Below are 72,089 nucleotides of genomic sequence, written 5' to 3' on the forward strand. Positions count from 1 at the left end.
GTTCATGAAACGTTCGTGAACACATTTATTTCCTTAACGAACGAACACGAACAAGGCCTTGTTCGTGTTCGTTCAGTTCGTTTACAACAGTAGCTGTAACAGATCCATAAAGAAGTTTTCATGCTGTAACAAGTTTTCGTTCATTTATAACATGTTTAGCACATTTTGGAATGTATAACATGTGTTAAGCCTCTGATATAATCTTTTTGTAACCTGACATGTATTTATGTATAAGCTAGTGGTTTACAAAACACCATGATGTGTATATACTGATCTAACATGTGTTACAATTTGTATGTTCGGAACATGTAATTGATTAACATGTAACAAGGGTGAAAACAGTCGACCGGGGGGGGGGGGGATGAGTTTAATGGTGAGCTTAGTTAATATCGTAATCTTGTTGTAACCCCACTTGTATACATATGATAACATGTAAGCATCCATTATAACCCGACTTGTATTCATGTATATCAAAAGTGGTTTGCAAAAACACCATGATGTGCATATACTGATCGTAACACATGTACAAGTTAATATGGAACATACAAGTTAATATTGTAACACCGTATACCTGGGATAACATGTGTTAAGCCTCTGTTATAATCTTGGTTTAACCCAACATTGTGTCATGTATAAGCTAGTGGTTTCTAAAACACTATTAACTTGTATAATCTTGGAGCATACAAGTTAATATTGTAACACCGTAACCCGACTTGTATTCATGTATATGAAAGTCACATCCTTTGGGAAAGAAGTCTTCGTTCATTTATAACATGTGTTGGTGGTTCAAGCTGTAACAGAACACCATGATGTAACCTGATATGTGTTCATGTATAACATGTGTTAAGCCCCTGTTAGAATGATATATAACGTGGGAAAGAACTCTTCGTTCGTTTATAACATGTGTTTGTTTTGCACATTTTGGAATGTATAACATGTGTTAAGCCTCTGTTATAATCTTTTTGTAACCTGACATATATTCATGTATAAGCTAGGCGTTTACAAAACACCATGATGTGTATATACTGATCTAACATGTATTACAATTTGTCTGTTTGGAACATGTAATTGCTTAACATGTGACAAGGGTGAAAACAGTCGACGGGGGCGATGAGTTTAATGGTGAGCTTAGTTAATATCGTAATCTTGTTGTAACCCCGCTTGTATACATATGATAACATGTAAGCATCCATTATTGTAACACCTCGAAATTTTGTGTCCAATGATGTGTTAACACGTGTCGTTTGATTACACGTGGCATCTATAATAAATAAAGGACTAATTTTGACAAACCTTGAAAATATGTAAATTCGGTGGTTATAAATGTCAACAAGGGTAAATATACTGTATAGTATCCCTAAATAATGCTTGAACCTTCAAACGAATAAATTAAAGATCGTACGAAAACAAAACGCGGAAGAAAGTGAGAGATCACAAACTACAGGGGTTAACTGTGTCAACATGTTTAATAATACCTCTGAGTGACCCTTTAACGTTCCCAAGACTTTGTAACGGTATTATACACTCACTAAAATAATATATATAAATTTCGCGAAGTTCCGATTTAAAACGAGAAAGATATGATCGAATTCGTATACGAAGGGTTGAAGGCGCCAATAATGAAAGTTAAGACTTTCTGAATAATTAAATAAATAAACCGGGGACTTAATAGTGCGGGAAATAACACGAGACCCCTATCGGTAAATAACCGAGGGCCAAACCGCAAAGTTACCCCTTCAAAACCGAAAGGTCAGGCAAATCATTACGAAAGATTTCGTTATTAATGGCTGATTCTGTTAATCATTACAAAAGATTTAAGAATCCAGAAAATATAACCTCTCGCGGCCCGCGTGAGGTTTAGCCATAAGTTGAGGCGGGCCGCGAGCCACCTCAATTTCGCGTTTGAGTTCTTAAACTCAGGCGGCCCGCGTTCATATAGCATGGAATGTCCATGCGGGCCGCGTGAGACGCCCAGATACAGAAAGTTGATGATTTCTTGACTTTTGGAGCTTGTGAACGATCATGCACATAATTATGGAGCATGGGCGCCCCCTACTCGACCCATATCACTCAGGGGACATCTACCCATCATCATGATCAATGTAGGTTGTTGTGTAGTGAACTAGAGAACTATATTTCACTATAAATAGCACTCTTGTGCTCATAACCTTCATCACACTCAAAAAACTTCCATCTGATCATTTCAAGAGCTCCCAAGTGTTCTTCTCTGCTCCATAATCAAGTTCTAACTTCTGTAAGTTACCTTGATCATCCATAGTTCAGTTTATACTTAGTATTTAGCTAAAAACCAAACCGTCGTAACTACGGTTTGACTTTAAAGTAACTCAGTGATGGTTCAGTCTTATGATGAATCAAAAGTAGTTTTGAGTTGGTATTTATGTGGGTAATAAACCTCTAAAAGGGTTCCCCTTGATCACCACTCTAACTATGTCAAATGTCGAGTCAAACGTGCGGTTAAAAAGTCAACAGAAAGCTATTTTAGCGATTTATGCATAATCCGTAATATATATGTTATGGAACCTGTTTTGATAATCATAAAACATGATAATAAGCATATAAACTTGTTTGCGCTCGTTTGAATCGGTCATTTGCTATATTAACCCGGTTCGGAGCCGAAAGTCGCAAAAGTTTGACTTTTGCTTTGACTTCAGTTCTGACCCGTTTTAGTGAGGTATAGATATGCCTTAGGACTCTCTTAGGACCAGGTCACATGTTGGTATAAACCTCTGTAATCGGTTCATGAGTTATCCGAGTCTTTTACGCATTTCCGTTAAACGCCTAAAAGTTGACCGTAACGCCACCTTGAAAATAAAACGAGTATTTCGGACACGTGAACGGACCAGAACCTTGCTTATTAAATTATAAGTATGTCCTTAAAGTTTCACGTCAATCCGAGGTCTAGAATGAGAGTTATGCTAAAAGGCGCACTTTTAAGAAAGTTTAGTAATTAACGGCGCAATTAGCATAACGCCCATCTAACCCAAGTTTTCGTCACCAAAACTTTTACCCACTGTGGTAAAATAATATTTTGGGAATTTTAAATATTTTTAATAATTTTTACCTTGCTCATAACCTGCGGTTATGGCTACGGTTCGGTAAATACCGAATATGCCCTTTTCGGCCAAAACGGGAGTTCTACAAGGTCTTTTGACCCGATTCCAGTTGCTACTGATTTTAAATAATAGATAAAGTATTTTAAACTTTATAAACTGGTCGGGAAACTCAGATTTCCTGTAGAACCCGAAAAGCTCCTTAAAAGTCTTTAAAAATGACCGATAAACCCCTACGGGGCGATATTTTAACTAAAACTCGTTACGGGCATTACGGAAGGTATCCTATTGATACCACAACCTCTTTAAGGCATATTGACTTAGGAAATGAGCGTAGGACTCTTATGGTTAACCGTTTCGCCTATTGCGCGCACGGTTCGGCTCATGGAACTAGTTTTCGTGCAATAGCCGATATGGGTCAAATTTTATTATTTGAACCCCAAAATCTAGGATGTGAACCATAAACCCATATAAAGCAAGTCTCTGAACTTGTTGGGTCAGAATCACATTCCATTCTCGGTTATCGCCTTTTCGCGCAATTTAACCATATCTATATATATCGGAATCAACCGGTCTAAGCTACGGCTAATATAAGGACCGTTAGGATTCTAAGAGGTTAATTAAAACCTTCGTTCCAGATTAGGAAGCCCCAGTAAAAGCTATCAAGCGATTTAATCAAATTAAGGATATATACTTGCAAAGGTAAATACTTTTGACTTATTTCCCCTATATGGGCTTGGGTTACGGTATATTAATACCGCTTGATTGAGCATTATATAACTCCATCGCTTAGGTGGTTAAATTGATTAAATATGATCGGCTCATTTAAACAGTTTTGTTTCTTACAAGCCTTTGGGGGGTTATTGACCGTTGTCCCGGATATCCTTGGCATCATTTTACGAAATGGCCACGACCAGCGACATCCCGGTGTAGGCGTACACCCGGTATATATTGTCGACATATAAATTTTAAAAGACGTAGCCGTTGGTTTTTATACTACGGTTTTACGCAATGTGGTGTGTCAATTAATCTTTAACCCGGCACGACCCGGGCTACTGAACGCATAAAAGAACATGTAAAACGTTCACAAGATTATTATGAATTTTCCCAAGTTATAAAAGAGTTTGTGCCTTGTGCATTCAAATCAATTTTAATAAACATTTTAAAATGAGTCAGTTGAACGTATTTACCAGTGTAAACTGACGTATTTTCCCCAAAAAGATTAAATGCAGGTACTAAACGAAATGGGCCGGTATTAGCTTCCTGGCATCATAGATAGTCTCACGAACTTGATGCAATATCTGAATGGACAATATTTTACTATTTCCGATCCGCTGTGGATATTCGACTCTGTAATATATTCAATATTACAATAAGGAGTTGAAATATATATATTTATCTTTAAAGCTTCTGCTGTGCATTATATAATTGTGTGGTTTGACTATATTGTTGCCAACATCTTCACGGTAATCCCCCACCGGGCCCACCGGTGAACCACGTGGAAATCGGGGTGTGACAATTATAACCCGACTTGTATTCATGTATATGAAAGTGGTTTGCAAGTTAATATGTGTACAACTTAATATGGAACATACAAGTTAATATTGTATAATGTCACGACCCTCGGCCCGGTTTGACCCAGTTCCCAAGAGCCGCGGGACAGGAAACCTGCGGTATCTAATTTAGGCGACAACGGAAGTCTTTTAATACAGAATCTTTTTAATACTGAAAATGCCCGTTTAATATTTTACATAAGGTTTTTAGGGATACAATCCCATAATTTACAATAAAGTGATTTCACCGGGAAATCTTTATTTCTAAAAACATGTTTCTTTATTTATTCACTTTTGAGCCACTTCTCAGAGTTTGTAGTGCTTCACGGCACTTTTCTTGAATTACAACAGATCACCTGAAACATGTTTGAAAAAGGTTTTGTCAGCGGGGAGATACTGAGTGAATCATTCGTTTTACTGAAAACTTTATGTTTGTTATAATCTACAGTATTAAGAGAGATTACAATGTTTCTGATATCAAACCAACTACCCACGATACTTTACCACTCGTCCCATTGGCCCACCTGTCCAATGGTGTCTGTGATTATGGTCATATCACCCAATGGCACCTGTTATCTTTCGTGGACGTGGAAGGGGAAGACGAGGCCGAGGAGAGATCGTTACCCATAACGATCACGAAGCAGGACCGTCAGGTACATGACCTCCTTCAATGACAAGGAGCGAAGAACCTCAACGACGAAGAGACCTGTACGAGCCAGCAAGGCACTCAACTTCGCACAGTTCAACACCATCCTACCGGCACTCATTCGGACCGGACTCCGAGAACGATCCGAACAACCCCCAGCCATCTTACATACCGCTACAACGCTCGGTGTCTCACCGTGCCTTTGGGGATCCAACCCCGTACTTCCGAGGTCAGTTCAACCCGGCTGACTACATACAAGAACCTTGTGGATTTGTTCCGCTTGGTCCTCAAGACCACTTTTCTGAAGATCCCATGGAAGAAGATGAGGATCCTACTGAACCAGCGCGTGGTACGCCCACGCATCCGATTGAAATCTCCGATGGATCTTCATACCATGGTCCACAATACCAAGGCCCAGACAGCTTTATGGGATTGTTCGACCGTCATGAATGGTACTACACACCATCCCATGAAACATCGCAGCAGCAACATCCACGAGATCCTTCTGAGGATCCGCGCTTCGAGGCAGTGACGCCACCGCCTCCCCCAGCAACTCAACCAGTAATACCTGATCCGCCAAGGCGAAGAAGATCAGGCGCAAGAATGTCTACCCGTGGAGGGGAATTCCATTTCAGTACCCCTCGACACTCTAGTGGTAGCCACTATCCATCTGTACCGGAGGAAGGGCCTTCAAGCCCAGCTCAAGAGGCAAATTCAGCACCGGTTGCACATCATTTGCCACCTTTTGGGGACGACCGCCCAGAACCTCCGTACGCAACCAACTACAACCCGTTCGAGCCAACGTCGCAAGATCACTACAACTATAATTATGAGCGCGACCCATACGTAGTAGCGTCAAGGCATAACGCACGCTACCCAGACGGGAATAGAGGCATCCGGATTACTCAGCTCATGGGTATCCCGCGCCACCAAGACCTCCAGTTCCTCAACCACAACCACGATTCTCTCCTCCTGAGCAGGAAGAGATACTCCAACGACTAGATCGTGTGGAGAGAGAGTTTGAGGAAGAGAAGAAAAGCCACAGAGGTTTCCTCAAGGGCCTAGCGAACTTACTAAAGGGTAAAAAGAAGAAGTGTGACCATTAGCCCTTATGGTCCTATTAATGTAATTTCTACTTTTTGAAATAAGTCCCTGCGTGGACACTTATCGTATTTTAGTCCTTTCATGGACTTATCCGTAAATCCCTACAAAGACGCATGTCATGTACTAGTCTTTGTATGGGCCTATCTTTTATTTTACCTTTATAAAGGTATGTATTGTTTTAAGGACCCGTTTAGGGCAATATATGATTGTATTTGAATCTATGGAATGTATGTTCTGAGTTTTTGTTTTAATAAATACGAAATAAATCAAAACCATTCCTTTTAATTGATCTGCCTAAGTAAAGAATCTTAAAAAGTGAAACCTAGCCTGGTGTCTTTTAAGATCCGGCCAAGACGGTATGACTTAATTAAAAGATTCAGATTCAATGTTAACCTCTGCAAGCAAGTTAACAATCATGGCAGATGTGATTCGTTGAAATCATCACACGTCATTCTTACGCAATAATTCTTTTACGGATTCTAAAAGCCCAACTAAATGATTTATGAATCATGAGTTAAATCATCAATGAAGATGATTATTTATAAACATCCATTTGTGATGTAAACATCCATTAGTGATGTAGTGCCTACGGGCCAACCATAATAAAACATCCATTCGTGGTGTAGTGCCTACGGGCCAATATTATTGAAACATCCATTTGAGATGTAGTGCCTATGGGCCACAATAATTGTCTTATAAAGACAAAAGACAGTGGTGGTCTATGACTCCCTGTCAGAAAGAGGTAAAATAACTTCGGTTCAAACCTCCAAGCCTTTTGATTCTCTGGAATCTCGGCTAATATTATAAAACATCCTCGTGATTAGGCTTTATGCCGCTAATATTATTATTGTTATAGCTAAAATAGGATATATTCAAATCCTAACATTAAATGTATGATAAGTTAACCAAATATGGTCTCTGTTACCATGGTTAACGAATTGTCATTAAAGACAATTCCATAATAATCTTCTAAATAAATTTTGATTATCTTCTGTGACAGATTCCAGTCAAAATGGCGGATCCTATAGGGGAAAGCAGCCACACAAATGAAGATAATTACGATGACGCGCAGGTGCAGCTGACCGGCGCACAATTAAAAGCTTTGGTTAACGAGGCTGTTCAGGCAGCCCTGGATCGCCAATACACTGAGACCCTCAGCAGGTCTGTGACAAAACCACCCTCAAAAGCCAAGTCACATCCCAAACCACCTTCCCAACCCAAGAAAAATGACGACAAGCACTCGTCAGCTGAAAACAGTGTTCATCGCGAGCGCGAGTACACTGATGCATCTGGTGCAAAGGGGTGCACCTACAAATACTTTGTATCATGTAAGCCCCGTGAATTTACAGGGGAGAAAGGTGCAGTCGACTGTATCACCTGGCTAGACGAGATGGACACGATTGTGGACATTAGCGGGTGCGCAGAAAGGGACGTGGTAAAGTTTGTGTCCCAGTCTTTTAAGGGCGAGGTCCTTACGTGGTGGAGAGCTTTGGTGCAGGCTTCAGGTAAGTCTGCACTATACAAAATGTCATGGGGGGAGTTTATTGCCCTCATAAAAGAAAACTACTGCCCTCAACATGAAGTTGAGAAGATAGAGGCTGACTTCGTCTCACTGGTGATGACGAACCTGGATTGTCAGGCATACCTGACAAGTTTCAACACGATGTCCCGCCTGGTGCCATATCTTGTGACACCAGAGCCTCGAAGGATTGCCCGATTCATTGGGGGTTTGGAGCCTGCGATCAAGGCCAGTGTGAAGGCCTCTAGGCCGACGACCTTCAGGTCAGTTACTGACCTCTCCTTATCTCTTACATTAGATGCTGTCCGTCTGAGGGCACAAAGGAGCAAGGAGGCTGAAAAGCGGAAACGTGAGGATGACACCTCATGAAGGTCGGGGAAAAAGCACCGTGGAAACGGTGAAGGAAAGAAAGGGGCTGAGACGAAGAAAGAGGGGTAAGCTGGTGGAAGACCCCACTGCAAGATATGCAAGAAACCCCACTCCGGGAAGTGTAGGTTTGCATCTGATACACAGTCGCAATCAAAGACTCCATCCTGTGGACTATGCAAGTCCAAGGATCATAAAACTGTGGAGTGCAAAAAAATAAAGGATGCAACCTGCTACGGTTGTAACGAAAAGGGGCACATTAAGAGTAACTGCCCAAAGTATGCCAAGAAGGCGGAGGAGACTAAGAAGTCAAATGCGAGAGTTTTTCGCATGGATGCAAAGGAAGCGATCCAGAACGACAACGTGCTTACAGGTACTTTTCTCGTAAATAATATATTTGCAAAAGTACTTTTCGATTCTGGCGCTGATAAATCCTTTGTAGACCAAAAATTTTGCCAACTACTAAATATGCCAATCAAAACCCTTGATGTGAAATATGAAGTAGAGTTAGCAGACGACACGACAGAAACCGTCTCTACTATTCTAGAGGGATGTGAAATGTCCATTAGGAACCATTCTTTTCCTTTAGCTCTGCTTCCCTTCAAATTAGCAGGTTTTGATATTGTTCTGGGCATGGACTGGTTGTCTCGTAACCAGGCCCAAATCATTTGCGGCAAAAGACAGATAATTTTGAAAACTCCGAGTGGTGAATCTCTTACCATTCGAGGAGATACGCAGTACGGATTACCCGAAGACGTATCCATGCTCAAAGCTTCAAGGTGTTTGAATAGAGGCTGCGTAATCTACATGGCTCAGGTATTAATTGAAGAACCTAAGCCAAAGATCGAGGATCTTCCTGTCATTTCTGAATATCCCGAAGTTTTTCCTGAAGAACTACCTGGCTTGCCACCAGATAGACAAGTGGAGTTCAGAATAGACATCATTCCTGGAGCAGCTCCTATAGCAAGAGCACCTTACAGATTAGCTCCGACGGAAATGAAGGAACTAAGGACCCAGTTGGATGAACTACTGGCGAAAGGTTTTATCAGACCGAGTTCATCTCCCTGGGGAGCACCAGTCCTTTTTGTAAAGAAGAAGGATGGGTCGATGCGGTTATGCATCGATTATCGAGAACTAAACAAAGTCACTATAAAGAATAGATATCCTTTACCAAGGATCGACGATCTATTCGACCAGCTGCAAGGAGCTAGTTACTTCTCGAAGATCGACTTGAGGTCGGGTTATCATCAACTAAAAGTCAGAAATGAAGATGTACACAAGACAGCATTTAGGACTCGCTATGGTCACTACGAGTTCCTAGTGATGCCTTTCGGGCTCACAAATGCACCGGCTGCGTTCATGGATCTCATGAATCGCGTTTGCAAGCCGTATTTAGATAAATTTGTCATCGTCTTCATCGACGATATCCTAATATATTCCAAAAGCCAAACCGACCACGAGAAGCATCTTCGTTGCATTCTCGAATTACTACAACGTGAGCAGCTCTACGCCAAATTCTCGAAGTGTGAATTCTGGCTAAGAGAAGTTCAATTTTTGGGTCACGTTGTGAGTGAGCTTGGTATCCAAGTGGATCCCGCTAAGGTAGAGGTGGTCATGAACTGGCAGGAGCCAAAGACGCCTACCGAGATCCGTAGTTTCCTGGGGTTAGCAGGATACTACAGGAGGTTTATAGAGAACTTTTCGAGGATTGCTGCGCCCTTGACTTCCTTAACCAAGAAGAAAGAAAAGTTTATATGGGGCCCAAAGCAGCAAGAGTCCTTCGAAGTCCTGAAGCAGAAGCTAAGCAACGCTCCTGTGTTGACATTACCAGAAGGTACCGATGAGTTCGTAGTTTACTGCGACACATCACACACAGGCATGGGGTGTGTGCTTATGCAGAAGGGCAAGGTGATTGCCTATGCTTCAAGGCAACTAAAGGTGCATGAAAAGAATTACACCACCCATGATTTAGAGTTGGGTGCCGTTGTATTTGCACTAAAGTTATGGAGGCATTACCTTTATGGTATCAAGTTTGTGATTTATTCAGATCACAAAAGCCTTCAGCACTTATTCAACCAGAAGGAGTTGAACATGAGGCAACGCCGTTGGATGGAGACCCTGAATGATTATGACTGTGAGATCAGGTACCATCCCGGCAAGGCGAATGTAGTCGCCGATGCCTTAAGTAGAAAAGAAAGGGTGAAACCCATTCGAATCAATGCCAAGAGCATTGAGGTCAAGAATAATTTAATTGAAAGGATATTAGCTGCACAGCGAGAGGCTGTGTTAGAAGCTAACTATCCAAATGAAAAGCTAGGAGTAACTGAGGAGCAGTTGACTCTTAGCAAGGATGGGATCCTTAGATTAAACGGACGAATATGGGTTCCGATTTATGGAGGACTACGAGATGTTATCCTCCAGGAAGCTCATAGTTCCAAATACTCAGTCCATCCTAGTGCTGACAAAATGTATCATGATTTAAAGGCAAACTATTGGTGGATAGGCTTGAAAAAGTCTGTAGCCACCCACGTAGCAAAGTGCTTGACTTGTGCTCAAGTCAAAGCCGAGCACCAAAAGCCGTCTGGCTTGCTACAACAGCCTGAACTTCCCGAGTGGAAGTGGGAATGTGTAACTATGGATTTTATAACCAAGTTACCAAAAACCAGGAAAGGAAACGACACAATATGGGTCATAGTCGATAGGCTGACTAAATTAGCACATTTCTTACCCATCAAGGAGACATATAGCTCCGATATGCTAGCCCAGCTTTATGTTGATAAGATTGTAGCCTTACACGGCATACCTGTGTCAATTATCTCCGACAGGGATACTCGATACACGTCACATTTCTGGAAGAGCTTCCAACAATCTTTGGGCACACGTCTGAACTTCAGTACGGCTTACCATCCTCAGACAGACGGTCAAAGTGAGCGTACTATTCAGACACTGGAAGACATGCTTCGTGCATGTGCGATCGATCTAGGTGGTAACTGGGATAAGAACCTACCCCTGATCGAATTCTCCTACAATAATAGCTACCACACCAGCATAAAGGCTGCGCCTTTCGAGGCATTATACGGTAGGAAATGTAGATCGCCTATTTGTTGGGCGGAAGTAGGAGAGGTCCAATTATCAGGAGAAGAGATTGTTTTCCAGACAACGGACAAGATTGTCCAGATCCGGGAACGTCTCAAGGCTGCCCGAGATAGGCAGAAAAGTTACGCTGATCCTAAGCGTAAGGATTTCCACTTCGAAGTAGGTGAAAAAGTATTGTTAAAGGTGTCACCTTGGAAGGGGGTGATGCGTTTCGGCAAGAAGGGCAAGCTGAGTCCGAGGTACATAGGACCTTTTGAGGTCATTGAACGTGTCGGATCAGTTGCTTATAAACTGAACTTGCCTGAAGAGCTCAATGGAATTCACAATGTGTTCCACATCTGCAATCTCAAAAAGTGCTTCGCCGATGAATCATTGGTGATCCCTCACACAGATGTGCATATAGATGAGAGCCTAAAGTTCATAGAAAAACCTTTGTCGATTGAAGATCGACAGGTAAAGAAGCTTCGCAGAAAACACGTACCGATTGTAAAGGTTAAATGGGATGCTCGTAGAGGTCCTGAATATACGTGGGAAGTCGAAGCCACAATGAAAGAAAAATACCCTTATTTATTTGAGTAAATCTCGGGTCGAGATTTATTTTAAGGGGGTGAGGATGTAACACCTCGAAATTTTGTGTCCAATGATGTGTTAACACGTGTCGTTTGATTACACATGGCATCTATAATAAATAAAGTACTAATTTTGACAAACCTTGAAAATATGTAAATTCGGGGGTTATAAATGTCAACAAGGGTAAATATACTGTATAGTATCCCTAAATAATGCTTGAACCTTCAAACGAATAAATTAAAGATCGTACGAAAACAAAACGCGGAAGAAAGTGAGAGATCACAAACTACAGGGGTTAACTGTGTCAACATGTTTAATAATACCTCTGAGTGACCCTTTAACGTTCCCAAGACTTTGTAACGGTATTATACACTCACTAAAATAATATATATAAATTTCGCGAAGTTCCGATTTAAAACGAGAAAGATATCATCGAATTCGTATACGAAGGGTTGAAGGCGCCAATAATGAAAGTTAAGACTTTCTGAATAATTAAATAAATAAACCGGGGACTTAATAGTGCGGGAAATAACACGAGACCCCTATCGGTAAATAACCGAGGGCCAAACCGCAAAGTTACCCCTTCAAAACCGAAAGGTCAGGCAAATCATTACGAAAGATTTCGTTATTAATGGCTGATTCTGTTAATCATTACAAAAGATTTAAGAATCCAGAAAATATAACCTCTCGCGGCCCGCGTGAGGTTTAGCCATAAGTTGAGGCGGTCCGCGAGCCACCTCAATTTCGCGTCTGAGTTCTTAAACTCAGGCGGCCCGCGTTCATATAGCATGGAATGTCCATGCGGGCCGCGTGAGACGCCCAGATACAGAAAGTTGATGATTTCTTGACTTTTGGAGCTTGTGAACGATCATGCACATAATTATGGAGCATGGGCGCCCCCTACTCGACCCATATCACTCAGGGGACATCTACCCATCATCATGATCAATGTAGGTTGTTGTGTAGTGAACTAGAGAACTACATTTCACTATAAATAGCACTCTTGTGCTCATAACCTTCATCACACTCAAACAACTTCCATCTGATCATTTCAAGAGCTCCCAAGTGTTCTTCTCTGCTCCATAATCAAGTTCTAACTTCTGTAAGTTACCTTGATCATCCATAGTTCAGTTTATACTTAGTATTTAGCTAAAAACCAAACCGTCGTAACTACGGTTTGACTTTAAAATAACTCAGTGATGGTTCAGTCTTATGACGAATCAAAAGTAGTTTTTAGTTGGTATTTATGTGGGTAATAAACCTCTAAAAGGGTTCCCCTTGATCACCACTCTAACTATGTCAAATGTCGAGTCAAACGTGCGGTTAAAAAGTCAACAGAAAGCTATTTTAGCGATTTATGCATAATCCGTAATATATATGTTATGGAACCTGTTTTGATAATCATAAAACATGATAATAAGCATATAAACTTGTTTGCGCTCGTTTGAATCGGTCATTTGCTATATTAACCCGGTTCGGAGCCGAAAGTCGCAAAAGTTTGACTTTTGCTTTGACTTCAGTTCTGACCCGTTTTAGTGAGGTATAGATATGCCTTAGGACTCTCTTAGGACCAGGTCACATGTTGGTATAAACTTCTGTGATCGGTTCATGAGTTAACCGAGTCTTTTACGCATTTCCGTTAAACGCCTAAAAGTTGACCGTAACGCCACCTTGAAAATAAAACGAGTATTTCGGACACGTGAACGGACCAGAACCTTGCTTATTAAATTATAAGTATGTCCTTAAAGTTTCACGTCAATCCGAGGTCTAGAATGAGAGTTATGCTAAAAGGCGCACTTTTAAGAAAGTTTAGTAATTAACGGCGCAATTAGCATAACGCCCATCTAACCCAAGTTTTCGTCACCAAAACTTTTACCCACTGTGGTAAAATAATATTTTGGGAATTTTAAAGATTTTTAATAATTTTTACCTTGCTCATAACCTGCGGTTATGGCTACGGTTCGGTAAATACCGAATATGCCCTTTTCGGCCAAAACGGGAGTTCTACAAGGTCTTTTGACCCGATTCCAGTTGCTACTGATTTTAAATAATAGATAAAGTATTTTAAACTTTATAAACTGGTCGGGAAACTCAGATTTCCTGTAGAACCCGAAAAGCTCCTTAAAAGTCTTTAAAAATGACCGATAAACCCCTACGGGGCGATATTTTAACTAAAACTCGTTACGGGCATTACGGAAGGTATCCTACTGATACCACAACCTCTTTAAGGCATATTGACTTAGGAAATGAGCGTAGGACTCTTATGGTTAACCGTTTCGCCTATTGCGCGCACGGTTCGGCTCATGGAACTAGTTTTCGTGCAATAGCCGATATGGGTCAAATTTTATTATTTGAACCCCAAAATCCAGGATGTGAACCATAAACCCATATAAAGAAAGTCTCTGAACTTGTTGGGTCAGAATCACATTCCATTCTCGGTTATCGCCTTTTCGCGCGATTTAACCATATCTATATATATCGGAATCAACCGGTCTAAGCTACGGCTAATATAAGGACCGTTAGGATTCTAAGAGGTTAATTAAAACCTTCGTTCCAGATTAGGAAGCCCAGGTAAAAGCTATCAAGCGATTTAATCAAATTAAGGATATATACTTGCAAAGGTAAATACTTTTGACTTATTTCCCCTATATGGGCTTGGGTTACGGTATATTAATACCGCTTGATTGAGCATTATATAACTCCATCGCTTAGGTGGTTAAATTGATTAAATATGATCGGCTCATTTAAACAGTTTTGTTTCTTACAAGCCTTTGGGGGGTTATTGACCGTTGTCCCGGATATCCTTGGCATCATTTTACGAAATGGCCACGACCAGCGACATCCCGGTGTAGGCGTACACCCGGTATATATTGTCGACATATAAATTTTAAAAGACGTAGCCGTTGGTTTTTATACTACGGTTTTACGCAATGTGGTGTGTCAATTAATCTTTAACCCGGCACGACCCGGGCTACTGAACGCATAAAAGAACATGTAAAACGTTCACAAGATTATTATGAATTTTCCCAAGTTATAAAAGAGTTTGTGCCTTGTGCATTCAAATCAATTTTAATAAACATTTTAAAATGAGTCAGTTGAACGTATTTACCAGTGTAAACTGACGTATTTTCCCCAAAAAGATTAAATGCAGGTACTAAACGAAATGGGCCGGTATTAGCTTCCTTGGCATCATAGATAGTCTCACGAACTTGATGCAATATCTGAATGGACAATATTTTACTATTTCCGATCCGCTGTGGATATTCGACTCTGTAATATATTCAATATTACAATAAGGAGTTGAAATATATATATTTATCTTTAAAGCTTCTGCTGTGCATTATATAATTGTGTGGTTTGACTATATTGTTGCCAACATCGTCACGGTAATCCCCCACCGGGCCCACCGGTGAACCACGTGGAAATCGGGGTGTGACAATTATAACCCGACTTGTATTCATGTATATGAAAGTGGTTTGCAAGTTAATATGTGTACAACTTAATATGGAACATACAAGTTAATATTGTATAATGTCACGACCCTCGGCCCGGTTTGACCCAGTTCCCAAGAGCCGCGGGACAGGAAACCTGCGGTATCTAATTTAGGCGACAGCGGAAGTCTTTTAATACAGAATCTTTTTAATACTGAAAATGCCCGTTTAATATTTTACATAAGGTTTTTAGGGATACAATCCCATAATTTACAATAAAGTGATTTCACCGGGAAATCTTTATTTCTAAAAACATGTTTCTTTATTTATTCACTTTTGAGCCACTTCTCAGAGTTTGTAGTGCTTCACGGCACTTTTCTTGAATTACAACAGATCACCTGAAACATGTTTGAAAAAGGTTTTGTCAGCGGGGAAATACTGAGTGAATCATTCGTTTTACTGAAAACTTTATGTTTGTTATAATCTACAGTATTAAGAGAGATTACAATGTTTCTGATATCAAACCAACTACCCACGATACTTTACCACTCGTCCCATTGGCCCACCTGTCCAATGGTGTCTGTGATTATGGTCATATCACCCAATGGCTGCCCCAATGGTGACGATTATCAAGTAATGTATACAAAACCCCATATATCGGCTGTAATATGGTGATTACATAAACTTAATCACTGTATTTATAACTTTAAAAATAATTTGGAGTTTTGTAAAACAATTGATAAAAAGAGAATGACTCACTTTGCAGATTTAACGAGCAAGATATAAGCCTACTGATTAGCCTTGATTAAACCTAATTTAATATAATGCACACACAAACGGGTTAGTAACTAATACAGCAGTTACGTCAATTCACGAGATTAAACCCTCACAACGATTAATAAGTGCAATACTTAATAAATCAATCGGATTCACGAAGAATAACAGAGCATAGTCCGAATTCGAACAACACTCAAATATTCAAGTCGAAATCACGACAAATAATCAAAGTACAGGCCCAATTTGAGCAGCACTCGGACAATCGTTGGATAGTTATAATCGATCGGACGTTGAATCGTAATAGCGATCGAGTTATTACCCTGATTGCGGCAGCACTTCGTGATCGTGTGTGTGTAGTGGACTGTTTTAAGTATAACTCGACGTACACAGAAGCTTTGTGCGTCGTTTTAACAACAGATTTCAAGTGCCAAGGTCGGCTATTTATACTGATTTTTGGGACTTGCTTACGGACCGTATGCCATTTTCCTTACGTTCCGTAAGCTAAGCAGTCTAATTATAGGCTGCCTAGGCTCGGGACTAGGCTTGCTGAATCAACTAATTTAACAAATCAGATTGTACCAACGTTTTATTTAGATAAACGTCCAACTAGGGTTTGCCCCCCTTGAGTTTTAGGGGCCCGGATCCTGATTCTGATTGTTTTGAAAATTTTAGGGTTAATGCATAATTACTTGGGTGTCTCAATTAGGGTTTCCTTAATAGATAATTATTATCCTAATTATGGATGTTAGTGAGAGTTGTTACATCCTTCACACCTTAAGAAAAATCTCGTCCTCGAGATTTACTGGAATAAATGAGGATATTTTCGCTTCATTTCTGATTCTAGATCCCAAGTGTATTCTGGTCCTTTTGAATTCCATTTGACCTTGACCAGCACTAGTCGTTTGTGCTTGAGAAATTTGACTTTTCTATCTTCGATTTGTAGTGGTTTCTCTACGAATTTCAGCTTTTCGTTTACCTCTATATCTTGAAGAGGTACTACCAGGGATTCGTCTGCTAAACATTTCTTGAGATTGGATACATGAAACACATCATGTACTCCAACTAGTTCTTCTAGTAGTTGTAGCCAATAAGCAACTGGTCCTATTCGTTGGACTACTGGAAATGGTCCTACATACCTTGGACTCAGTTTTTCTTTCTTACCGAATCATACTACTCCTTTCCAAGGAGAAACTTTCAAAAGTACTTTATTTCCAACTTGAAATTCTAACGGCTTGCGACGATTGTCTGTATAGCTCTTCTGACGATCTCGAGCTGTTTTCAGTCTTTCCTTGATCTGAGTTATCTTGTCAGTAGTTTCTTGTACGATTTCAGGACCTGACAATTGACTCTCCCCTATTTCTGCCCAACAAACTAGAGTTTTGCACTTGCGTCCGTACAGTGCCTCGAATGGAGCAGTTTCAATGCTTGAATGATAACTATTGTTATAGGAGAATTCAATTAAGGTAAGTGGCTATCTCAACTGCCACCAAAATCTATTACACATGCTCAGAGCATGTCTTCTAATGTTTGTATCGTCCTTTCACTTTGTCCGTCCGTTTGTGGATGATATGCAGTACTTAGATTTAGTCTGGTTTCTATTGCTTTCTGAAAACTTGTCCAGAAATGAGAAGTGAAACGACTATCTCTATCCAATATAATGGTGAGTGGGACTCCATGTAAAGATACTATTTCATCTACGTACAACTTGGCCAATCTTTCCATACTAAAGGTTTCTTTCATTGGTAGAAAATGAGTTGATTTGGTTAATCGCTCCACAATTACCCAAATCGCATCATTACCTTTTCTAGTTTTGGGTAACTTAGTAACAAAATCCATTGTTATGAGTTCCCATTTCCATACAGGCATTTCTAGCTGTTGTAGTAGTCCTGAAGGTTTCTGGTGTTCAGCTTTTACTTGTGAACAAGTTAGGCACTTAGATACGTATTCGGCTATATCCTTTTTCATTCCTATCCACCAGAAACTATTTCTTAAATCTTGGTACATCTTATTGTTTCCTGGGTGCATAGTATACCAAGATTTATGGGCTTCTTCTAAAATCTTATTTCTTAATTCTCCCTGCTTAGGTACCCAAATTTGTTTCTTGTGGAATTTCCAAATTCCATCATTTCCTTGTTCTAGTTCTTTTAGGTAACCTTTCATACCTTCAGCATCGTCCTTGATTGTTGTTTCTTGAATTTCCTTCAATTGCTCCATTAAATCTACTTGTAGATTTAATCTAAGAGTACGGACTCGCTTTTGCTTCTCATGATATTTACGACTTAAGGCATCTGCGACTACATTCGCTTTTCCTTCGTGATATTGAATATCACAGTCGTAATCGCTTAGGATTTCCATCCACCTTCTTTGCCTCATATTTAACTCTTTTTGCACAAATATGTACCTTAAACTTTTATGATCTGTATAAACAGTAAACTTACTTCCATACAGATAATGTCTCCAAATCTTAAGGGCAAAAATTATGGCTCCTAATTCTAAATCATGAGTCGTATAATTCTCTTCGTGCTTTTTCAATTGTCTAGAAGCATACGCAATTACCTTTTTGCGTTGCATTAGCACACATCCAAATCCTAATTTTGAAGCATCACAATATACTTCAAAATCTTCGGTTCCTTCAGGTAAGGCTAAAATTGGAGCATTCGTCAATCGATGTTTTAAAATCTTAAAAGCTTCTTCTTGTCTAAATCCCCATTCAAACTTAACGGTTTTACCGGTTAACTTAGTTAAAGGTACAGCTATCTTAGAAAAATCCTTAATAAATCTTCTGTAGTATCCGGCTAAGCCTAGAAAACTTCTAATTTCCATAGCTGTCTGTGGGACTTTCCATTTCGTGATTGCTTCTATCTTAGCAGGATCTACATGGATACCTTCGTGCTTTATTACATGACCTAAGAATTGCACTTCTTGCAACCAAAATTCACACTTTGAGAATTTGGCATAAAGCTTTTCCTTTCTTAACAAAGTTAAGAGTGCGTGTAAATGCTCACAATGTTCCTTTTGACTTTTGGAGTAAATAAGTATATCGTCAATGAAAACGATCACAAATTTATCCAAGTATGGTTTACAGATCCTATTCATCATGTCCATGAATGCTGCGGGTGCATTCGCTAATCCAAATGGCATGACTGTAAACTCATAATGACCATACCTAGTTCTGAAAGTAGTTTTAGGTATGTCTTCTTCTTCTACTTTCAATTGATGATATCCGGAACGTAAGTCTATCTTAGAAAAATACCTAGCTCCTTGAAGTTGATCAAAAAGATCGTCAATCCTAGGTAATGGGTATCGGTTCTTAATGGTAACCTTATTCAATTCTCTATAATTGATACACATTCTAATTGATCCATCTTTCTTCTTTACAAACAACACTGGTGCTCCCCAAGGGGATGAACTAGGTTGTATGAAACCTTTGCTTAGTAATTCATCTAATTGCTTTTTCAATTCTAGTATTTCGGTGGGTGCTAATCGATAAGGTGCCTTGGCTATTGGTGTAGTACCCGGAATCAAATGAATTCTAAACTCTACTTCTCTATCGGGTGGTAATCCAGGTAATTCTTTTGGAAAAACGTCTGGATATTCTGAGACTACGGGGATGTCTTGAAGTTCCTTATCTTTAGTGTTAATGATTATGGAAATCATATAGACCATTTCTTGTTTTCTCTAATAACTAGCCAGTTTCATTACTGAGATGAATTTTAGTGGCTTTCGAGGTCTATCTCCTGTAATCAAAATCACCTCTCCTGCAGGGGTTCGAATTTCTACGGAATTCTTATCACATAAGATTCGAGCATGGTTGGCTATTAACCAATCCATTCCTAATACCACATCGAATCCGGCTAACTTCATAGGTAACAGGTTTGTAGAAAACTTATGGCCTAAAAGTTATATCTTTCCTTCTTGCAAAACTTTATCTATGTTAACAGAATTCCCTTCTGCGGTTTCAACTGTAAAACTTTGCCTAAGAGTGGTTAAGGGTAGCTTAAGAGCTTGGCAAAATGAAGTATTAATAAAACTTTGGTTTGCACCAGAGTCAAATAATACTTTTGCAAACACGTCGTGAACTAAGAACGTACGGGCTATCACGTCTGGAATAAGTTCAGCTTCTTGAGTGGTCAGTTGAAATGCTCGTGCATTTTTCTTAGTGGCTCCCTCAGCTGGCTTTCTTTTGTTGTCTATGGTTTTAACCAGTTTAGGACATTCTGTTTTGTAATGTCCTGTTTCTCCACAGTTATAACAAACTATGGTTTTCTTTTTACAGTTTTCTTCACTATGGCCTACAGATTTGCAGAAATTACAAATTGCATTGCATCTTCCAAAATGCTTCCTTCTGAAATTCCTGCAAAATGGCGGGGTTGAAGATTGCCTTGCTCCTTTTCTTTTGAAACTGGTATTATTACCCATACGAACTCCTTGGGTAATTTTCTGAACCAAGTCCTTCTTTCGATCTTCTTCTCTAGTGCGTACTAATTCATCAGTTAGGGTATTAGCTAATTACACAGCATCGTCAATAGTACGAGGTCTCTCGACTTTAACGATGTTACGGATTTCACTAATTAATCCCCAAATATAACGGGAAATGAGTACCGGTTCTGGCGAAGCCAGTGTTGGTACCACTCTTGCGTATTCAAAGAATGTCGAAGTATAACCCCGACAATCCACTCCCGTTATACGATGACTTAGGAACTTATTTGCCATTTGTTCCTTTTCATATTCGGGGCAGAATTTTCTTTCTACAAGACTCTTAAATTCTTCCCAGTTCAGCGCATAAGCTATTCTTCTACCTTTTGCTTGTAATACCGTGTTCCACCATTCTAGTGCCCCTTCTTTGAACAGGTTTGAGGCATACATGACCTGATCTTCTTCGGCACACTTACTTAGTGCAATTACTGCTTCGGTTTTCTCTAATCAACGCAGTACTGCAGTTGCTCCTTCGTTACCTGCAAATTCTGCGGGTTTGCAAGCAAGAAATTCCTTGTAAGTGCAACAAAGCGTTGCAACTTTCATTTTCTTAGGAAGTGAAGCCTGTTGCGGATTGTTATCATGATTATCATGATTGCCGCCTCCATTTACACTATGGCTAAAATTGTCTTCCTGAGTACGTTTACTAGGAATTATTTGTTGTGATTCTACAGGTTTCCTAGCAGCAGCCATGATTTCTGGAATAGCATTGGCTATCCCTTGAGTAATGATATTTTCAATATCTTGTCTAGTCATGTACTGATTTTCCTGGTTTTGCTCAGATTGATTTTCTTCATTAACTGGTTCATTGTTAGCGTTCTCCATCTGATGATTTTTTTATAGATATAAACTTATTAGTATCAAATAATTTTAACAAAACAATTGCACATAATCACATAATCTTATCACCACATATTTATAATCAAAATTGTCGATTTCTCGACTTCTATTTTGTTTTATAGATTCTATAGGCATCCGTACACAACGTATCTTACAAGGTTTTATTGCCCATTTTACAAAGTTCTATTTACTACTATAAACATACTTCCTGATTCACTATTTGGTTCGTTAACTGGTAGTTTTAGTAACGACGTTCCCTTTCGTCATACTTACAGGATAGTTGTTCCCCCATCTCCCGAATCCTATTCCCCGTACCTATCAGTTCTTCACCAAACTGACGAAATTCGGCTAGGTTTTCGTTACTCATCGGAGGATTAGGGATAGGTTCTGGATCAAATTGGGGAAGGAAGGTATAAGGGCTATTAATCATGTTTTGGAATTGCCAGTCGTTTGTCCACCACTCGTCCATTTCGCCTAAAGGGCGAGTGTGAATCAGAGGGTCTGAAATAGCTGGTTCTAGGTTAAAGGGAAATTGGGCTGTGGCCGGGTAAGGGTACAGATTATTGTGGATAGGGCTTATACATCACAGTTTGCCAGTAGACGGTCTATTTCGTCTTGAAACGTGATTTCCTAAGGTTGTTTCGAGCTCTCTCCAATTTCTTTTCCCTTTTTCTTAATGTCTATTTCTGGCTGTTTAGAACTCTCCCCAGTTTCTATTTCTTTCCCCTTGCTCACAGGATTTTCTATTTTAGGGAGTCTCCTAGTGGACGGCTTCATTCGGCGTACTTTCCTCCATCCTAGATATCTTCTTTTCTTTTTAGGTTTTGCTTTTTTCCAGCGGTAGAGCTTGGAATTCCATGGGTTCCTCGATATCAGCAATATAACCAGTAAAGTCGTGGGAGACTTCAATTGGTATTGGATATAAATTGAGATTCTGAAATGCTTCCGATATCTCATTCATGCTGTGTAGCATATATGTAAAATGCAAAAGTGCAATGTTAAAACTTTGGAACAAAGTTTAACAAATAAACACTGAAGTTTTATTGCATACTACTTTGTACAGAGGATAACAGGAAAGAAACACACTAGTGATTTATTTATTTACTGGATAGTGATTTTCTACTAGATCCGACTTATTGGAAATTTAAAGGTTTGCATTTTCGGCTACGGTAGCTAGCATATAAAGGTTTGCCCATTTTTCGTCTAGTTTATCTTCCCAAGGTGGATTATTGCCAAATTCCTGGATTTCTGAGTTAAATCTCACTTTCTTGGCTTGGGTTTTCTTTTTCTCCTGACCCTTTCTAAGTATCGAATTTCTTTTCTCTGGGGTAAGAGGATTTTCATAGTTTGCCTTACGGACAAAAATTCCTTCTTCTAGGTTTGCTGGGTTTTTGGAGGAAGAGGTTCCTTTTTCCTAGGGTACAGTATCTAATTTGTGGTAGATAGCAGAAAGCTTTTGTTTACCCATACTGTATCTAACAAATAGTTAGTTAATAAAACACATAATCACAAAAATGGCAATTACTAGAATTAAGTATTTTGTTAAATACTTAATTTATAGGCTTAAATCAGTGGCTCGATCAGTGGCTCTGATACCACCTTTTCCTGTCACGACCCTCGGCCCGGTTTGACCCGGTTTCCAAGAGCCGCGGGACAGGAAACCTGCGGTATCTAATTTAAGCGACAGCGGAAGTCTTTTAATACAGAATCTTTTTAATACTGAAAATGCCTGTTTAATATTTTACATAAGGTTTTTAGGGATACAATCCCATAATTTACAATAAAGTGATTTCACCTGGAAATCTTTATTTCTAAAAACATGTTTCTTTATTTATTCACTTTTGAGCCACTTCTCAGAGTTTGTAGTGCTTCACGGCACTTTTCTTGGATTATAACAGATCACCTGAAACATGTTTGAAAAAAGTTTTGTCAGCGGGGAAATACCGAGTGAATCATTCATTTTACTGAAAACTTTATGTTTGTTATAATCTACATTATTAAGAGAGATTACAATGTTTTTGATATCAAACCAACTACCCACGATACTTTACCACTCGACCCATTGGCCCACCTGTCCAATGGTGTCTGTGATTATGGTCATATCACCCAATGGCTGCCCCAATGATGACGATTATCAAGTAATGTATACAAAACCCCACATATCGGCTGTAATATGGTGATTACATAAACTTAATCACTGTATTTATAACTTAAAAAATAATTTGGAGTTTTGTAAAACAATTGATAAAAAGAGAATGACTCACTTTGCAGATTTAACGAGCAAGATATAAGTCTACTGATTAGCCTTGATTAAACCTAATTTAACATAATGCACACACAAACGAGTTAGTAACTAATACAGCAGTTACGTCAATTCACGAGATTAAACCCTCACAACGATTAACAAGTGCAATACTTAATAAATCAATCGGATTCACGACGAATAACAGAGCATAGTCCGAATTCGAACAACACTCAAATATTCAAGTCGAAATCACGATGAATAATCAAAGTGCAGGCCCAATTTGAGCAGCACTCGGACAATCGTTGGATAGTTATAATCGATCGGACGTTGAATCGTAATAGCGATCGAGTTATTACCCTGATTGCGGCAGCACTTCGTGATCGTGTGTGTGTTGTGGACTGTTTTAAGTATAACTCGACGTACACAGAAGCTTTGTGCGTCGTTTTAACAACAGATTTCAAGTGCCAAGGTCGGCTATTTATACTGATTTTTGGGACTTGCTTACGGATCGTATGCCATTTTCCTTACGGTCCGTAAGCTAAGCAGTCTAATTATAGGCTGCCTAGGCTCGGGACTAGGCTTGCTGAATCAACTAATTTAACAAATCAGATTGTACCAACTTTTTATTTAGATAAACGTTCAACTAGGGTTTGCCCCCCTTGAGTTTTAGGGGCCCGGATCCTGATTCTGATTGTTCTGAAAATTTTAGGGTTAATGCAGAATTACTTGGGTGTCTCAATTAGGGTTTCCTTAATAGATAATTATTCTCCTAATTATGGATGTTAGTGAGAGTTGTTACATATAACGTGTGTTAAAACTTACAGAATGGATGCATAAACTCCAATAGTAACTTAATAACATAGTATATCTGATATAACATGTGTTAAGCCTCTTTTATAACGTGTGTTAAGACTTCCAGAATGTGTTAAGTCCATACCGTTTTAACATCATGTACTAGACAAAACAAAATAAGAGTCTCACATTACATATTACTAGTAAACGAAAATACATAGCACTAAGAAAATAGCGGAGCTTCCTTTGAAAATCTGTCTTAGCTTTTCAGCGGCTACCGTTGCTGCCTTAGTTTTTCAGCGGCTACCCTTGCTTTATTGTTTGGGTCGGTCTTGAAACGGTTTGTAAACATGTGGGTGTGCGTATGCCAGGGAAGTTATAAAAATGTGTTTTCATGTCACACGTAACACGTGTTACGTTGTACATGGGTTTCATGTCACATGTAACACATGCATGTCCGAGAAGTTCAAACTATAACACGTGTTAGTTGTGTAGTGCTGCAACATAAACATGGTCATGATCCTTGAGTATCTGATCCACGTTTAACGAAACCAACGGTCCCGAGAATTGGATCTTATATCCCTTGTATCCATCACCGTCCTAATAAACAAAAAGATAAGATAACCGTTAAGTCGTTAACCAGACATAAATATTAACACATTCATATGCAGAAAATCTTTTTTCTCAAATAACATCACAAAAACAGTTACTATAGTTTAGCTGTGAAACATGAGTTCAGACTATAACACGTGTTACGTTGGTTGTGTTGTAAGACAGACTTGGCTTAGCTGTGAAACACAGACTATAACACGTGTTACGTTGGTTGTCCTATAAGACAAACTTGGCTTTTCGTTTCTAAAAACAGATGTGCCGATTATTAGACGTCTAAAAATAAAAAATGACAACCATAGATCTATTCAGATCAAAAGCCCAAAACAAAGCAACCTAACCAACAAAAAATAGTTACTATTCAGATCAAAAAGCACCAAACAAGGCAACCAAACCAATAAAAAAACAGTTACTGTTCAGATCAAAATCCCCAAACCAACAAACATATTTTTTTAACACAAAAATAACTAATCCATGGATCAAAATCAAGCGAGTTTGAAACCAAAACAAGTAATCCATGAATCAAAATCAAAATTTATAAAACCAGGAGAATGAAAACCAAACTAAAATCAATAGTATTGAAATTTATTACCAATAAACGTCATTTGTTTTTGAAACAATAATCAATGGTATTGAAAAATAATTAATCTTTTGGCAACATTCTTAATTCTGGAAAAAATAAAACCAATTGTGAAGAACGAAAATCAAAGTAAATGACAATTAAAAATCAAAACCAACTTATTATTGACAGGATCATGATTCTTCGACAGTATTTTGGTTCTTCGATTTCTTTTAAGAAATTAACATGTAAAGTTGAATTAGGGGTGTAAAAAAGAAAAAATAACTCGAACCCATCAGAAAAAAAGGATGAAAAACCTTGATCATTCTTGTCCTCGTCAGTAGGGAACTCGTTGTGAATGACGTTCCCGTCAGTGGGGATCTTTAAATGGAGGTTTTGAAATGGTGGATCTTGAAACCGAAATTAAGTTCATGGAAATGGATCTTGGGTAGAACTTGAAACAGATATGAAGTTAATGGAAAATGGAGGTTTTGAAAGGGTGGATCTTGAAACACAGAGATGAAGTTAATGAAAAAATAGAGGTTTTGAATGGTGGATCTTGGGTTTTGAAATTAGATTTGGATGTGATGGGTATTAATTATTGTCAAATCAAATAGGAGAAGATATCTAAGATAGATGTGAAAATACCATAATGCCCTCAAGGACAAAAAGAATATGATATTTACTATGGACACGTGGCAAAATCTAGACCATGCATTAGGTTTGCAAAGTTTTCTAAAATTCAAGGGTTTTTTATAGAGCATTGCCCATATTATACATATATTAAATTTAGAAGCTAATAATAGTAACTTTAAAATTATAATAATATATAGTTTTTTTAATACTTTTATTATTTTAATATTATAATGATAGTTATTTTCTTTACTTTTTTACTTTAGAAATTTAAAAGATAATGAATAGCAACTTTAATATTATCATAATATATAGTTTTTTAATACTTTTATTATTTTAATTTTAATATTATAATAATAATAGTTATTTTCTTTACTTTTTAAGTTTAATTATTTTTTAATATCATGGGTTAGGATAAGCTTGGTATCAACCGGTATCGAGCCAGTACTGGTATCGAAAATACCGGTATGGTCATGTTCGGTATCGGTATATGAAGGTAAAAACTGACACTAATAAAGAAAACGCCAAAAGTTGGTGCCAAATTGATATTGGAAATCTTTTAGTTCGGGAAATTCAGTGCTGCTACCCGGTACCATTTGCTCATCCCTGATCATGGGTACCGTACGAACAACAACGATATCTTTGTTGATTTTCTTCAACTTTTAATTTTTTTCATTTTTTTTTGTTTCAGGGGGTAGGGATGAGCTCGGTGCCAACCGATACAGAATCGGTACTGATACCGAAAATACCGGTTAGGTACCTGTATATGAAGGTAAAAAAACGGTAGTGAACCGGTAACAGGAACGCCAAAAGTCGGTACCGAAATTGGTACTTAAAATCTTTTGGTTCGGCAAATTTGGTACCGGTACCCAGAACCATTTGCTTATCTCTGACCACGGGTTTCATACGAACATCGTTACCATACAATTTTTTTGTTTAATTTTCTTTCGGTTATCTTTTAGTGTTTTTTTCCTACATTTTCTTTTTTTTTCCTTGTCAGCAGTTCCGTTCGTAACGCGACCGTAGTGATTTCAAAACACATGTAAACACAGACTAAATAACAAAGAAAATTCCCCGCAACGCGTCAAACTTCGTTAAACCTAGTTATAATTTTCATTCAGTTTTTAGTGTAAACGAACACAGTTGCATAGTTATACCATACCTCCTAAATACATGTTCCTAGTTGAGCTGCCTTAATAACTTTTTTTTATGATTAATTCAGTGAAATGAAGGTAGTTATGAGGAGTTTCGTAACTCCAAAATCTAAATTCCCATGTCCCCTTTTCTTTGTATATAATATGTTTATCAATCCAGTGACCTTGTTATCAACAAAATCGACCCTTGGTGGGCGGGAAGGACCACCAGCCAGTGCATATTAAAAAAAAAATATTATATATGTTTTTTAAATTTAAAAATAGAAAACTGATATAAAACATAAACTTATATTTTAGGCCCATTTAAAACTATGGATCTCAAAATTTATAACTTAAGCCCGTTAGGTATTAGCCCAATACTCATTTTGGTTTCAAATTAATAACAATCATAATCATAATAATAACATCAATGAGTGGCAAAATAAGTTTACATTATCTATTTGGTTAAGGCTTGAGGGGCATGTATTTTCCGGGCTTGGCTTGGACAGAGAACCTGAATTCTCATGTTCGGCCCCTGGTTATCAGTTTGAACTTGAAAAGTTTTTACTAGTATTATAGAGGAGGTAAAAGGAGAAAAAACATGAAACCCAGTTAGAGGACAAAACAAAAACCAAATTGAAACGAATCGAGTTCCCACCTGCCACATTAAAAACATGTCTTCTCAAAGTAAATGACAAGAGAGGCATGAAAATTTTCCTTTTTTTGGTCGTTAGGTATTCTAGTCGAGTGTTCATAAAGCATGTTAAAAGTCAAATGAATTAAACAAGTAACAATCCCTATCTGAAAATTGATAACCAATTTTAGCACAGGCGTTGCATAATTTTCAAAACTTGGTAACGATGATGCAAACAGTGAGTTGGATGTGAATATTCCGACAAAAGACTAGTAGATTATGTAACAAGTTCTTACAAGACAAAAGGTGTTACAAGTTCCTTTTTTGGTCCCACTCTCAAGTAGTAAGTAGTCAAGGATTATTGATAGAAACTAGATACTCTCTTTCTTCATGCAAAAAGTACTCAAGGATTACTATACCATGTGTGGTGGTGAAAAAAAATAATGCCCCCATCATGGGGCATTATCCGACACGTGACACTCCAGTCAGCATGAGGCGTTATTGCAAAAGTGGCATAGTGGGAATAATGCCTAATAATGCCCCTTCCAATCATTAAAAAAAAAACAAACAAACAAACAAACTAGTTGGTCATTGGCTAGTCAAACTCTCCTCCACTCCCATTGGCCACTTCAATAAACCATTTGACCACTTCCAGCGTTTTAATTAAAACGCCAAGATCCAATTTTTTCAAATATAACGCCGAATAACGCCGGGTGTAATGGGGGTGGGAGCGTTTTGGGGCTTTTTTTCAATTGTTTTTAAAAATACCGTCCCACTACGGGTGGTCTTAGAAAGAGCGCAATAAATTCTCAAAAGAGTAAATTACTTTTTGAGTCACTGTGTTTTAGTGATTTTAACCACTTGAGTCCAAATTCAAAAAGTTTAACGTCCTGAGTCACTAGCCATTTATTTTATAATGTTTTGAGTCCAATTTTGCTCATTTTATAACGGTTTGAGTCCAATTTTGTTAAAAAAAATGGACTCAAAAGGTTAAAATTTGACTAAAAGGACTCAAATGGTTATAAAAAAGCGTCTAGGAACTCAGGGCGTTAAACATTTTGATTTTGGGCTCAAATGATTAAAACAACTAAAACACAAGGACTCATAAAGTAATTTACTCTTCTAAAAAATTCTAGATAAGGAAGTAAATAACATAAGGATCCCAATAAATCTCCTTAATTTGAAAAGTAGATCAATATATACCTTGAAAGAAAATTAAAACAAGGCATTAAATAAATCACATATTTGTCCTAATAACTCATTTGTCATGCCGTAAAATTTGTCTGAATGAAAACAAAAGAACCTATTTAATTTATGCATATTGAAAAAGTCAAAATTGTATTTAGTAAACAAGAACCGTTAGTAGTCTCTTGTGTTAATTGATGCAGGGGATACGAGAGATGATGGGCCTGCATACTATAGTGATAACCTCTTCCATTAGGGTATACGGGGCACTATGCGGGGAGGGCTGCGATGACCCAAGCCCCGAGCGGGAACACCGTCGCCATCACCGCGGGGAGCGAAATCGGTGACCAAGATCGGTCACCGATGAGGGGATCGAGGTTAAACGGCTATATAGCTGTTATACATTTAAAAAAAATAATTTTCATAACCCCTATAAATACTACCTCCTTAATCATTTTATTTTGAGTCAATTACTGTTTTCGTCCCTGTGGTTTGTCAAAAATCACTATTTTATTCCATTAGTTTAAAAATTGCGATTTAAGTCCTTGTGGTTTCACTTTCGTAACCATTTCAGTCCATCTCGTAACCATTTCAGTCCTTGTACTAACAGAATAAATGGATTAAAATGGTTACGAAAGTGAAACCACAGGGACTAAAATGGTTACGAAAGTGAAACCATATGGACTAAAATCACAATTTTTAAACTAATAGACTGAAATAGTGATTTTTGACAAACCACAGGGGCGAAAACAGTAACTAACTCTTTTATTTTCAAACCCAAAACAACTCTCACCCCTTCATATCATCTAATTTTTTTAACCAATCTTTAAAAAAAATGAATTCCAAGTTCCCGTTTTTTTCTCCCCTGCCCGACTTTCCCGACGATGAAGATTCATCGTCAAGCGATGGTAGTTTAATTTTCTTTCAAAATCTCATCCAACAAGCGGAGCTACTAAACACGGCATCGTCTAGTAAAAAAAATTGTCCGTCGAGATCGTGTGGGAGGCCACGAAACACTCATGAACGATTATTTTGTCGATTCGTCAGAGGTTTCGTATGTCCAAGTCTTTGTTCCTAAAAATTGTTAGTGACGTGGAAGCGAACAATGAGTGGTTTCAAGAGGGCTTGGACGGGAGAATGAAGAAAAGTTTCACGTCGTTGCAAAATGTTACTTCTGCGATTAAACAACTTGCAACCGGTAACCCACCAGACGAAAACGATGAGTATTTAAATATGGCTGAAAGGACCTCTCGTGAGTGACTTGAATATTTCTGCGAGACGGTCTGTACAATGTATGCCGGTGAATTCTTACGTAGACCAACGAGTCATGACGTTGCGCTATTGTATCAAGCTCATAAGGAGAGACATCACCTACCTGGTATGTTGGGTAGTCTGGATTGTACACACTTCGTCTGGAGAATGTGCCCCACAGAATTGCGTGGACAATATATGAGAGGCGATCATCAATACCCGACAGTTATGTTAGAGGCGGTGGTGTCTCAAGATTTGTGGGTTTGGCATGCTTTTTGTGGCCCGGCGGGTTCACAAAACGACATCAACGTGCTCCAACAATCTCCTTTATTTCTTACTCAACGAAACGGAACGGCGCCAAATTGTCCATTTCAGGTGAACGATCACTTATACAAACGCGGGTATTATCTTACTGATGGGATCTACCCTAGCTGGTCCGTGTTTGTGAAGTCTTTTCCATATCTTCACATCCCGAATGAAAAAAAGTTCAAAAGGCAATACGAGGCCGCAAGAAAAGATGTGGAACGGGTGTTTGGTGTGTTAAAGGCGAAGTGGGGAATACTAAATCGTCCAATGCGTTCCAAAACGGTGAAAAAGATAAGGTCCATCGTGTATACGTGCATTATTTTACATAACATGATTATAAAAGACGACGGAAGGACGATAGCACCGGTACACATTCAAGATCCTCCAGTCGAACCCGTCTTCGATGATACAGCTTATAGCGAGCTCATTGACGAAGAAACGCATTGGAGACTAAAACACGATCTCGTTGAGCATCTCGGACGTTTAGATCTACCTCACCTTGAAGTGAGTTCCGACGACGAGTAGTTTGTTTTTTTTTTATTTTTCTAGTTTGAATGTAACTTTTATTTTTAATTTATTGAAATATCTTTCATTAAATTTTATTTAATTTTTATTAATATTTGTTTAATTTATAAACATGCATAATTACAACAAATAAAAAAAAAGAAAAAAGCAAGTTCCCTAAGACCGTGGGGTATGGTGGGGCTTGGGTTGGGGCTTGGGTTGGGCATTTGGTGACACGTGTAAAGGGAGCCCCCCACCGCCTGGTTACGTGTCCGCGGGGTATGGCGGGGCGTGGGTTGGGTGCACCGGTGTCATAAATTTAAAAAAAATAATAAAATTTAAAAAAAAATCACACAACATTTATAAAAAAAACCCTACAACTTCATTAAAATTTAAAATTACATAATCCTAAAAATTATATAATTTATAAAAATTACAAAATAAACCTAGAGCGTTAAATAAATTTCAAAAAGGTCGATCTTGTCGAACGCCTTTCGCTCCTTGCCTCGAAACTCTATGTCCGCCACCGCCACCCGGTCCTCGTGGCTCAACTCGCCGCTCGGAACCGCTTCGTAGTAAGCCTTGAAATGGTCGAGCTTGGGTCGTAGCTCGCGCCATTTATGTTGGCACGCGTTGAGGTTGTGGCAGTCGTTACCGACGTTATGTCGGTAGGCCGCGAATGCTTCCACCCAGTATTTTGTTTGGCCCGGTGGCCGTCCCTTCATGGCGTCGACGACGCTAGTGACGAGTGCCATTTCTTTTTCATGGGTCCACGATGCCATAGCGGTGTTGGGTTCGTGAGATGGGAGGACCAGTGGGGTTGCGGGTTCAAGAGAAGGGGTAGCCGGTGGGGTTTCGGTTCATGGGATGGGGGGACCAGTGGGTGGGGGTTACAAATATATAGAGGGTTGTTGGGAGACCGGGGTGGCGGTTTGGTGGTATTGGGGGGACAGTTTGAATTTTAAAATTCAAAATTTGAAATTTTGACCGCCTAACGTGGCGGGGTGAGCAAATGATAGTCCACCAGCTCGCTTGGCCATACCGCCCCACGCCCGGCTTAAAAGCCAAGCCCCAAGGGGCCACGCCCCAACCTTGGTTTAAAAAAGCGGGAAGCGCACAAAAGCGATGAGGTCTAAAAAAGCTTTTTTTAAAGTGAAGCGCAAAAGCGGTGAGCTTTTCGTACGCGAAGCGCAGAGTGATTATAAAATTTATTTTTTATATATCCCATAAGTGTGTAGCCTCCAATACCTATGATTTAGCTATAATTAAGCTTTATACATGTTTTAAAATGAAAAAAACATAAATGTACACATAGTTAGTAGCAAAGGACTTATATGTTGGGTGTGTGAATAAAAGTCTCAAAAGGTGGTAAATACTTTGTCCCACATTGGTGTGGGGATAAAGTGAGTGGTTGTTTATAAGGTAAAGTCTTTACTACTCCATTGTAGCTTTATGACATGTTTTACCACAAGTCCTATCCGCGCGCAGGGGGGTGCAAAAAATGAGTTTCTGAATTGAAATTTAATTGAACTCGTGCATGCCCGCACGTCCTACGGACACGAATGCAGCTCCGAAAACCCCAGGCACGCGTGGGCCAGTTTTTGCATTTAACCTTCATTTTTTTTGTATTAAGCCAAACAACCTTCAGCCTGCGCCTTAGGTCGATTTTCCCCTAAAAAGCGTGCCTCACCTGCGCTTTTTGTACATAGTGCGCCTTGTGTGCCTTGTGTCACACAAGGCGATCCAGCCCGCGCCTAGATGCGCTTCGCGCTTAAGGCGCGCTTTTTAAAACCAAGTCCCCAACCCAAGCCCACCCGGGGTGGTGCCTTGGGCGTTTTACCCCAACCCACGCCCCAACCCAAGCCTCATACCCCACGGCCTAAGAGAGGAGTGCCGCCATCAAATTGAGGGTGTGAGGGGAGTTAAGAGGGGAATTGACGTGGCGCGTGCTGATTGGCCGTGCGTAAGAGAGGGGACTCCCCTAAGACCCCCCGTAACGGGGCGTTGTTTTTAAAAAAAATTCAAAAAAAACGCTCCAAAACGCCGGAATCGCCATTACACGGGGCGTTTCCGGGCGTTTTTTTTGAAAAAAATCGAATCCGGCGTGTTTTTAAAAACGCTAAAGAATGTTGAATGGGCCAATCCAAACGACTATTTTTTAACGGCTACTTTTTATTTTTTAATTTTTTTTTTAATTTCCCCCTATATATATATACCCTCAATCATTTTCAACTCAAAAAATCACAAAAACTCTCTAAAAAATACAAGAATTTTATAAAAACTTGATGGATTCTCCTAGTTCTTCCTCCATGCTAAACTATTGCTATCACGAGTTTTTTGCGGATGGCGATGGTTCAACCGATGAGGAGGTTGAGCAAGAGGCGGTTACGGGTGCTTGTAAACTAGCGATGAGATATGCCGAGCATTGTCGTCGCCCCCAAGCCAAAAAAGGTAAAAGAGGTTATATTGAACGAGACCGACGCGGGGCACACGATCGTTTGATGAAAGATTATTTTGATGAGGAGCCGACATATTCGAACGAAATGTTTAGACGTCGTTTCCGAATGAGTAAGCGGTTATTTCTACGTATAGTCCACGACTTGGAAGCCAACTACGATTTTTTTAAACAAAAAGCGGATGCGAGAGGGGAACTTGGATTTACCGGTATCCAAAAGTGTACCTCGGCGTTACGAATCCTTGCTTATGGAAACACTACCGACATCAATGACGAGTATCTAAAAATGGGGGAGAAAACGAGTGTTTTTTTTTTTTTTTAATTCGGATTTTAATTTTTTTATTTGTAGTATTTTTTTTTATTTAACCGGATTTTATGTTTTTTATTTCTAGTATTGTATTTTTTTTTATTTAATAAAGTATTTAAAGTTTAAAAAAAAAATTGGGAAATGATTGCATGGGCATTATTTGAATAATGCCCCACTACACCATTTTATGGTATAATGCCCCTTGCTGACTGGGCTGCCACATGGCGCAAAACGCCCCATGGTGGGGGCATTATAATGTTTAACCATTACGCATGGTCTAAGAGAGGAGTGCCCCTCTCACCCTTACACCTTTCTTCTGGATTTCAGCATCCAAGGTTGTTGGTAATCAAAGACACAATTGATTGAATTGAAAGAATAAGAACAAGAATTAACAAATGAATTTAACGCAAACTAGATTTCTGATTACTGAATGATGTTTGACAATCGTTCCCTACTTATACGTAGTGAACCGCCGTGAAACAATCGACGCAGCGATTGAGATATACTGATGTACTTAAATGACACCCTAAACCCATTACATAATAAACTATAGACCTTAAACAAACTTTACAAAGATAGCGCTTATACCTATGCCTGGCAAAATGAACGGGTCAGATTGGGCATAGTGACGGATCAAAACAGGTTCGGGTCAGAATGGGTGCAGCTCAAAACGGGTCATGTTAAGGAAAGGGTCATTTTGGTTTGGGTCAGATTGGGTTTAGATCAGAATGGGTTCGGGTCAGAATGGGTTCGGGTTAGAACATTCATTTTACAGATTGATGTCTGCACCCAGCAGCAATAGAATCTCTTCTGAACCCACTAACCCGTTCCACCCGTTTCTTTTTTCTTCTGAACCCACTAACCCGTTCCACCTGTTTCTTTTTATTTCCAAATCCAATTTGACCCGCAAATATCTTTCTGTATTTTAGGATGACCCAGCCGGACCCATTAATTACTAAAAAGAAACCCAAATCAACCCATGGTGATTTAAAAAGACCCACTTTATACATTTGCGTCTGAATCACACGCTCTACTTATACCTCTTCACTTATAAGTTATAAGTAATAAGTTTAGTTTAAGGAGTGGGATCAAATACAAACACTTAAATTTGTAAGAACTGTAAGAACCAACACATAATTGACAAGTGTCCATCAATAAAAAATAGTTTAGGGGTAATTTAGACCTTTTGACCATATATATTTATAACTAATTAAAAATAATTACAAAAAATATAATCAGCACAATACTATATAATTAGCATAACATCCTTAATTGTTCTTCATTATCAGCACATCGTCCTCAATCCTTCTCCATTATCAACATAAACGACATTAGCACAATATCCTCAAACGTTCTCCATTATCAGCACACCAGATGTGCTGATTATATCCACTTTTGGTGTTTGTTTGTATTATTTTGTAATTAACACATAATCAGCACGTTATCAGCACAATTATAAAACACCTTTTGTTAACTTTTTTTAAAAATCACTTTTATAAATACAAAAAAAGTATAGCAATATGGTACTCATATTAAAGATAAAAAAATACTTGATTTTATGATATATTTTTTTAAAAAAAATAATGAAGCATATAAAAGTTATTTTAGTTTAAAAAATCTTGGTGGAATTTGTATTTAATGGAAAATGATCAAATGACTAGCAATTTTACAAAATTACCCCTAATTTGTTAGTAGTAATTTTTAATTATAAGAGTTTTATTTATAATCAATATCAACCCTTGATTTAAATTATTAATGGTTCAGATCTATTCTTATGGTTCTTATAATTAACACTGTTTGTACAGGATCTCAACCCTTTAGTTTAATTTCAACAGCTGGGTGAAGCAAGTCATAGCTTTCATCTTTGCTCTTTTACCTGTCCTACTTTGACTATAAAGGTCAAAAGTAACAGCGACTTTCCAAAATATAAACTGATATGAATACATTAAAATTTTCTAAGAAAAACTGAATATGTATGTATGTTAAAACACACCTTATTTAAGGCAAATGTGACTCAGTTTATATTTTCGAAATTACAATGAATCGATGAAAATCTGACCTGAAGTGTTGGAAAATGGAAGTGATATGAGTCACAGCGACTTTAAAAAAAAATAAAGTAAGGGATAATTAAGTTGGGTTAATCCACTTCTTTAAAAAAAAAACTTATATACAAGCTTTTAATTTTATAAAAATATAAGAATTTCGTAATAGAGTGAAATTAATAGGAAAGTTGTTACTATAAGGCTAAATGAAGTGTAGTTTGGTGTTTTTTTACTATACATGAGAATGAGAATTAGCATGTAAAAATTAGAGAAATTGGCATGTAATAATCCCACCTAAACCTTATTGGCCATTAATAATCTCACCTCAGAATATTCTCCCCACCAGTCCCACATTTCACCTATTTTTCCTACAATGGTCCCCCGTTATAAAAACTTAACGGAGTTAAGCTTTTTTTCCAAATTACAAACAGATTTTTTAGTGCTTTTGATTAGAACGAGATACGAGTCCATTGATGTAAAACTTACCTCGAAACGGTGCTCCAAAATCCCTAAAAATCTGTTTGTAATTTGGAAAAAAGTTTAACTCCGTTAAGGTTTTTAACGGGAGACCATTGTAGGAAAAATAGGTGAAATATGAGACTGGTGGAGGAATATTCTAAGATGGAATTATCATAGGCTAATTCCCCTAAAAGTTATAAAGAAGGGATAAATGAAAATCTTCATGTGGCAAACTCTCAACATTGCTTATGGTGAATGTTGGGAACGAAATGGAAACAAAATCAATCAAAATAACTAAATTTGGGGATATAAATAAAAGTCAAAATCGGGGTGGAGATAAACTGAATTTGCATTCCATCTCTCAATGGGCGGCCTTGAGGTGGGTGGGAAGGACCACCGGTCAGGGCCCGATATTTCAAAGGGCACGCTATTCATAAAAGTCCTATATGTATATGTAAAAAAATACATTAATAGGGTATACCCATACAAACACCAACATAGGCACACTTACAAAACTATTTTTATGGTTTAAAAGTTATTAGCCCATTGGCGTGAAGTTTAGACCTTTAGTGAGCCTAATACCCAATTCCGTTAAGGCCTAAGGGCACGTTTTTTTCTAGCTCGAACATGGTACATGAATTCTCAGGACTTGCCTACATCTCTCCAGAAATCTTAATAGAAAATCTTCTTTCTTCAACTGCAATTTTTAAAAAACAAGAGTATTGTGGTCAAACTCAATGCTTTACAAATCCAGATCAACAAGAATGTTACAAAAATAACAACTTAATAAATGCTTCTTAGAATATTGAAGAATTGTAATCAATATTAGTTTGTTTGACATTAAGAATCTTTAATAGGAACTAGTTTAATACCTATTCGGTAGACGTGTTACGTTGATGTACTATATAATAATAACATGAATGAAAATATGAACACAAAGAAATAAAATAGAACGTCAGATTACACAAAACTATACAAACAACGTGATAAACAAAGGCGTACACAAAATTACACAATATGACAAACAAAAACACTATTCTTTAATTTATAATCCAGAAAATAACAAGCCTAGTATGATAGTAAATAAAATCATCTCTTAATAACTCTTATGTAGCAAAAGAATTCTCATGTCTCAAATGAGGAAAAAAAACAAAAAACTATTGTATTGTACATGTACAAAGATTGCCTTCCACAACAATATAGGGGTAAGTTCACCATTTTGTGTATGGTTTGTTTGTGATGAAATCCATCTCACCTGACCATCTAATTTGTATCTTTTGCAAAGATCATGAACTTTTTCAAATTTTTAAATTCTTTTTCATTAGATAAGATATATTCACATCATTGAAAACAACTTCTATAGTAATGTTTGCTAGCTCATTAAGCTTTTTATATTCAGCATACTACTCAACCTGACTCGTAATGTTCTTCACATGATCACTCGTAATGTTCTTCACATGATCAAGTATTGCCATATATAATTGGTTTTAAGGGATCACTCTTCAAGAAAAATAGCCAATCATCATATGAGCTATTGATAACATTATTATTTTACCAACAACCAACGGACTTGTAGCAACTCCCTCACGATCCATCCATGTAGGGTGCGTTTGGTTCGCAGAAATTCAATGGAATTCAAGGGAATTTGAATCTAAATTTCATCTCTTAAGATGTTTTGTTCACACAATTTGTTGTAATTGGAATTTCAATTCCAATCTTCATGTGTTTGGTTGACAAAGGAATTGAAATTCACCATGAATTCATTCAAATTCCTTTAACTAAAGGAATTCAAAACCTCTTCCTATACGTGAAGGAATTAAAGCAAATTCATTGAAATCGGCGATCATTTCAACCCGCACCATTTCAACCCAAACGGTTTCTACCCGTATCGTATCGTTTCGACTCCAACTGTTTAGACGAGAATCGTTTGGAACCGAGCCGTTTTAACGCAGACCGTTTTGACCTGAACCGTTTCGAATTGAACTGTTTTGACGCGAATCGTTTGGGTTTGGAACCCAACCGTTTTGACCCGTATCATTTTCACCCGAACCGTTTTGACGCGAACCGTTTGGAACCGAGCCATTCTGACCCGGACTATTTTGACGGCAAATGTTTGGAACCAAACTATTATGACCCGTACCGTTTGACTCGAACCATTTTAACGCGGACCGTTTCGAACCAAACCGTTTTGACCCAACATTTCGACCCGGGCCATTTCGACATCAAGATGTCCGTTAAGTATTCTAGTTAAGTTGCTATGAAATGACTAGACTACCCTTTATTTAAAAAAATTAATAAGTAAAACATTAAAAGAAACAAAAAAGTAAATATATGGGACCTAACCCTACCTTCCTTTTCTCTCTCCCCCCTTCTCTCTGGGATCTCAAACAAACCCGCCCACCATCACCAGTCTTCTTCCTTACCGTTTCGTACCTTTGACAGCCACCGTTCACCACCATTTACGAGCAATTTCACACACTTCCACCAACCAAATCCCTAATTTCAGCTTGTTGGTCTATTTTGATGCGTGGTTTTGATGGGTTTCTCAAAAAAAAAACTTGGAGGATTTACTGAAAATTACGGTTTCAAGAGATAAGTGGATGGTGATGGTTATGGTTGAAGGTCGATTACTAACATGAATGTTATACGATGGACGATATCGGTTCAATTAAATTACTCCCCAAGGTTGTCAGGGACATTGATCGGACATCCAGTGCTGGATTCTCTGGAGAGTTTAAGAAAGATTGTATAGATTTGTCGAGCAGGGTGGTGTTATTGTCACATTTGTTCAAGGAGACTATAGATATTAAGGGTGATGTGAAGTTGTTGAATTTGTCTTGCTTGTCTGAGTTAATGGTTGCTCTTCAGGATGCCAAAAAGCTTTGGGTAAGGGAAGGATGGCAAGGGCAGTGTTATCGGTGGCTACAGAAACGACGACGATAGGTCTCAGTTGTTTCTCTTTGTAGATCTCCTTCTCTCTCTAGATATATCTCTTTCTCTCTCTACAGGTGGGTGTTCTTAATGGTTGCAGATGGGTGGCGTTAATGGTGGGGGTGGGTGGCGTTATGGGATGAAATAGGTGAGGATGGCGTCGGAGGTAATACCGGCGATGGAGAAAACATCACCCGAGATGTGGGGGACAATGGGTATGGGTTGGGTGGGGTTTATTTTTTTAGACAAAAAATAGTGGGTCCCATTCATATTCTCAAATATTGATCATATTTTATTTAGTTTTAATGTTTTTGTTGTTATTTTTTTAACACTAAGGGGCATTATAGTTATTTCACATCAACTTAACAGCTCAAACTAACGGACATCCACTATAAGGACTATCCGAGTAACAACCGAGTAAACCACGTAGAGCACTAATGTAATTTCCAAAAGTTAGGGACTAAACCTGTTACTTTGGCAAACCACTATAGAATTTTACAAGTTAGTTATAGGCAGTGGCGAATTCAGAAATTTATTCTTATGGGTTCACTTTTTTGGTGGTCAAATTTTCACAACCATACTATAGAATTTTCGGGTCGATCAAGTCAGGTCGGGTCGGGTCAATTTCATACTGTTAACCATTGATTTCGGATTCACAAACAGACATCACGAGCTGTCAACTTACAATAAGCAAATGATTAACCATTTAGAGGCAAATGTCTGAACCATTCAGACATCTGCTCGCGAAACAAAGAGTCTGAACCATTAAGTGCTAAACCAGTAAGAGATTTGAACCATTAAGAGCCCCGTTAAAAGATAAACAAACAACCCCTAACAATTTTTATAATCTCCAACTGTTAATTGACACAAATTATGCAGCAAAATCAAAAGACTTTACCTTTTAAAAATTCTTAATTAACACGAAATATTAAAAAAAACAACACATTTTACTTCTATACATAAACATTATTCTTCAGTTATAAAAACCAAACAACACAAGCCTTAAATATGACCAAATAAAATTATATAAGAAACAAAAAACCTCAATTGGCATATGGGTTCAACTTCAATCACTCAACCATTAATTCCACATTATTATATATATCAAATGATGTAGCATGTTTGCTACAGTTAATTTTTTGTCTTTTTCCTTTTTTTTCTTTTAAGTTGTTATATTGTTTTGCTTTTCTTTTTAAATTTTAGTCCCCCCTTTATACTCTAAATACTAATAATGATCATACGATGTTAATACTGGTATTGGTATTTGTTTTTATTGTTTAATTTTAGTCCCACCTTTATACTCTAAATACCGATAACGATCATACGATATTAATACTGGTATTGGTATTTGTTTTTATTATTTTCGAGCGATGTAAAACACTTGTCTATATCTTTTGGTCATATTCTAAATTTAGAATCGTTATTGGTATTCAGTTTTATTGTTTTCGATCAATATGAAACATGTATCGATATTCTTTTGGTCATATTATAACTTTATTTTACGTCTCTCTTTTTGTTGTTATAACGAGTGTGTGCTGGTACCGTAATAAAGCGCACATATACCGACCGAATTCCCATCATTCATGTTATCACTGTGTTTATGTTTTCATTTAAAATTTGTTAAAAGTGAGCCGCTCCCGCCGCGAAGCGCGGGAACTACCCCTAGTTATATAGCAAATGATAAAGGGGATTTGCTACAGTGGTACATTAATTACAAATAGAGTAAACTGCCATTTTGTTCTCTGAGGTTTGATCACTTTTGCCACTTTAGTCCAAATTTGAAACCATTTACATCTGGGTCCATGTGGTTTCACTTTTATTGCCATTTTGGTTCAAAAATGAAATCAAATCATATTTCTCAAATTAAATCATAGTATTTTGTCCTTTTTCTCAGGGGCAAAATGGTCTTTTTATTTTGTTTAAACCTTTTATTAAAATAATAATCTTTTAACTGCTTGTGTTGAAAATTAAAAAGATGCCCAAAATATTACTCAAGATTCAACACTGAAAAGTGACTAATAGCACACATTCCACAAGATTACAATTTTATAAACATATTAGCACAATATTTTTTGAGTTCATCCCCAAAAGGGCAAACCCATGAAATCAAGCTACTGAAGTGGATAAATCTATACACAAATGATGACCCAAATAGTGAACAGAAACTTCAAGATTAAGGCTTTATCATTCTCTCTAAACAAGAAGAAAAAACCCCAAAATGCAGTGAAGAAAAGGGGTGAAAAAAGATTGAAACTTGAAAAAAACCCACCTCAAATTGCAGAAGTGTTTTCTCAACTTCCCCACTCTCCCTCACTATTGTTATATGAAACTTGTACAGTACTCTCTCTCTCTCTCTCTACTCTCTCTATCATGCCAATCCAGCAGACGAATCCACCAAATGGTTCTCGACTTTCCAATCGTTATCCACACACATCTGGCACGCGGTCACACGCGCTCGCCAGCTGGTACCGGAGGACTACACTGTGTTCACTGTGTTCGTCGATTGCCGGAGGCGAGTGGATCCTCCGATGCCGGAAAGCTACTTCGGAAACCTAATTCAGGCGATCTTCACCGATTGCCGGAAGCGAGTTGATCCATGAAGAAACAGTGGTCTAATTAGTTAGTTAATTAGATTGGTTTATGTTCCTTTCATGATGGTTAATCTTCTTAAGGTTATTTGAGCTCCGACTTGGTAATCAATCCTGCAAAACAAAACGCCGTTACTCGTTAAAAGGAGAATGTGGGGGTTTCCCTCTTAACCAGGCTCCGGCGTGAGAATAAGCGACTGCTTTGAGAGTAATTAAGTGTAAAGAGTGAGAGTAGAGGGAATGGAATCTTTAACCTGTGGAATGAGGTCTCTATTTATAGCCGGAGAGGTGTGAGGGGTTATGGGCTGATGGGCCTTGGGCCAGAAGCGGACAACAAAACGGATATGCTCTTTGTCTCACTGGCGTCGACCGCTTAGTGGCTTCTAGACGCTCGTCGGTGCTGGCGCACCTTGATTGGAGCCACGTGTCATTGTTGTCGGCCTTGTTGTCCTTCTGTCATCAGCAGACAAGTGGAGATCGTGGGACAGTTGTCTCCGTCCTCTGATTGGTGCCACGTAGGCGTCCTTGTGTACTTCTCGTCAGGCGATCGTGGCGCACGATTGACCAGAGCCTGCCAGACGCTCATTGGCTCCTTTTACTGCCACTTGTACCTTCTGTACCACTGTAGGTAGCCGTGCGCTTTCCTACTGAGTGGCTCTTGTTAGACAACAAACTAACCCGCGTGGGGTTAGCATGCTCATTTGTTCCATTGTTTTATGCTAAGTTCTGATACCTGGGCCTCTTGTGAGCCCTGCCCTGCGCGGGACAAACTACAACGTGTGTAAGCCGCGCGTGGATATTATTGATAAGTTTTCTGAACTAAGCAGTATGGTTCCGCGCGCAACCTGGTGGGAGGTTTGCGCGGCTTTTTGGGACCATACCCCTTCAATCCAGAAAGCAATTGAGGCACGAAACAAGGAGTGGGAGAGTAATCCGATCATGTTTCAATATAAGGATGCCGGTGTGAACTGTGTGCCGGATTGGGGTCAGGAGGTATGGACGGTTGCAGGGGGAGATGATGATGGATTAGGGATTAGGTGTGGGGAGAATATGAAGAAATGAACATATATTATATATTTAATTTAGTTAATATGTTATATTAAAATCAAATGACCAAAATGCCCTTAAACAAAAGCGTAAAACAATCAGCTTTCATCAGTCAAAATAGAGGGTTTTGGATTTTGGACTAAAATGACAATAAAAGTGAAACCACAGGAACCCAGATTTAAAAAGTTTAAGATTTGGACTAAAATGACAAAAGTGCCCAAACCACAGGGACCAAAATGGTAGTTTACTCTTACAAATATGAAAGCCAAGTTTATACCCACGTTACCTGCTGCCTTGGGTTGTTTTTATCCTTGGTTTTTACCTTCTCTTTCCCTAGTATTCTAAAATTACTAATACAATAAAAAAAATATATATTATATTGTTTCTTATAACCCACCAACGATTTATTTTATGAGATTTAAGCCAAAGGTTAAGTTTTTTTTAAACCTTCTAAATAAACATCATTATGAAGTACAAAAAAGCAAATGAGGGTATTTTGTAAAATGAAGTGTGAATATACAAATTTTTGTTATCTTTTACAAATTTTTCGTTTTACGTTTTGGTCTGATTTTGCAAGTCAATACGTCGCAACTTTTGTGTGTAGTTCAACATTTTTACGCCTATTTCTTTCTTGTTTAACAACCCATGGTTCTAGATCGACTTAGTTTTTCTTTTCTATGTCTTATATTTCGCATGTGTGGTCCAACATTTTTATTTGTACTTTTCATTCGGTTTTATTTTTTTCGTTTTTTATTCTTTTCTTTTACAAGCTTTTCTGGTTTTGTTTTGTTGATCGCTGGCGATGGTGTGACATTGGTGTTACTTGGCAGTTGGCACAGTTCTACGCCTCCCGCCGCAACGCGAGGGGCTTAACACTAGTTCACAAACAAAAACCCCAACAAATATAAACAAAATCTGAATCGATGCCTCTGTTATAAGGGCTAGAGCTATCTACTGGGTGATGTCTCACGTTTAATCCTAAATCACTAATATAGGTTTTACATTTAAAAAAATAGAAGTTTAATAAAATCGCAGCAAAAATATAAGTTATCGATGGGGATCTAGAATCGAACTTGGAACTCTCAATTGGAAAGGACGCACAAGACTACTCGACCACTTAATGTTTTTTGTTTTAGGTTGACCCATAATTTATTTATGGGTTCTTTGTAGATTTTATATATACGTTTTCACTAAAAAGTAAAAACTACCCCTGGTTATAGGTCACTCAGGATGGATGGGAAATTAATAAACGATAAACACGTTTTATTCCTCTCCTCTTGTTAACAGTATGAAATTGACCACCATGATTGATTGATTGGAATATTCTCCGATCCGACAGACGCCAAATCTTCCTGACGGTAAACTGCATTCTCGATTGATCGATTGTTTGTTTGTTTGTCTACCCATCACTGGCAAACGCCCAAACTTAGTGCTTCCTGCTGTGCTGATTGATGTAGCTTCTTTGGCTAGGAAGAACCCATCGGCACTTTCACGTCCGGTAAGTGTTTGATGAAATGTCTCAGTGAGTAAGTCTTTTAAAGGGCTCTTGTATCTGTCTTTTTTAGTCACTTGTTTAATGATTCTCGTTGAAATAAGTCATTCTGAAGTGATATTCTTGATGGGTATGTAAGAAATCTTGGAGATACATTCCTATTTTCCACCATTGTTGGTAAATTAACCCACATTCAGATCTTTATTTCTTGTGAATCGTTAGGTGATGGAAGGAACCTTCTTGCTTTCTTGTTACGGTGATATATACAAATATGAATTGTTTGTTATGTTATTGGTTTGTTTACGAATTGATTGGTGTTATATGCAGTTGGGGAATCGTTGCATCTGTTTGAGGAATAAACCTACTAGGCAGTGCAAAAGATGGTAAATTGAAGTCTCTTATTTATTTATTTATCTGTTTTTCTTTCTTATTGAATTATTTAGTTAGTTGATAGTTGTTTGTATTTAGTTGTCAGTTTGTTACTTGTTTAATTTGAATATGGAGTTTATATGTATAGCATTTCGGTATCTTTCAGTTTCAATTTCTACTTGGTAGTTATTATTAACTCTGCACACATACATTTTGTGGCAATGTTTATGTTTAGCAGTGGGGGTCGTTATTGTTGATTATGTGGATGCGTCTTGTTTCGGTTCGCCCGCGTTACAAATGGAAGACCGAGACTCGATATCCTCCATCATGTCTCGGTACGATCTCGACTGTGACTGCAAGTTCAGCATGTCTGCATGATTGCTGCAAGTCTTGTTTGCTGAATTCTCATCAACGAAGAACCTGAATGGTGACCATATCCCTTAGCCGAAGAACCTACATCAGCATGTTGTTTCTACTCCCACAAAGAACCCTTAGCCGAAGAACCTGCATCTGCCGAAGAACTGCTTATACGAAGAACATACTTCGTCCAAGGTTTGGCTGGGAATCTTGTTCACGAAAGACTGAAAGTCTTTCGTGGTTTCTGCTTCTTCGTGGGCTCATATTCAAGCCCAATAGGTTCTTCGTAGGGTATGGATAAGGTTTGGTATATAAAGGCACTTGCAGCAAACTGTTTCAGTAGCACACAGATAGAACACAAGTGAGGGTATTCAGAGAGTTTGAGAGCATCTTCTGGTTTCATCTTCTTGTAACAAACTTTCTGAAAGTAATATATTTGAGCTTTAAAACGTTGAATCTTTGTGTATTGTGTGTTCTTTAGCTCGGTTTGCATACCCGTTTGGATTCCGCACAACCGGGTGTGTCAAATAACAAGGATAAGGTTTCTTAGATCCTCCTCTAGGGACCTACAGTTATTGTTATATAAGTTGTTGATAGGTAATAACAATATCATGAAAAGGACCTAATTCTATAGAGTTTGCTATACACGTATAAAATAAGTACATTCTCGCTTGAGGCCTTATTTAGATCCTGCCGATCAGGTGTTGACTTAGCTGTATATGTAGCTTGCTTTTTTGTACTCTTTCAGTGAGGCCTATTTAAAGTAGAATCCCATATTTAACAATTGCTCATATTTGATAGAACATGGTTAAAACTTATAACAGTGAGTTGCTTCTTATGCATTTCAAGAAAAATGATTGGTCCTGTTGTTATACGTGTTCTAATGACTTGTTATAGGTGTGCATTGTGCCGTAATTGCAGTTGTTTACATGGTGGAATTTATGTCTTATATGGCTATCCTTTGTAAATATTTTTGAATAGATGTTTTCTTTCTGAGTCCCCTTTCTTTTTATCGGCAGGCACTTGACATCAAGATTGACATTAAAAGAGTCCCTAATAAGAAAACCATGGTTGCTGGTATAGGTATTTTGTGGTTTGTTAGATCAATTGAAGTTTTTGTTATTTGCAGATGTGAAGAACAAGTGAAAGAGCGGTTCTTATGGAAGAACGATTATCTTCTAATTTGTAAGTTCTTGAAAAAAAGGGTACAACTTGAACTTATTATTAGTTAAAAAAAGTGTGTTATGTACATGTCGGTTAGCATCCAGATTTTGAAAGCTCAAGATGTCTGTTCATTGTGAGGAAACATGGAGAAACGTGGATTTGACGAGTTCATTTCATCATTTGCAACAGCTTCAGCCATTGTTTATAGTGATTAGTTCAACTGGGAGCTCTGTGTGTTAATAGGGATCTTGGAGCGGACCTTGTTGAAAAAAAGACGGGCCAAGATCTGATAAAAAACAGGGTACTCTGTTTTAGTCACTGATGCCGCCGGCTTCATGGGACCCATGTCAGCATCGTCTTGAAGTGCCCACGGTGTTTTAGGGTTGCATAATTTTAATGATTGTTACGATCCTACCCTCAAAAGGGCTCGTCAACATTTGTTGGAAAAACGTGGGATTTTAATAATTGTTACGCTCCAATGAAGAAAGCCAGTGAGGAAATTGCGCATACGTATAATCATATTTACAGGTTGGCTTTAACGGGTTTAAGGTTTTTATGGTTTATGGACCGTGGGGTGATATGGCTTATTTTTTCTTTACAAAAGATATCTTGAAAGGAAAATCGATACCTGTCTTTACAGGTCATGTCTACTTTATTTATGAATTCTTTATAAGATATTGTAACATGAATAGATACCTTTCAAGTTATTACCAAGTGAATTACATCTTTCTAGGACACAATGTTGTTGGGAGATTGACTTTGTGCGGATCACAATCAAGCTAATACTTAGCTAATACCCTAGATTGATTGTTAGTTAGTTTGTAACGAAATATTAATTAATCAGTATGTTAAGTATCACTGTTTCATCGTCAATCGATTGAACATAGCAATAAACAAGAGTAGAAGAACAATTCTTTTGAGCATATGGTATTAATCAAAATCAAATGTTTCAATACATCATGTAAAACTAGTCACAAATTTTACAGACGATTTCCTAGATATGTTAGGTTGGGTGGCTTGCAAATTTCCTCTGAAGTTTGCACACATAAGTTCAAGCACCGAATTCATACTCAACTGCTTGACACGATAAGCTATGGGGTCAAGTGATAATAAATTCAATGCAGACTCATGTTTTTGTTATCTTATAGAGATGTACGGAATTGAGAAGTGACAGTTACGTATAACATCCTCTCAACAGATTGTCTTCGTCAAATGATAGGCTGATACGTGGTATCTCTTCTTCATTAGCGAGACTTCATCAATCTTCACTAGAGGTAACTTGCTTCAGTGGTAAGTTCTTTTAATCTTCACCAGATGGTAACTTGACATCACAGACAAGTTCCATTCATTCTTTATTGGTTATAAGTTCCAACCAGAGGTGCGTAACTTAGCCCATGAATGCCAAGTGCCATCAGACGCAACTTGTAACCGCTCCAAGGGTTCCTTGAAATTAACAGCCTAAAAAATAACAAATAAATATCTAGTTAAAAAATCCAGCTGTTTTTTACAAGCAGACGAAATTAATTGAAACTGCTAAAATTGGGGAAAACCTTGGCTTCAAAATTGGAGCTCTAGATGACGAAATTGGGTGCTGAGATTTGGGAAAACCCGCCTATAGCATTTGTCCATGCGTGTGGCTCGTTGAGACGTTTATGTCCATTACTTATCCCCATATAACATCAAACGTACTGAAAGTTAATCCTTTTTTAGCCTGAACCATTTTCCAATCCACTTTCGTGTGTCTAACTGCACCAAAAATACGAGTATGCTAGATCATGGATCAACTCTGTATCACCATCAATGTGAAGATTACGCATTTGCACTTTTGTTTTCATTCACCTTGAAAATGAAATAACTTAACTAAATAGAAGCAAAGATCTTCCTTCATCTGCAGCACATACGCAAATTCTTGAGCCAAACAAATTCTCTGTCCCTCTTGTGTTTCTTCATCAAAATAGTAAATCATGTCAAAACTTTTGCTTTGGTCATATGACATAACTTGAAGGTTGACTGTTAAACCAGACCACATAAAATTTTACAAATAAATGGTTCAGTTAAATGATCTGAATGAAAAAGGAATGATCAATATGGGTTGTATTTTTACTAACCTGCAAAGCTGTAAACTTAAAAGAAGCTTTGTGGATGAAAGCAACAATGTGATGAAACCATCTTTCTGGTTCGAGTGCATCAAACTTGACCCTGCCTATTGCATATGGCTGATAAGGTATGGTAATCTCCTTTCTTCACATCATATCCAATAGATACATCATCACCCCGCAAAGCATATAAATCTGGCGTCTGATGGTATTGTTTTCACCTAAAAGTTTAATCCTAGTAAACAACAGCATATGAAAAGTTACCAAAAGTGTAATAAAAAAAAATTAAAACCCTTGAAATTGTTTTCGTGAAAAAAATCGACTTATCATTGAAATATTACTTCTTCTGTTAAGACGCTAATTATTATTAATAATAATTAATTTATAACTTTTAGACAAAAAGAACTTTCGGTAGGCCCAACCTGTTACGATATGAGCCTCTGACTCTCGTGTAAGTTATGAGAAATTGCTAAATATCTGAGATAGCATACCACTGGAATAATAATTCCGTTGAAATCTGCATGAAGATTCTGCATCTTTTCTAGGCTTTCTTCACTCACACCATTTTCAAATTCTACAACATTTGTGACATGGTTTCTCATTTTTGTTGTTTTTTCGATTTCTGTTGCAACCTTATCTTGAATCTCAGTAATGTAACAAGAATGTTTAAGAAACTCAAGAAGCTTGATAGATTTTCTTCTTTCTTGAACTGCAAATTTAAAAATTCAAGGGTCAAACAACACTCTTTGACATTAGTGGTCAATCCCGTTGCTTTTCAAATTAAATATAACAAGAATGTTAAAAAAACAACTTTTTTCCGTTAAAGATGATGTGGAACCTGTTGCATTTCTATCCCAGTTATAAATCCATTTTCAATGAAGAATGGTAACCAATTTGTAAATCAATATCATTTGTTTGACATCAAGAGTCAAACTATACTTCATATTTTGTGGATACGACAATTTTAAGTCATTTATATATAATACAAGGGTTCATGTGGTTATCTCAAATGGATCAAATAGTATTATTGAAAAAGTAAACTCAAAATGTGTTATTTGTATACTTAAAATGTGTTATGTGTATACTTATAAAGTATACACATGCATGCTGTCAAAATCAATTCCAAAAGCATCTTTGAATAATCAAAAGCAGTTTGTTATATGATAATGGGGTGGTCCAATGTTGCAGACTGAAAGGAACTTACGCTTATGCCATTGACAGTTTGATTATTATTTGCTGATCCATTCATTATATGCCCGAGATTTACACTGCCAAAATCTCTCATTCAGAGGTTGAGACTTTTCTCTGTTCTCCCATATGTCTCGGTCAACTGTGAATGTTCATCCTTCACAATTTCATGGTTAGAGGGTCCTGCAAAACATAGTTGTATTATATAAGATATTCGATTTGATTACCTGTCACAGAGAAAGAAATGTGACTAAGCGTGGCGCCTAAGTGAACGAATACAACAAAAGACAGAAACATACAAGTCTAAAACGAATATCATATACAATATACAAGGTTTTAACGTAAAGGAGTGAATATTACAATAATTTTCAAAAAATCCCAAGTTGCCTATATATATATTAGGGCAATCTTATGGTATGTTTACTACAGATTAGAGATGTACAAAAAAGCCGGTTTTGATTTTCAAACGAATTCCTAACCTGACCCAATACCACACCTGAAACCGGTTTGACCCACACCGATTCCAACCCGACCCAAATCGCCAATCTGTATATCAGTTCCTACTCTCGTTACTAAATGTACACCTCTAGCATATTCTATAGAAGAAATAGTTTAAGTTGGTCTTAATAAGATTCCTTAATTGTAAACCAGTTGGGCTTCCAACATAACCAGTTGGGCTTCCAGCAATGAAACAGGCCCAAGAAGAAAGAAACCAGTAGCAAAAACTTTGAAAATAAATAATTTGAGGTTTGAAAAAGTTAATTGTTACCTGAGGGTGGGAGCCAGAGGTTCGCATACGGGTCACCAAAAAAACTAACTGCCTTGATTAAGCCATCGGCTGTGATGGCTTTAGAAATCTGATAGGATGTGAAGATGGTGGTAAGATGTGTTTTTTCCAGTTATGTAAGAAACAATTGCTATTTAATTAAGAAATACCTTTTCTAGTCTGTTATGTAGATGCAGGGGATATGAGAGATTCGGGCCCAGTAGTGGGAGCCTCTTCCTTCACATCTTTCTTTCAATTTTGGGCAATTACTTATACCCAAAGTCAAAAGTGAAGGTAACAGCGTCTCTAGTAGATCGTTCAACTTTGGGCAATTGGTAATCCTGAGATGTTGAAGGGATGTGAGGTGTTGGGGTCCCGTTGAAAGTGATTCCAGATTATCAAATCCAGTTATGTCCAGAGATGTAAGAGAAGAAGGGAGAAGGGGGGACAATTGACTAAAATTCCTCACATTGGGTTCATCAAATAATCTTAGGTCGACAAGCGAAGCAGGGAAATTCTGATAGCCCCATTCTGAGATGGGCTTTTTCAACCCCCCTGTTGTAAGCCTAACCAAATTGGGAGGCCAAAGCCCACGAGGAAAGGAAGCATCAAGCATTGGACAATTTATGATACACATATGTTTTAACATGGTGAGATTGGATAGCTGAAGGTCAGGAAATGACTCCAGATTTTCACAATCTGTTGTGCTCCAACTGATCAGATTTGGCACCTGCAGGTCACCAAATGCCTTCATGTTTTTGCAACTTCTTATGTTCAGTTCTGTGAGATTTGGCAGATGGAGGTTAGGAAATGACTCTATGCTTTCACAACGTTCTATTCTCAACCTGGTGAGGTTTGATAGCTCAAGGTCAGAAAATGACTCTATGCTTTTACAACCTCGTATGTACAACCTGGTGAGATTTGATAGCTGATGAAGATCAGAAAATAACTCCATGTTTCTACATTCACTTATTGACAAAGAGGTGAGGTGAGTGGAGTTGCTCAATTGATTTATTGATTTTAGATTTTCACAACCATTTATATCTATAGCAAGTGACTTGAGATTCTGCCCTCCTCCACCTGTTGTTGTTGCTCTTGGTAAGGAGACATGTGTAAGTGAGTCAGAGCAAGTGATAGTTAAACTCTCAATGCTATTTGGACAACACAAACGCTCCATACTCTCACAGGCTTGTACATCCAAAATCCTAAGAGATGATAGGAGGTTGCCCCCATTGTTATTCTCCTCCTCTTCTTTTTCACTTAAACTCGCCAAATTTTTACACCCAAATACCTTCAGTTTCTTTAAGTTTACAAGAACTTTACTTGCCTCTTCTTCTGATTCCCACATGTATCTAATTTCACCACAACATTGTATGCGTAGCTCTTCAACTGCCCCTAAATTCTCTATAAGACCTCTCCACACCTCATCCGTAAGCCCAAAAATTGACGTTATTTTCAACTTAGTGGTTGATGAAGCTGCTCGCACCAGACTTCTCAGCACGCTTTCACAACATTTATATATTGTTAATACTCTTAGTGAAGGTAATGCTTCAACTGAGACATCAATCAAATTGGGACAGTTTATTATTTGAAGCTCTCGAAGGCATGGAAACATTGCCTCGCTATTGGTTGACCATACCTCCCAACTCGACATATTTTCAAGCCTTAGAATTTTAAGTGAAGGTAGTCGCCCAAGGGGCGGCAGAGATGTACATTTTCTACAACCCCGCAGCGACACGTGAACCAACCGATTAAAAGAAGGATCCCCAATCCAATTTGGAAACTCTATTCCCTTATAAGATTTAATCTTAAGCGATTTCAACTTATCACTACAGGGCTTTAGCTCATTGAGAACCTCTGTCTCAAGTGTTTCACTTCCAGAACCATCATCCCATTTCAACTCTAACTTGCTAATCTCTTTTAAATATAAGTTTGCTTCACGTGCATGTATTGAGCTTTGCACTTTGTTCAAACCCTCGATGGAAATTTCCCCGTGCAGATCCTTTAATCCCTTAAGCTCGGTTATTGCAAAGCCACTGTTTCCTCCGATGATGATCCTAGTGAGAGTCTGTAGGCTTTTCAACTCACCAATTCCCAAAGGCAACTTCTTCAAAAGTGGAGTATTTCTGATGTCAAAATGCCTCAGCCTTTTGAGTTTAAAGAAGCTTTTAGGCAAATTGGTCAGACTTTCACATCCAGAAACTATCAATGTCTGTAAATTATAAAGACTGCCAACATTCTCAGGCAACTCTTTTATATTTGTATCAGATAGATTAAGATACCGCAGGTGCTTCAAAGTACCAATGGAATTTGGTACCTCACATATCTTAAAACGCCTCAAAGAAAGAACCCTTAACAATGGTAGCTGAGGAAGCAAGTCAACCAAAATCTTGCTGGATAAGTAAAAATCCTTCCAGCGTTGATCTACCCCAACATATACCGGTAACAATGTTCTCAAACTTCTGGCCTTTTCAAATGCCCCGAACTTTTGGAAAGCTACGTACTCCTCACGAATAAATGACATATGTCGGTACTTGGCTAAAGCTTCCTTCGTCATCTCCATCTGATTATCAAACCTTACAAAATATTCTCCAGCAACAAATGTGGCCAGGTCGTTCATGAGATCATGCATCACAAAAAAAGATTTGCCATTAGGTGCGCGTTGAAAAAAGGACCTTGATAGCAATTTATCAAAATATTCATGGCCCAACCGTTCTGGTGACTTGTTTGCAGTTGACTCGTTCAGATACCCTTCAGCTATCCATAATAATATCAACTCCTCCTTGTCAAACAAAAAGTCCTTCGGGAACAAAGAGCAGTATGCAAACAAGCGCTTCAAATCAGCAGAAAGATCATTGTAGCTTAGCCTTAGGGCTGGAACAATTGCATCAGCATTTTCTAAATCCCATATCTTACTTTTCAACACGTCATCCCATTCTTCTACCTCGGTTTTGGTTCTCAGTAACCTTCCAATTGCCTTTAAAGCTAAAGGCAAACCACCACACTTTTTCACAATACCTTCAGCTTGTGGTTTAAGTGTTTCATGCGAATCAAAGTTATCTACATCTAATGCATGTAGAGCTAATAAAGACAAAGCATCTTCATGCGACAAATTCTCAAGATGGTCTAAATGATTAAAACCTATCTTTTTAAGCAGTTGATGCTTGCGAGTTGTCATGATTACCCTACTTCCAGTAGCCCCAGAATGAAATGGACGCACTAGGTTTTCCCAGTCGTCATAGTTTTCATTCCAAACATCATCAAGTACTAGAAGAAATCTTTTGTCCTCAAGTTGCTCTCTCAGAGCAGTTTGAAGCAGATTTATGTCTTTAAACTGCTTGTCATCTGTAGCCACTGATTGATAGATGGTTTCACTTATTTTAAATATATCAAACTCATCGGACACGCAAACCCATGCCATGAGTTCAAAGTGATCCTTCACTCGCGTATCGTTGTACAATATTCTAGCCAGAGTGGTCTTCCCCACCCCACCCATACCAACGATGGGTACGATAATGAAGTTTTGTTTAGACGGCTCATCCAGCAACAACTTGTTGATCAACTTCTCTCTCTCACCTTCTCGCCCAACAACATCAGATTCTAGCAAAGATGTTTCGTTTCTTCTAACTTTTTGTTTTTCATCTTTCACAATCAAACCAAGATCAGCTTTTTGTTTTTCTAGATGTTGTAACTTGGTGTTGATGCTATCTAACTTGTGATGCAGACGTTGACTTAGTGAGAATTTTGTGCAGCAAGTTGGGACGATGAGGTCTCTTACCTTGCTGGTGATTGCTCCCGATTCCTGTGACAGCTCACGACGCATAGCTTCGGTAGCCACATCGTCCAGAAAGTCATCGATGTCGTAAGCCAAATGTTGGAGACGGTTGAGCCATTGTTTAACAGCTTTTTTAGTTATTTCTTTCTCAGAAGCATCAGTAAGCAGATCTTGGATATGGGAGAGTGTGCTCTGCAGTTTATTGAGCTCAGAATCAATTTTCTGAGAGCGAGCAAATTTCTTGAAGGCTTCATCGGTTAGCTTCTCAAAAATGACACTGAAGAGGGCAGAAGCAGCAGTTTCAGCCATTGTTAACAGACAGTGAAGAGGGTAAACAGGAAATTGGTATGGTATGAGAGTGGTTGGTCTGGTCTGGTCTGTATGCTATGAATGTTAACAAGATCAAAGTGAAGATAAGAAAGAAAAGAGTGTTGTGTTGTGATTGGAGATAAGAAATGAGTGGACATAAAGAAAGGGTTAGTTTTTTTAGACATGTGAACCAAATGTCTTGGTCTAACAGTTTTTAGTATATTGTACAAGGGGTAGTTCCCACTATTAAATGAGCCAGCACATTTTTGTTACGATTGATTTATTGATTATACAATTATATTTTAAGCAGTGGCGGAGCCAAAAATTTTTTCTTATGGTGTCATTTTTTATAGATACCCTGGTTTATAGTAACCTGGAGTCGAACTTTTTGGATCGGTTCGGATATCGTCGGGTCAAATCACATAATAAAAGCAAATATCACAGTAAAAGTACATTGTCATTGAATAAAAACACATAATAGCATTACAAAGTCATTTGAAATATATAAAAAGATGAATTTAATAGTTGCTCTGTACGCGTTTTCATATTTTGAAAACGATTTATAATGTTTTCAATTACAACTTGCAAAAAAAAAAAAAAAAACCTCTTTTTTATTATAACAAACAAGTGCACGCATTATTCAAATGATGATCAAACATCCTGTTAGGTTAAACAATTGAAACAAAACCAATTAGACATGGGGCTATAATGCTTACTAGATTAGAAAAAATAAAAATTAAGCATGGACCTTTAGTGATTTAAAGTATACTAATTAAATTCAAGTAACTGGGCTTAATTTTTGAAATATAAATTTGTTTATTATGTAATTCTTTTAGAAGAAAACAAAACAATGGTGTTGCTGTAAAAAGACAATGGTGTCGCTCGAATTTTTCCTATTATACGTTGTATTTGCTACACAAAATTCAATGGTGTCGGACGACACCGTTGTTCAAAGTGTGGCTCCGCCACTGATTTTGAGATGCTTCATTTTTATTGCTTGTGTTGCTGTAAGAAAGCAGTTTACTATTTTTGTAAATAAAAAGAATATAGAAAGAATAAACTATACAATTGATTAGTCTTTTTAGTATGAATAAAACCTAGGAATAAATTAAAAACACTCATCTTTTGTATCACAAAGTGTAATTTTTGGGCTATTCTAGTTAATTCATATTGTTATTCTTTGGGCACCAACTCTGAATTTGTAGAAGACTAACAGTTGACGTATCGCAAGAATCATAAATGAGAAGAATGGCTTGGAAACACAGTTCAAGGAGCAACCCCCCCCCCCCCCTCTGTGAGAGAAAAAAAATGGCGAGCCCCACCCATAAGTATGTGAGAGAGTGGGATACAGAAATAATACTTCAAGTTCTATTACGCGAATAAGACATATTTCATAATATCTTAAAAGCAAAAGTCGGTGGAAATTCCACCGAAACCTCCAAAAACTTGATAAAATGCATTTTTAGTCCCTTGCTTTTTATAACTCCTTTACTTTTGATAATAGCAATTATGACCCTTATACTATTAGTTCATTTTGCAACCCCTCAATTTGTGGCATTTACAAAAATGGTCCATCGTTTTTCCAACCCACGATACAACCTCTCAACTTTTGAAAATTACAGTTTTAACTCTACACTATTACTTCATTTTACAATCCCTTCAACTTTTGAAAATTGCAATTTTTATTTAAATTTTTATAGAAAATTGCAATTTTGAAAATTTAGTTGTTTGAATATGTCATTTGATTACACGTGTCAGTTTTTCCTTTATACACTTTTATGTTTTTTTGTACATTTACTACGTATGAGTCAGGTCACATATAAATACGTTATGATTGTACAATATAAATTTGAGTACTTTACATTTTGACCCAACCGCGATGCTATTGAGTTAAATCGGATATGTAAAAACAAGCATTTTCATATGGTATACGCATCGCTTGGACTAATCCGTTCATTGTTTGCAATATACCCATGCCGCAACGCGCGTGGGTCTAATAACTAGTTCTTATTTTTGGCACAAATATTATTTTTTTGTTCCTAAAACAAAACAATTTAAGAAGGTTTAGTTATCTGAAACAAATTTTTGAACCAGCGGATTTATTGACATAATGGCTTAAAATGATGAAGAACATTAACATTAAAATTAACTGAGGCTACACAATACATCCAACCTCCTAAATTATTCTATTTAAAGATTTATTATATTAAACTTTTAAAAAGGGACAAATAAGCACACGCGAGTCAACCCAGCCTAGCAAGTGATCTGACCCATTACCCGACTCATCCACCCATCTACCTAATTCTGAATGTTGTGTCTCAGACTACTTGTAACACCCCAAAACCCGAATGTTTATATTGTTGTATTTTCCTTTAGGATATATTATGAAATAAGTAACTAGGCTAATTAACCTAGTTGAGGGAAATGGTAAAAGCTATGGAAATATGAAAATTGGGCCAATTATGTTTAATTAACAAACATGAGGGACTAAAGTGGGTTAAAATGAAAGTTGAGATATTATAGGAAAATAACAACACACACAGACACACATTCGTGTGTGTTCTAGATCGATCAGGAGCTCCCAAAGGAGCCAAATCCTAGCTCAAGCTTCAATGATCAAATTGAAGGGTAAATCGAAGCTCAAATTCATGAATAAACATGGATTAATGATCACCTTCACAAGGGGATCATAAGGTATGTCTCAAAACTAAGATTGGTGATCTTGTATGAAGTGGGTTATTGTTTTAATCCGTGAATTGGGATGAAATTGAGCATGAGTATGTATTAGTATCATGATATAGAGCATAGATTACACATGGTTTAGGTTAATTTGATGATTAGAGGTGAAACCCATTTGTTTTGGGCAAGGATGATGACTTGAATGATCATTCATGTTTAATTATTATTGATTGTTGATGTGTTATGATGGATAGGATGAATTCTTGTAAGTTGAATTGAAAGAAATGTGGTGTCAGTATGTTTGGTGTTTATGTGTAAATGATGCATGTCGATTAGTAGTAGGATTCGATGAATTATGTATGAGATTAGAAGATTATGCATGAGTTGGTTATACATTAAGCTTAAATAGTGGTACGCACGCCAAGCGTTCGATGAAATGTCTAGGTGAGATTATTAGAGGAGATTGAATGTAACTAATGGATGACAATGTATATTATGTGGTTGTCGCGTATTTAGCGGTAATTAAACATGAGAAATGTAATTTAGATGGAATACATGAAAATGCTAGTATGAATGAAATGTACAACTTATATGTGTGCGCGTAAGAAATCATATGCCAATATGTGTGTCCTAGAACATGAATATGAAATATGTATAAGGTCAATTGTATAGTCTTTTATGATAACACGGATACATGAGGATGAGCCGAGAGTTCGTATGATGAATTGTTGACTTTTGAAGGTCAACTACGCATGAGAAGTATGATTTGATTTGTTGTCATAAGGGACAATGTCGAGATGAATTGTTGATACATGTTATGCCAATACACGTTATTTGTGATGGCATGATGAATTACATGAGTTTGAAGGGATATGAATTTGATTATATGTCTTATGCTTGTTAGTTGCGACTAAAGGAAGTCAAATGTGAAATATATGAATAATATGAACGTTAACATGTACAACCGAGTATGCTAATAAGAATGTGATTTCGATAACATGGAAGTATAGGGACAATGTCGAGATGGACTCGAGCACGAGAGACTAACGGGTCAAGAAGAGGCAAGAAAGTGGATACGAGCGTGGACGCATAATGTAAGTGACTTCCGACTCACTTCTTAGTATACGTATAGAATTTTCTTGTTTATGATGAGGGGAAATTACGTATGGGTATGTAATGAATGAAGATATTAAGATAGGTATTGAACTAGTTAGTCGAAGGTAGTTATCTAAGTAGAAGGTAATTTGGTGTGATTAAACGGGTAGAATAAATAAGTATAAGAAAGGTAACCGCTATAAAATCCGTAATGATCAAGGACCCGGGGTAAGGATTCTTAGTCTTATATGTAAGGAATTGTTTTACGGACTTTTAGGAACAAGTTTCAAGTGATTTGGACGCGAAATGAACTAGTTATGAGGTTTTTGTCAACAAGTTGGAAGGCTGAGCTGGGGACTACCGTAGCTTACGGTAGCCACCGTAAGCTACGGTAGGTGCTGGGTCTTTATTTCTGCCGTAATGCAGTAGGAAGGCACCGTAAGCTTTTTTGGGGCCACCGTAAGCTACGGTAGCCACCGTAGCTTACGGTGGAGGTCAGATATAGAATATAGAATTTATGTAATTCATCGTTTTTCTTCGAATTCGGACCCCGTGAACCCATTCCAAGCCTCGATAAGTTTTTATAATGTTCCTCAACCCTATCAAATGGCTTGGTAAGTTATGGGTGAGTATGAAACTCATTCTTAAGATCCGAAACATACCCCAAAGATATTTTATAGGTTTTATGGTGTGTAAGTCAGAACTGGGTAGGTGAGCGGGTATACGGGGTAATGAATTAAGTACGTGGGTATGTATGTATGTATAGATTTCACTTCATTCCAATGGCTTAAGCTTATAAGTAATTATGAATAGGAGTGAGTATGTATATGAGCTTGTTCGTACATGTATTATTATATGGAGGTTTGTAATTAGGATATGTCATTAAATCATAGGGAATTATGTATGTGGTATGTAAGAGCTAGTATGTATGTATGAATGTATTTATATAAGTATGTATGTACGTATGATGTGTGTATGTATTATGTGACCAAAAGTACACATTCGGATGTGCGTAGGCGCAAAGTAGTATTGATTGTATACGAAGGAATGGGGCTTGTATATACGTATACAAAGCTTCAATATGTTTGAGTACTAAGTTACTAATCATGTGCCTTGAGAATGAAATGAGATTTGCAGGTATGCTATGGAAGTCCATTGTGAAGTTTGAGGAATTGGAATGCAAGATTGTACTTGGAAGGATGATCGAAAAGTCTTGCACGAATAGAAAGATTGCGGCGTGGTCAATTAATTATGTATGATAGATTACGAATGTAGATTATCAAACTTTAATGATGTGCATGTTTGTGGTGAATGTAGGTTACACGGACTAACATCGGTATAAAGTATTGGAGGATTGAAGATCGAGTTAAGGGCAAGAATTGTACGGGCAGAGTAGTCACATATCTGGGAATCGTATATGTAATTGATGTGATAATCAAGAATAAACGTTGTAAACCTTTTAATGAAGTGTGGGTTATTCTAGAAACGAACTTACAAATAAGTTATATGAGTAATATAGAAAGAAATTTTAAGGCTCATATTTCCGTTGCATCAATTTTAAGATAAAATGTGTTTGGGAGTAACACTACTCTACTTAACCAAGTATATAGCTAAGCAGAAGAAGATGGACAAGACTATAAACTTCATAATATACGTGCTTCGCGTTTTGATATTTGTTGAAAGCACTATTTCAATTTAAGTTGCAGCATTGATATAACGTGTTGTAGTTATTTGTTTCTTCAGGCAAACATGTTGATAACTCTAAGGACTATATTGCAATATTGTAACGATCAAGAGATATTGTGCATTTAGACTGAAGATCGAAGACGACTATGTAAATCGCAGGGCCGGCCCGAAGGGTGTGCGGAATGGGCGACGGCTCAGGGCCCAAACCCATCGGGGGCCTAAATTTTTTTTTTTGTATTAGTTTTGTTGATGCACTTGTGTCTGTACTTTGTCTGTATTCGGTCACGATGTGAACGATGTCCTTGTCAGTCCTGTAAGTTGACCAAGTCAACCGTCCTCCTGGTTTGACTCAGTCAACAGTTAGTAAATTTGATGTAAGTTGTCTGACTCGAAGGATGAGTGATCGAAGGATAATGTAGATCCTTCGATCACCTCGAAAGATATGCTTCGATTGATAGACCTCGAAGGATCATCCTTCGAGGTCCTTGCTGTTCCTTCGAAAGCATTGTATTCGACAGATGATCCTTCGGACCATCTATCGGATCCTTTGGTCAGACCTGCTGTGTATGGGTATATATATACCCATGCAGTGTGTTGTGTCATAGAGAGACTTGAGAGTTGCACATTTGAGAGAAAAAGTTCTTTGAGAGCATTCTGTCCGAAACACACACACACACCTTGAGAGTTTGCAAGTTAGATTTGTAAACATTGTGCTTGTAACCGGAACCTTCATACGTATTAATACAAGTGGTGTTAATCGGTGAATCTTGTGTGTTTGTGTTTGTTCTTGTCTCATCCCGGTTTGCTTGCTAGCTTGGATTCCGCACTTGCTAGTGGGTTAGTATAACAAGGTTTGAAGTTCGTCATCCCCAGAAGAGGGACCTACAAGTGGTATCAGAGCCGTGGCTCTTTACCTTGTTTAAAACCGGGTTTTGTCAAGTTCTTGGTGTGTTTGGACACTTGGTTTAGATCCCGTTTTTAGTGTTTTTCTTGGCTTTTCTTGCATAAAAACGTGTTCTAAACCTTCGGGAGTGTTCAAGGTTGGGTTGGGTAACTTGAAAACTTGTTTTTAAGTGATTTGGTATTTTCCGGTCAAGTTCCGGTCTATATTCCGGTGAATGGTTTGAGGATAAGGTTTTCCTTTTTGGGCAAATTATCTTTCAAAATCTTAGTTGGTAGAAAAGTTGTCAGCCTGCCATACTCTTTGCCGAAAGTTGACCTTTCCTATCCATCACCTTTTCACCAACCTGTCACATCAGCGTCAGTTGTGTCAATGTGCTCGAAAGATATCTTTCGACTTCGAAAGACCATCTTTCAATCAAGGAAGGTTCGATAGATACATATCTTTCGACCCATCTTTCGAAGGCTAAACATATCTTTCGATCTGGGAATCTTTTCGAAGGACATCAATTCGAAAGATAAGGATTTATCTCGAAAGATAAGGATCTTTCAAAAGTGAATCTTTCGAGACTGTGAATCTTTCGAAATCTCTGCTCGAAAGTCAACAGTGAACTTTCGAACACTGTTGATCATTCGAACAAAGATTTGATCTTTCGAAGTGTGATCTTTCGAAGTGTGGTCTGTTATTGTTAACAAGTTTCTGTGTTTTCAGATCTTTCGAAGCAGAGTCCTTCGGCTGTGTGATCTTTCAGAATATTCACTTAGCATTTATTTTGCTTATCAATCATGAATCCGAATTGGTGGAATCCGGCTCCCGATAGTGGAAAATTTACAAGTTCAGGTTCCACTCCCTCATGGTGGGGTACACCGGCTCCAGACAGTGGAAAGTACACGTCTACAAGTCTATCGCCTTCATGGGCCGAGTCTTCGGTGTCAACGTCTTCTCAGGGAAATCAATGGGCATTGGTATCGAATCAAACTCCGAGTATCCAAAGTATTTTACTGAGCGAAAGCGAAACAGGAAGTTTGAATCGACCTCCGAAGCTGATGCATCTAAACGAGTATCCGGGTTGGGCTGATCATTTCCGTACATATGTTCTTGGCCAAAATACAGAGCTGTGGATACGTTTCACCACAGACTTCGATCAAGCCATAGAAGTTGCTGCTTCATCAACTGCTACTTTTGCCGATCTTCCAGAGGATCAGAAGAAAACATATGATCTAGAGAAGAAAGCCTACGCCATTCTCACTCTGGCGTTAAGTAAAGACATATATCATCAGTTTGTCAGCTTCAAGACTACAAAGAAGTTGTGGGACGGTTTGAAAACCAGAGGAGTAGGGAATGAGGCAACACGTCAGTTGCGTCATGATCTTCTCAAGAAGGAATTTGACGGTTTCACATGCTTAGACAAGGAGTCTTTGGGAGACATGACAAGCAGATTTTATCATTTGCTTACTGAGTTGAACAATTTTGGTGTAGCAACAACTCAGACAGAAGTTGTGAAGAAGTTTGCTGATGCATTGCCACCCCAATGGAACAGTTTTCTGGAGATTCTGAAGTATAATGGGGTTATGGCTACTACAAACATCAACGACTTCGTGCAGTTGTTGGAGAACAAGGATCAAGAAGAAACCTTGAAGGCAAAGAGAGTTCCAGTGCCACAGAATCCAGAAATGTATTACGGAACTACAAGCACTTCTTCTTCAAGAGCCATTGTGCCAAGCAATCATGGTTCACATGCTCCTCTGCAAACAGCCTTCGTCACAAGCACTGATATGTATGGAAATACAGTGCAAGTCCCTGTCAAGCCTCCTCCTACCACAGACATGTATGGAAATCCAATTTCACCACCTCCTCCTGCTCAAGCTTGTTATGGAGGTACATCATCTGCTGGTCAGCAATCAAAGCCAGAAACAGTACGGCTCAACACCTCAAGCTTTTCTAAAGTCAGTGTAGAAGTAGCTAAAGAACACATGGAGCTGCTTAACACCTTGGTGAGCGCGTACTGCGGGTTAGTTGAAGGTCAGATTGGCAATATTAATCTGACACAAGAAGACTACCAACAGATTGATAAAGAGGAAATGGAGTTGATGGATATCAAGTGGGCCTTTGCTAGTGCTGTTAGAAGGGCAAAGGATTACATGGAGAGGACTGGCCGAACCAGCTTGGAGAGCAAGAAAGACACCAAGTATGGGTTCGATAAACAGGCGGTGAAATGCTTTAATTGTGGAGAACGTGGCCATTTCAAGCGTGAATGTACGAGGCCAGCACAGCATGGGAATCAAAATCCCTTCAGAGCTCAAGGGAATAGGGCAAATCAGAACCAACCAAGGAACAATGAGCATACACTGGTACCGGTTAACAACCAAGGAGGACCATCAAATGCTAACCAGGCACTTGTGGTCCAAGTTGATGAAGGTTGTGATTGGTCGATTCAGCTGAGTGGTTATACCTCGGATAGAGCAGCATGTTTTGCTAAGATTGTGAAGGATACTGTTCACACCAGTGGTGGAGAATCTTCTGCCAATGGTGGCGAATCTTCTGAGGATGAAGACTCCTCCGGTGAAAGCAGGAGTTCTGATGAAGAATCCTCAAGATCAGGTCATGAGAATGTGGGAGAGATATCAGATGTTTCGGTTGATGCTGATGTTGATGAACTCTTGGAGGAAGCTGCAGCAAGAACTGATAGAAGATCTATTTTGGTGGATCAAGCTGCTTATTCTCTGTCTTCTCTCCATTCAGCCTTTATGGCTAATGTCGACGGTTCATCAAGTCAGGTATGTATCGATGAACCCACTGCTGATAATTGTGATAACTGTGATAGTTTGCAGGTTAAATGCACTGAATTAGAGGCAAACATGTCTGAGTTGCAAGACAAACATGATGCTTTACAAGCTAGTTTGTTTGACTTGCAAGACAAACATGGTTGTTTGAGTGCTAAGTGGTGTGAATTGCAAAGCAAACACGAAGCTTTGCAAGAGAAATATGATGTGACATTCATCCACAATCAAAAGTTGACTGTGGATCTCTCAAAATGCACAGAAGCCAACATGTTTTATGAAAACCATGAAAAGGATTTTAAGTCAACGATTGAAACTTTAAAGAAAGATAAATCTGAATTGACTAAAATGGTTTCAAGAAAACAAACTGATATTAATTTGTATATATCTCGACTTGAGATTATGCAAAAAGAGATGGCTTGTGTGAAAACCGAGAGTGATGCGATCCAGCTTAAGCTAGACAGTTATTTGAGTTCTAGCTATGTGTTGGACCACATCATCGACGTTCAGAAAGAGAAAAGGGATGTCACATGCATAGGCTACAAGAAATGTCCACCACCAGTTAGACACAATTATGATGCCATGCCTGATGAAGAGTACAGAACTCATTTTGAGCCATCTGTACCTTTAGATGTTAAAGAGTTTGCAGCAGGACTGGGATACCAGAAAGAAGTATCACCAGATTCAGATACTTCAGCAGACGCATGCGTGTCTTCTGCTGAACTGGATCAGGATCCTCCTGTCATTATCGAGGATGCTGATTCGTCTGATGATGAATCTAATGATGCTATCAAAGCAAAGTCTGATGCGATTATCAAGGATGAGGACATACCTCTTGAGAATTACATTCTATGTGATCCTCCTGCAAAACCCGCTAAGACTGTTGCAATTGAGTCCATTGCTGAAAAAGAGTCGGAGAGTGTGAATTTGCTGTACACTCTGATTGGTGATGAGAAAATTTATTCAGACAAAGATTTTCCTATTAAGAACGTTAATCAATCCTTAATCAGTAAAGTCTTTGAAAATTCGACGAGTAAGTTTTTGGGAAAGGTAGGACCTAATGTGACAGTTACACAGTGCCCTCCTGTTCCAAAGTCTGAAATTCGAAAACAATTTGGGAACAAGAAATCACCAACAGTGCCAAAACAGCAAACCCACACCAAGCCAAAGGAAAAGGCACCGGCTCAAACCCAAAAGAAGCCGAATCAAAAGAAGAAGAAAAATGTTAACTTTGTGAAATCGACGGGAACAGACAAAATGGAAAAGTTTGAAAATCAATCTAACTTAGATTTTGTCAAGAAAGCTTTTGTACAGAAAAGGAATGAACTAAATAGTTCAAAACCTAGTACCTCAGTTCAACATCATTGGCTAAGCGATCACATGATACTTCGGGGTTTGTTAAACGAAGATCATGTTTTGAATGTGGAACTATTGGGCATATTATTCGGAATTGCCCATATCTTCATAAGCTGAAAGAAAAAGTTGATGCTCCCCGTGACCACAATGACCATAGGCGATCTGTTTCTGTAAAGCAAGATCCCCGCCTTGCAAAAGAAAGGGAAAAGAAACAGAAACGCCAACAGGTCAAAAAGATTGAGAAAGCAATTAAAACCGATGTGGTTCAAAAACAATCTGTTCCTGTAAAACCAGAAAATTCAAAAACTTCAAATAATCAAGAAGTTAAAATTTTAAAGAAAAACACTGGTGACACAAAACAGACCTGGAAACCAAAAACGGTTACTAAATCAGGGGGACCATCACAATTCACCAATCATCAAAGACAAGAGGTTATTGTCATTGATGAAAATGGAAGACCCAAGACCACAATGGCTTGGGTCCCCATCTCCAACTAAACATTTGAGTTCATGTGCAGGGTGTTCCAGGAGGAACTATCAGTAGTCACTGGATTGTTGATAGTGGGGCATCCAGGCACATGACAGGCGACATGAAGCTTCTCTACGACGTCAAATCTATTAGAGGGGGTTATGTTGCTTTTGCTGGAGATAAAGGTGGATACATAACGGGAGAGGGAATGATATCCAACGGGATTGTCAGCTTTGACAAGATCAACTTCGTGCAACAACTTGATCACAATCTTCTAAGTGTTTCTCAAATTTGTGACAAGCAATTCTCAGTTCACTTTGATGCTAATGGATGTTATGTGCTGAAACCCGGCTTCAAAATTCCAAAAGAATGGATTCTCTTGTCGGCTCCAAGGATAAATGATTTATATGTCCTTGATATGAGCCAGGCTATTACTACGTCTGCACAAGCAACATGTTTCGTTTCCAAAGCCACAGAAAAGGATACTATCTCTTGGCATAGACGTATGGGTCACATTCACTTACGCAAAATGAATCATTTGGTTTCAAATGAATTAGTGAATGGTGTTCCTCTCAAAAATTTCCATCTTCAAGACGTCTGTGTTTCGTGCCAAAAGGGTAAGCAAGCGAAGAAGAAGCACCCTACAAAGAAGATCAACACGGTGGCAGTTCCCCTTGAACGTTTGCACATGGATTTGTTCGGTCCTGTCAAACACAAAAGTATTCGGGGTGATCAATACTGTCTCGTGATTACTGATGATTATTCAAGATTTTCTTGGGTGGCGTTCACGGCACACAAGAGTGAAACCTTTGGAATTATCAAAAACTTGATCGTTCAGATTGAGAATTTGTATAAATTAAAGGTTAGGCGGATACGTAGCGACAATGGTACTGAATTCAAAAATCATGCCATGGCGGAGTTTTACACTGAGAAAGGTATTCTTCATGAGTTTAGTTGTAACACCTCGAAATTTTGTGTCCAATGATGTGTTAACACGTGTCGTTGGATTACACGTGGCATCTATAAATAAATAAAGGACTAATTGTGACAAACCTTGAAAGTATGTAAATTCGAGGGTTATAAATGTCAACAAGGATAAATATACTGTATAGTATCCCTAAATAATGCTTGAACCTTCAAACGAATAAATCAAGGATCGTACGCGGAAGAAAGTGAGAGATTACAAGCTACAGGGGTTAACTGTGTCAACATGTTTAATTATACCTCTGAGTGGCCCTTTAACGTTCCCAAGGCTTCGTAATGGTATTATACCCTCACTAGAATATAATATATAAGTTTCGCGAAGTTTCGTTATGAAACGAGAAAGTTACGATCGAATTCGTATGCGAAGGGTTGAAAGCGTCAATAATGAAAGTTAAGGCTTTCTGAATAATTAATAAATAAACCGGGGACTTGTTAACGCGGATAAATAACACGAGGCCCCTATCGGTAAATAACCGAGGGCCAAACCGCAAAGTTACCCCTTCAAAACCGAAAGGTCAGGCAAATCATTACGAAAGATTTCGTTATTAATGGCCAGATTCTGATAATCGTGGCAAAAGATTTTAAAAATCTGATAAACAAGCCTCTCGCGACCCGCGTAAGGTTTAGAGGTAAGTTGAGGCGGGCCGCGAGTGTTCTGTAAAATCGTTTCTGACATTAGACTTTAGGCGACCCGCGTGAAGGTTGCTTGAAATGTCTAGGCGGGCCGCGTAAAGTGCCCAGATGCAGAAACTTTGATGTTTTCTTGACTTTTGCAAACATGAACGATCAAACCTCAAACAAAGAGGCATGGGCACCCTACAAATGACCCATATCACTTAGGGGACACCTCCCATTACCTCTGGTCAGATGGTAGTGCTTGCAATGATCAACAAAGCTTGGCATTGGCTATAAATAGCATGCCTTAAGCATAACAATTCACACAACTCAAAAACACTTATACCTGATCATTCAAGAGCTCTCTAGCTTTCCCTTCTGTTCTCTCATCAAGAGTTAACTTCTGTAAGTCGTTCACAACCATTTTGGTTTCACATTTCCATAGTTATAGCTCATAAACGCAACCGTCGTGACAAACGGTTGTCATTGCAATATCTTGCAAATGGTTCAGTCTTATGACGAATCAAAAGTAGTTTTGAGTTGGTATTTATGTGGGTATTAAACCTCTAAAATGGTTCCCCCTGATCACCACTCTAACTATGTCAAATATCGAGTCAAACGTGCGGTTAAAAAGTCAACAGAAAGCTATTTAAGCAAATTATGCATAATCTGTAATGTATACGTATTGAAATCTGTTCTGACACTCATAAAATGTGATATTAAGCTTATAAACATAATTGCGCTCGTTTGAATCGACCGTTTGCCATATTGAACCGGTTCGGAGCCGAAAGTCGCAAAAGTTTGACTTTTGCTTTGACTTCAGTTCTGACCCGCTTTAGTGAGGTATAGATATGCCTTAGGACTCTCTTAGGACCAGGTCACATGTTGGTATAAGCCTCTGTGATCGGTTCATGAGTTATCCTAGTCATTCACGCATTCCGTCAAATCGCCTAAAAGTTGACCGTAACGCCACTTTGAAAATAAAACGAGCATTTCGGACACGTGAACGGACCAGAACCTTGTTTATTAAATTATAAGCATGTCCTTAAAGTTTCACGTCAATCCGAGGTCTAGAATGAGAGTTATGCTAAAAGGCGCACTTTTAAGAAAGTTTTACATTTAACGGCGCAATTAGCATAACGCCTATCTAAACCAAGTTTTCGTCACCAAAAATTTTACCCACTGATTATAAATAATATTTTGGGATTTTTGGAGATTTTTAATAATTTTTACCTCGCTCATAACCTGCGGTTATGGCTTCGGTTCGGTAAATACCGAATATGCCCTTTTCGGCCAAAACGGGAGTTCTACAAGGTCTTTTGACCCGATTCCAGTTACTACTGATTTTAAATAATAAATAAAGTATTTTAAACTTTATAAACTGGTCGGGAAACTCAGATTCCCTGTAGAACCCGAAACGCTCCTTTAAAAGTCCTAAAATGACCGATAAACCCCTACGGGGCAATATTCTAAATAAAACTCGTTACGGGCATTACGGAAGGTATCTTACTGATACCAAAATACTTTTAAGGCATATTGACTTAGGAAATAAGCGTAAGACTCTCATGGTTAACCGTTTCGCCTATTGCGCGCACGGTACGGCTCACGGAACTAGTTTTCGTGCAATAGCCGATATGGGTCAAATAATATCATTTGAACCCCAAAATCCAGAATGTGAACCATAAACCCATATTAAACAAGTCTTCGAACTTGTTGGGTTGAATCACATTCCATTCTCGGTTTTCGCCTTTCACGCGAGTTACCCATATCTAAATATCGGAACCAACCGGTCTAGGCTACGGCCAATATAACGACCCGTTAGGATTCTAAGAGGTTAATTCAAACCTTCGTTCCAGATTAGGAGCCCCGGTAAAAGATATCGGAGATTTAATCTAACTAAGGATTTATACTTGCAAAGGTAAATACTTTTGACTTATTTCCCCTATATGGGCTTGGGTTACGGTATGTTAATACCGCTTGATTGAGCATTATAAAATTCCATCGCTTAGGTGGTTAATTGATTAAATATAATCGGCTCATTTAAACAGTTTTGTTTCTTACAAGCCTTTGGGGGGTTATTGACCGTTGTCCCGGATATCCTTGGCATCATTTTACGAAATGGCCACGACCAGTCGACATCCCGGTGTAGGCGTACACCCGGTATATATTGTCGATATATAAAGTTTAAAAGACGTAGCCGTTGGTTTCTATACTACGGTTTTACGCAATGTGGTGAGTCAATTAATCTTTAACCCGGCACGACCCGGGCTACTGAACGCATAAAAGAACATGTAAAACGTTCACAAGATCATTATGAATTTTCCCAAGTTATAAAAGAGTTTGTGCCTTGTGCATTCAAATCAATTTTAATAAATATTTTAAAATGAGTCAGTTGAACGTATTTACCAGTGTAAACTGACGTATTTTCCCCAAAAAGATTAAATGCAGGTACTAGACGTAATGGGCCGGTACTAGCTTCCTTAGCATCAAAGATAGTCTCGCAAACTCGATGCGATATCTGAATGAACAATATTTTGATATTCGATCCACTGTGGATATAAAACTTCTGTAATACATTGATATGTTTATCAGAGGTCGAAATATTATCTTTAAAGCTTCCGCTGTGCATTATATAATTGTGTGGTTTGACTATATTGTTGCCAACATCGTCACGGTAATCCCCCACCGGGCCCACCGGTGAAACACGTGGAAATCGGGGTGTGACAGGTTGGTATCAGAGCCCAACGTTGAGTGAATTAAACACTACCTTAAAGTGTTTAATCTCAGCTACACATTTGCACATACTTGAGTCTAGACAATAACTTAAGATAAATTCGGAATAATACTTCCTTTATTCCTTTTTCTTTCTTATATGATTTTAATGAGTTTTGAAGCAGGAAAATGCCACCTGTTATCTTTCGCGGACGAGGAAGGGGAAGACGAGGTCGAGGAGAGATCGTTACCCGTAACGATCACGAAGCAGGACCGTCAGGTACCCGACCTCCCTCAATAACAAGGAGCGAGGAACCTCAGCGAAGAAGAGACCTGTACGAACCAGCAAGACACTCAACCTCGCACAGTTCAACACCCTCCTATCGGCACTCGTTCGGGCCAGACTCGGAGAACGACCCGAACAACCCGCAACCTTCCTACATCCCGCTACAACGCTCGGTATCTCACCGTGCATTTGGGGATCCTACCCCGTACTTCATAGGTCAGTTCAACCCGGCTGACTATATACAAGAACCTTCGGGATTCGTTCCGCTAGGTCCTCAAGACCATTTCTCTGAAGACCCCATGGAAGAAGATGAAGATCCCACTGAACCAGCGCGTGGTACGCCCACGCACCCAATCGAAGTCTCCGATGGATCTTCATACCATGGTCCCCAATACCAAGGCCCTGACAGCTTTATGGCCTTGTTCGACCAACATGAGTGGTATTACACACCATCTCAGCATGAGTCGTCACAGCAGCCGCAATATCAGCTAGATTCTTCTGAGGACCCACACTGTGAGGCAGTAACGCCACCGCCTCCCCCAGCTACCCAGCCAGTAATACCCGACCCGCCAAGGCGGAGAAGATCAAACGCAAGAATGTCTACCCGTGGAGGGGATTTCCACTTTAGCACCCCTCGACACTCGAGTGGTAGCCATTATCCATCCTTACCGGAGGAAGGGCCTTCAAGCCCAGCTCACGAGGCGAACTCTGCACCGATTGCACGTAATTCGCCACCATTTGGGGATGACCGCCCGTTACCCCCATACGCAACAAACTATAATCCGTATGAGCCAACATCGCACGCGCACTACAACTACAACTACGAGCGCGGCCCCTATGTGGTAGCAGCCAGGTATGACGCCCGCTACCCAGAAAGAGCTCAAGGACCCCCAAGAGCGCCAGATTACTCAGCACATGGGTATCCCGCGCCACCAAGACCTCCAGCTCCTCAAGCACAACCACGATTCTCTCCTCCTGAGCAGGAAGAGATACTCCAACGACTAGATCGTGTGGAGAGAGAGTTTGAGGAAGAAAAGAAAAGCCACAGAGGTTTCCTCAAGGGCCTGGCGAACTTACTAAAGGGCAAAAAGAAGAAGCGTGACCATTAGCCCTTATGGTCCTATTAATGTAATTTCTACTTTTGAAATAAGTCCCTGCGTGGACACTTATCGTATTTTAGTCCTTATATGGACTTATATGTTAAAACCTACAAGGGCACCGGTCATGTACTAGTCCTTGTATGGCCCTATCTTAGTTTAAACCCTTATAAGGGTATGTACCATCTTAAAGACCCGTTTAGGGCAATGTGTGACTGTATTTTTAAATTTATGGAATGTATTTTAATGGTTTTGTTTTAAAATAAATATGAAATAATCAAAACTAATCCTTTTACATTGATCTGCCTAAGTAAAGAATCTTAAAAGGTGAAACCTAGCCTGGTGTCTTTTAAGATCCGGTCATGATGGTAGGACCTAATTAAAAGGTTCAGATTCGCTGTTAACCTCTGCAAGCATGATTGACATCCATGGCAGATGTGATTCGTTAAAAATCACACACGTCATTCTTGTACAATAATCCTTTTAGGATTTCAAAAACCCCACTAAATGATTTATTAATCATGGGTTAAATCATCAATAAAGATGATTATTTATAAACATCCATTTGTGATGTAACATCCACTAGTGATGAAATGCCTACGGGCCAATTATATTAAGACATCCATTAGTGATGCAATGCCTACGGGCCAATTATATTAAAACATCCATTCGTGATGCAGTGCCTACGGGCCAACCATATTGAAACATCCATTGTGATGTAGTGTCTATGGGCCGAAATAATAAGTCTTATAGAGACAAAAGACAGTGGTGGCCTATGACTCCCT

At 38.4% G+C, this 72,089-nt stretch overlaps 1 protein-coding gene, 1 long non-coding RNA gene and 1 other non-coding gene across 3 annotated transcripts; 1 reads left to right on the forward strand and 2 right to left on the reverse strand.

Annotated features, from left to right (window-relative positions):
• Positions 1-44,416: 44,416 nt before the first annotated feature.
• On the forward strand, positions 44,417-47,246 carry LOC110900327. Its single transcript, XR_002570915.2, has 3 exons — positions 44,417-44,627; positions 44,949-45,004; positions 46,367-47,246. It is a non-coding gene; the product is annotated as an uncharacterized LOC110900327 (long non-coding RNA).
• A 195-nt stretch (positions 47,247-47,441) lies between these two features.
• LOC110900320 lies at positions 47,442-48,842 on the reverse strand. The gene is made up of 3 exons (XR_004876575.1): positions 48,620-48,842; positions 48,062-48,521; positions 47,442-47,969 (listed from the first exon to the last, which is right to left on the reverse strand). It is a non-coding gene; the product is annotated as an uncharacterized LOC110900320 (transcript).
• A 1,722-nt stretch (positions 48,843-50,564) lies between these two features.
• LOC118479246 (putative disease resistance protein RGA1) lies at positions 50,565-54,712 on the reverse strand. The gene is made up of 2 exons (XM_035981744.1): positions 50,732-54,712; positions 50,565-50,652 (listed from the first exon to the last, which is right to left on the reverse strand). The coding sequence occupies exon 1, from the start codon at positions 54,643-54,645 to the stop codon at positions 50,737-50,739; it is 3,909 nt and encodes a 1,302-aa protein (XP_035837637.1). The 5' UTR covers positions 54,646-54,712; the 3' UTR covers positions 50,565-50,652; positions 50,732-50,736.
• Between the last annotated feature and the right edge of the window lie 17,377 nt (positions 54,713-72,089).

This window comes from Helianthus annuus, chromosome 13 (genome assembly GCF_002127325.2).
Source record: "Helianthus annuus cultivar XRQ/B chromosome 13, HanXRQr2.0-SUNRISE, whole genome shotgun sequence".
Lineage (NCBI taxonomy): Eukaryota > Viridiplantae > Streptophyta > Magnoliopsida > Asterales > Asteraceae > Helianthus > Helianthus annuus.

Bases quoted from the DNA above. Each gene is read 5' to 3' on its own strand.
- LOC118479246 (XM_035981744.1), bottom strand. From the start codon at position 54,645: ATGGCTGAAACTGCTGCTTCTGCCCTCTTCAGTGTCATTTTTGAGAAG.